Source organism: Pinus tabuliformis, chromosome 5_1 (assembly GCF_031772625.1).
Source record: "Pinus tabuliformis cultivar Carrire ecotype Pingquan chromosome 5_1, CPIR1, whole genome shotgun sequence".
NCBI lineage: Eukaryota > Viridiplantae > Streptophyta > Pinopsida > Pinales > Pinaceae > Pinus > Pinus tabuliformis.
The window spans coordinates 55,473,408-55,545,496 of record NC_142305.1 but is presented as its reverse complement, the minus strand read 5'-3'; the positions used below and the strand labels follow the sequence as shown (position 1 = coordinate 55,545,496).

At 39.7% G+C, this 72,089-nt stretch overlaps 1 protein-coding gene across 4 annotated transcripts; it reads right to left on the bottom strand.

Moving 5' to 3' along the window:
• Window positions 1-39,015: 39,015 nt before the first annotated feature.
• LOC149163424 (uncharacterized) lies at window positions 39,016-41,457 on the bottom strand. 4 transcript variants are annotated; one of them, XM_089431702.1, is made up of 3 exons: window positions 41,241-41,457; window positions 41,024-41,086; window positions 39,016-40,760 (listed from the first exon to the last, which is right to left on the bottom strand). In XM_089431702.1, the coding sequence occupies exon 3, from the start codon at window positions 40,341-40,343 to the stop codon at window positions 39,330-39,332; it is 1,014 nt and encodes a 337-aa protein (XP_089287828.1). In that variant the 5' UTR covers window positions 40,344-40,760; window positions 41,024-41,086; window positions 41,241-41,457; the 3' UTR covers window positions 39,016-39,329. The 4 variants fall into 4 exon arrangements, with proteins under 4 accessions (XP_089287828.1, XP_089287829.1, XP_089287830.1 ...); XM_089431703.1 differs by having other exon boundaries at window positions 41,253-41,457; XM_089431704.1 differs by having other exon boundaries at window positions 41,261-41,457.
• Window positions 41,458-72,089: the final 30,632 nt, after the last annotated feature.

Below are 72,089 nucleotides of genomic sequence, written 5' to 3'. Positions count from 1 at the left end.
TCAGGGAGGAGGAAGTTTTTGACATTCTCCTGACTTGTCATGATGGGCCTTGTGGAGGTCATTTTGCAGCAAAGAGGACTGCCTTCAAAATATTGTAAGCAGGCTACTATTGGCCCACTCTTCATCAAGATGTGAGGAGATACACCAGCCAATGTGATCGGTGTCAAAGGATGGGGAAACCTACTCCAAAGGATGAGATGCCCATGCAACCTCAAGTGACCTTTGAGCCATTTAAGAAGTGGGGCATGGACTTTGTGGGTCCTATGAACCCTCCTTCAAAACAGAAGCAATACATCATTGTGTCAACCGATTACCTGACAAAGTGGGTAGAAACAAAAGCAATCAAAGCAGCAACAGAGGAAAAAGTAGCTAAGTTCTTGAGAGAAAACATATTTTATAAGTTTGAGTATCCAAGAGAATTGGTCATAGATCAAGGCAGTCAGTTCACTTCCAATTTGATTGAAGACTTGCTCACACATCATAAAATCAAGCACAGGACTTCCAACCCTTACCATCCATAAGCCAATGGGCAGGTGGAAGTCACTAATAGGGCTTTGGAAGGAATTCTGACCAAGGTAGTGAGCAGCAGTAGGAAAGATTGGGCGGACAGATTAGTTGAGGCCACCTGGGCCTACAACACAACATGGAAGACCACCACAGGGTTCACACCCTATGAACTGGTCTATGGGAAGAAGGCTTTACTGTCAATAGAATTTGAATTCAATACACTAAGGATGGTAGCTCAGCTGGACCTAGACTTCATCCATGCACATAAGGAGAGACTACTCCAGCTCAATGGATTGGATGAACAAAGATTGTAGGCCCTTCTCCACACAGAGGTAGTTCAGCTTTAGAGGAAGATATGGCATGACAAAAATATCAAGGAGAAGCAATTCCAAGAGGGAGATTGGGAACTTCTCTATGATTCAAGGTATAAAGACTTCAAAGGCAAGCTGAGGACAAGATGGCTGGGACCCTACACTGTGGAAAAATGCAATGACAATGGTTCAATTCTGATCAAAACCATTGATGAGGAAGCCATCCCCATGCTTGTCAATGGACATAGGTTGAAAATTTATAAGAAGCCCCTCTCCAAGCAAGAGTTCATTGAAGATATGAATAAGAGAGTGATGGTAGTGGAGCATGTCTCATCCTCCACACACTGAAGAAACAGAAAAAATGAAAAAAAAAAAAAAGGACTCAAGTGAAAACCTCCATGAGGCGCTTGAGTCCCATCATTGGGTTGAAAACCTCTTCTGATGTGGCCCAATGATGCCAAAAAAAACAAAAAGAAAGAAAGAGAAAAGAAAAAGGAATAAGATCCCTGGGTGAAAACCTCCCTTGGATGCGCCCAGGGCAAGCAATCAAGGTGAAAACCTCCTTGAGGCATCCCAGTTTTCTTTCAAAAAAAAAAAAACAGAGAAAAGAAGAAAAAGAAAATTGAATTTTAATGTGCATTACAGGTTGCAGCAGGACCACAGGGAGCAAGATAAGATGCCACAAAGCCTATTTCATCTCCTACACACTCTTCTCCATCATTTCTGACCTTTCTTCCACCTCACTATGTTTTTTTCCGGAAACTGTGTGTTCTACAAGAGGCCCTGTGTTTTCTACAAGAGGCTCCTGTAGGAATCACAGAGAGCCAGAAATGGTTCCAAAAAGTAGTTTGATGGGCTGGGAAGATTCATGAAGAGCATGTAAACCATCCTACAACTATCAACCCTCCTTTCCATCCATTTCACACTTGCATCACATCATCATCATCATTTTTTCCTTCCTGTCACAAAAAAACACAGAAACCCAGTTTTTAGAAAAAACAAAAAATAAAGGAAGCAACACCTCAAATCTCACCTGCAGCTTGCCTAGTATCTCTCCATATCCATCAGTATCTCTGGCATCATCCTCACAGCTCCCAGCATAAAAAATCAGCTAAAATTTTAAAGGGAGAAGCAGCGACAGGAGCTCCTATAGGAATTCTGGTAGCATCTGATCCCATTAAAATCAAGCCACAACAGCAAAAGAAGTGCAACCATGGGTTTGAAGGAGACATATGAAGTTAGTTCCAGCCAAAGGATACCTACACAAGACAAACAACCACACATCAGATAGAAAAGAGCATCCAACAAAGGACATACAGGGATGCAACAAAGGAAATACAAGCATGCAGCAACAAAAGGAGCCAAAATACCTCACAGCACATACATTCGACTTACAGGTAAGTGACTAACCCGCTCCTCTATTGCATTTGTGTAATTGAAAGATATGCATAAGCAAATGAGATGGTTAGGCTTGAGCGAGAAAAGGTGGCCATTTAACTGGGCCACCTTCATCCAATTGACTGCACTCATCCGAAGATGCCACCACGCGTGCACATAGTCAACTCAGAGAAAGATCCCAAGGACAGGTAGTGGAGGGTATGAAAACTCCAATGTAATGATGAGAGGTGATTGCGGGAAGAAACCATGATGACAAGGCAACTAGGGACCAATGGTCCAAATATGGCAACGTACATTTTTGCCAGCTCACCCCATCACCGGAAATATCTAAAATAAGAAATAAGTACTCCTCCTCGAAACTCCTTCACCACCTTTTCTTTCATTCCATCCTCGTCCACTTAGCTACAACAAGCTCCTTGTCACCCCACAGCCTCAAAACCATCATTCTCCATCGCTCTCATTCATCCTCCTGCTATCGGTGTTCTACAGGAGCACCTACAGGCAGTTCTACGGGAGGGGCAGTGAATTGTTTTTAAGGAGAAAACATGGGTTTTTTGCTCGATTTCTGGCTTGAGGAAGTAGGTTCCATGCATACCCACCTTGATTATCAATATGTGTAAGGAATGATATCATTTTTAAGGAGGAATTGATTCCATAGAAGAAGGGGAATTGCATAAAAAAAATTGCCTGTTTTCTTAAAAAAACACAGTTTTCCAATGTTTTCCTGTTTTCTTCAAAATTCTTGTCTCCACCTCTACATTGGGTGTTCAAAAGGGGTATAAGCACAATGACAAGAGGATTCATGAGGAAGGATCCCACCAATTCAACCAGGCTCCATGAACATCCCCAAGTAGTAGCTAGATTCACCAAGGAAAATTGGATGTCATTTTTTGAGAAATTCCGAGGGTTTGATGACGAAGTTGCTTGGGAATTTTCCCTTTATTTAGTCCCTCACTCAAGGACCCATGCCACTTGTTAGAGTCGGTCTGGTCAGTCCTCCGTCAGAGATCAAAACTCTTTATGCATTTCACTTTTAGGTGTCCCGCTCCATTCACTCAGCTGCATTCTGCTAGGGGCATGCCATAATCTGACGGAAAAGGTCATGCTAGTAATTTCCCCATGTCTGGCTCCTGCTGGCTTTGGTCCTTTGTCAATGATCACCAAAGTCCATGACAGTCAAGGTCTGGTCCTTTAATGGACAAAAGTCATTTTTGATCATTAGGTCTAGGAATTAATCAATTTGGTCTTTAAATATGTCCAGTAAAGCCATGCAGGCCAGAGTGATGCCCTTACAAAGTAATGATTCAGAGAGTTTCATCGTCATACTGATAAACTGCGACTGTTCTTCAAAACTCTGTTTTGAGGAAAAGTCAAACAGTGTCATTGGTGATAAAATTTCCAAAAAAGTCTTCAGTTGATTTCTTCAGGTGCAATCATGGTTTCCGTGGCCAAATGGCCTGCCATGCAATCCCTGCAAAGAGTGCCGAAAATTTCATCATTTGAGCTAAAATTTCAAAGGGAAAGTGAAAATCAGTGTTGCTTTAAATAAGGGAAAAAGTGTCAAAACATAACATTAGAAAAATGGGTTTTTGAAAAGCAAAGATTTAACCCATGACTTTCAAGTCTTTAAATATAATTTTCCACCAAAATCAAAGTCATTGTGCAAACCAAGTGCTTGGGGAAACATTTCAAACTGTTTGAGTGTGCATCGTGCATTTTAGAGCAAGATTGGAGGCGATTTCAGGGCGCGGCGCATATAGACAGGGGCGCGGTGCACACAGAGGGCACGGCGCACACAGAGCCGGCCCACAGTGTATTTTTCTAACTGGCGCGGTGCACACCCAGGGCACGGCGCACTGGGTTTTGCGCGCGGCGCACACAGACAAAGCGCTCAGAACCTTGCCAAACTTCCTCAAATCTTTTGTGAAGCCCACCAAATTGCAAGGTAGGCTCTATAACATCACTTGTTTATCAAAGTTCATAAATGATATGGTGGTTTTATGCCTATGATTGAATGCAACAAAAACTCATAAAACCAACCACAAGAAAATACCAAAAAGTCATTGTTGCTAGGGTTGTATAAGTGTGGTGTTGATGCCAAGGTTCCATTTTCCTTCCTTACCATTTTTCCTTATCCCCCTATGCTATTGTTTCCTATTCCCACTACCCTAAAATACTACCAAACTCATATTCCTTATCCCTCCACTATTTGGTCAATACAAACACCAAACCCTACCTCATTAAAACCCCAAAAAACCTACCCTATCAAATACCCAAACCCCGTACATATCCCTAAACAAATTTCTCCCCATAACCCATATTCCCATCACATTACTCCCCTCCTAATACTCCCTTTGTTTCATTGTTCCCCTTGGTGGCAGATATCACAAAAAAAACACCCAGCTTCACCATCATCAAAGGGTAGCCTAAGTACAGTACATAAACAGCAGTCATGGCATCCGAGGGTTCATTAGAGTATGAGGTGGAAACTCACAGTGATACAGCTTCAGGAGAATAGGCTCCCAGGAGACATCACAAGAGTGGCAAACATGTTAGGGATGAGCCAAACACCCTCACTGAATTGCAGGCATGCCCTCTTGCTATGTCATGTTTCCAACACCTAGCATGTTTTGAATTTTGTCAAAGGGTGGCTATTGTTAGAGTTCATCATGAGTTGGCCTGTCTTTTTGTGCTTCATCTACATGGAGGTCAGTCTATCTTGGCCGGGGTCACCTTCACATTGACACCGGAAACTATCTCAGTGGCAATAGGCATACCAAATGTTGGAGAACAGTGGCATAAGAAGAAGAAGGTGGATAGGCAATACTATCAGCCTTACATTAAGGCCAGTTGTTTGAGGCAGCTCACAAGAGTCTTCCCATTCAGATATTTGAAAGATGAGTATGCTCCTCTCATGAAATTGATCATGAAGTACTTCAGTTGTGAGGGGAGGTTCTCTCACCTATATGCCTATCACATCAGGTTGCTCATGCACTCTACCAGGGTGCGGATGATGAACCTCCCATTTTTCATTTGCAAGAACATAGAGAGGATGAACAATTTCATGCAGCATAAGACCCCTCAGCAGTAGCTTAACAGTGTTTATCACTTTGCTCTTATCCGGATTTTGGTGGATCATCATTTGGGATTGCAGGGCATTGCTTGGGAGGACTTCATCTCTCGTGACTTCTTCAGCACTCCACAGGAAGTATCAGAGGCAGAGCATGAGATAGGTGGTCCTTCTCATCAGTATGAGCGCCATGAGACCGCTACTATGCCAGTATTCATCACCTATCATAGAGGCAGTAGACATTTGTTTGCAGCGGCAAAGCGAGTGTTATCTCCACCCGGGGTGGAAGGGGCCTCACTTCCTACATCAACGACATAGGAATAGGACAGAGGTAAGGAGCCAATCATGATGAGGGGCCTTCAGGTGAGCCATCAGGTGAACGAGAAACAGAATTCGTTCTCCTTCATGATGATGAGATAGATACAGAATCGACAAATGCAAAGCTTAGAGAGATCATCCAGGAGAAGCAGTCAAATATTGAGGCCTTATCCCTTGACTTGGAGAGGGCTAAGTGGAACATGAAATACCTGGAGTAGAGGAACAAACACCTGGAGGATCATCAGGCGATTATGGAGCTACGAAACATTCGTGAGCATCACCAAGCTGCACAAAGGAGAAGAGTTGAGCTCACATCATTGGAGCAAGAGATCAATGAGGATCGGGAGGCCAATCTCGAGAGAGTTAACATGAACTTGGAGATTCTTCTAGACAAGGCTGACAAGGACCATGCCTTACTGAGACACATGGCCTTCCATTACAGTGCACGAAATATGAGTGCAAAGGCCCGGATAAAGAGCTTGAAGGCAAACTTGAGCAAAGCAGCAAAAGAGGCAAAAGAGGCAAAAGAGAAAGATCGGCTTCGAATCTTGGCTGAAGCTTCCTTGGCATAGCATAGCACTTCATAGAGGACCTCCAGCCCAAATTTCAAGAAATTTTGGGAAATTTTGGTCACATGACAAATTTTTGGGCAAAACATAGGTTTTTTCTCCCTGTGCGCGCGGCGCAAAAAATTGGGAGCTCCAAATGAAGAATGGTTTGTATTTTTGGATTCAGCATGAAAAATCACGACTACTGGTGCTTGGACAAGAAATTCAGGCAAGATCTGAGTCTCCAGGAGGTCAAAAACACCCAAAAAATGACCTCTCTGCCCCTATTTTGACACACAGGAAGCAGTCTTGGGAGAATGAAGATTTGGAGGGGAAAATGAGCACCAAATTCAGAAATTCCACATGGGTTAGAAAGTAGACAGGATAGGATTTCCAACAAGAACACTTGGGAACATTTTGGACTCCTGCAAGTGCCTCAAAACAGGCTCCAAAGTGGCACGGTGCATATAGGAAAAAAGCCCAATTTTACCTCCATTTCGCGAAACTTCGATTCGCGACTTCTCCAAGTGGACCTACTCATCTACATTTCAATTTTTTGGCACCTACGGCGGAATTTAAAGTATTTTCACTCCAGATTGGCTTTTATCCAAGTGGCAAAGGAAGGCAAACGGTCACCCAAGCCATTTGTCGTGTTTGTAACGCTGCAGCTATAGCTAATGGTTGGCTTTCCACTTCCATTTTGTAATGATTTGAGTAACTCCCCAACCCCTGGACGTTCTATCTCTTCATGGCACATTCTATATATTGTATGAAAACTATTTGCAAAGGGTTGGTTAGCTTGTAACTTCTGGGAGACTGTGGGAAAGAAACTCAGTTTCTTCACTGTATATTTTTGACAGATAATTAATGAAAGGCAGCCGCTCTGTTTCATGAGATTCATGTGGTTGTGAGTATAATAAATGTGTCTCTTATGTTTCATATGTATTTTGTAATGTTCATATTTCAATTCATATTCATTTCCAGTGAAATTTTCTGAGTTAGATAAGGTAGAATTCAATTTTATTGCTCTGCCTGTGGGAAAATTTCATGTTCAGTGTTCTTCTTCTGTTGAAAAGGATTCATGTACTTATGCCCTTTTCACTCTCCTAAGAAATCTCTCCATTCAACGTTATTTCGAACTAAATCGCTACACTTTCCGCTTGTCTTGCCTCACGGAGTAATCTGTGCCTTTGTATTAAATTCTTTGTTCATTGCTATCGTTGGTCCCATAACACCCTAGAAGCTCAGTCAATCATAAAAATCGTTTCGTGTATCCATATTCACTTACTAGCCTAAGATCAATATTTCACTATAAGTCATCTCAGACCATTCCGTTTACTTATTCGCTGAGCGTGACTCGGAGAGAGCCCTCTCCTGTTTTGGTAGGGCTAGCTACCAGACTGAGCATGGTTTGTGGTTACCCTGAATTTTGCCTTCCTTCAGCCTAAGGCAGATTTAGGTGCTAACACCACTGTCACTTTTAGAGGACTTTCCATGGAAATCACCCCAGAATTTATCAGTAGGGTTACCACCCTTCCTCTTGGATTGCCTTAGAGCAAGGATGAAAAACTTATTGGACAGGCTGCCAAGAAAAACTTCTTCCAAAACAATGAACATCCTATAGAAGACAAAAATGGCATTAGAAGGACAAGCATGCCCTACCCTTGGGATGAGGTCAGTTACCAAATCATCAAATATATTTCCTATGAAGGGAGGTATAGCATAGTCTATGGCTACCATTTTAGAATCCTCCATGAGCTGAGATATGGCATGGACACTCCAACACCCCAGAAACTCAGCATCCCCTATTTTCTCCTGCAGTCCCTCATAGACTCCAGCATTAAGTTAAAGGCAGGAGGTCCAGATCAGCTGGCTCACCATGGGTTAATTAAAATTTTAGTGGAAGAAGCCCTCCATACCTTCACAATCCCCATAGCATGGGAGATTTTCCGAAACATGACAGCAGAAGATGACATAAAGGCCCTCACCTATGATATTAGTCCTTCTAATAGTGAGGAGGAAGAGTGCAAGGGGGAGAAGGGGAAGAAACTGAGGAACAAGAAACAATGAAGGAAGAAACCAAAACAAATAAGGAAGAAACCAAAACAGAGTAGGAAGAAAAAAAACAAACAGAGATAGAGAAAAAGACAAAAGGAGGAGAAAAAGGGGCAAAAAAGACAAAGGTGTCTCCTGAGACCCTAGAAAGAGAGGCAATAGCTGCTCTCATTGCCCTCAGCACCCTAATTAAACCAAAAAAAAAGAGGAAGAGGCAGACCTCAATGTATTTCAGGGCTAGGAAGAGCACAAGGATCAAACAAGGGAAACCCCAGCCTTCTTCTAAAGTGCCTATTGTTATTGAAGATTCACCCTCTGCCCAAGTGAATGAATCCCCTTCCAAGACACCTATCACTTATGAAAGGGGGACTCCTAGATCTCCCAAATGGAAGGAAAAAGTAGAACTACACGACTCAAAAGCAGTTCTACAGGAGGCACAGACTGTTCTATAGGAGACCCTGTCAAGACTATAGGAGACCGAAAAACTTGAAAAAAGGATAGAAGGATAGCCATAGGGGAAGGAGGAAGCAACAGAGGCACAAGACCTTGACCCCCAACCTAGTCTACCTAGTTTGGGCTCTTACTACAATCTTCTTGAGGGGGGAAGAATCATTCCACAAAAATTTGCAATCCCACTTTTCTTTGAGTTGGAGAAAGAAAGAATAAGGACCCACAGGTGGATGCAAATAGCCAAATCCAAGGGAGTTGAGGATATTGGCCATATGGAGAATCAACTCAGAGAAATGGGCAAAGAATTAAGTGTTGTCAAACATAGAGAAGCAATCACAAGAACTCACCTTGAAACAGAAAATGAATTGCTAAGAAGACAGCTGCAAGAAAAAGAGACACAATTGGCATGCATGGCCAGCTGGTCCATGGAGGCACTGCAATGTAGAACACCAGCAAAATCATATGGATTATACCTCAAGGACCAATGGCTACAGTTTCAGATAAAGACTTTGGCACAGAGAGGCACAATGCCTTTTCAAGATTACAGACAATTTATGGACTTGTGTGACCAAAGCCCATCAGAAGACAAGGCAAACATAGCAAAATTCTATCTACATAACATGGCCCTCACAGACATGAATGTGTGGGACCCTAATGCTAGGCTAGGGGACCTGCATTTAATGGCCATGGCATCATGGATGAATCATGAGGAGTTAAGGGCAGCAGAAATAAGAAAGTTGATGATAAAGGAGCAGAATGAGCCCTTAATGATCAGAGCTAAGCCATCATATCCCATGGATCTCATCAGCATGCACCAGTTGCTTGCAAATAATCCTCAAATTGCCCTTAAATATATCAATGACCAGGCTCAAGCAATTTCAAATTTTGAGGATATGGAAAGATTACTTGGGGATGATTGTATTCATGCTTGTATGAGGAGGTGGAACACCTTACCACACAGTTTGCAGATCAGGGAGTATCACTCCCCAAAAAGGATGAAAGAGGCATTAAGGAGAGTGCCAATGTATACGCGCTCCATGCAGAATTTGAAGGTAAATTGGATTGGCCTCAAATTGAGTCCCCCACTGTTGCTAGGCATGCTAGAAGGCAGAAAAGAGGAAGAAGAGCAACAGCAGTGGGAAGAGGTAGACAGAAAGGCAAGATTCCATGACAAAGAAGAGGAGCTCACATCAGAAGCATGGGATGTTAGGGAGGCCACCAGGGCCATCAAAGATGAGGAGATAGACTAAGTTGCTCAGAGGATGAGCAACACCTTCAATAGGGGGTGATGATGAGCCCCATAAATGGGTAATTATATGGGCTCATTTTGCCTCCTAACATAGTTTAATCAAACATTCTCTTAGCTTATTTCATGTTTTTTAATTATATTTATGCTTATGGAGTGAGTTGGGTTGGTTATGATGCCATGGAGTCTAATATGTGTTTAATGCATATTTTTGTTGAATTTTGAAGACAAAGTCAAAGATTTAATGGACAATTGGCAGAAATAATTCGAAGTGCAAAAAGGAGAGGATTTATAGGAGGTAATCACCCTCATTTATTACTCCGCACTTCAAATTCTCCTTCATGCAGCTCGGAGCACAAACATCCAAATCAATGCACTAGGAGGAAACCGAGCAAGTGGAGGATAACTTATGTTTATCTCAAGTTTTGGGAGCCAAGCCTCCCTGATTTTGAGGAAGTTGTTGGAAGCTTCATTTGTATAAGTAGAGAGGCCTAGGGCCTCACTAGGGAGTTGGTCGAATTTTTGTTGAATTTTTGTTGCAGCTTTGCTCTACTCAACTTCGAGCTTACTTTTGTTGACAGTTTCATGTAATCCTATTATTATTTTGATAATAAAGATGAGATCCTTTTTGAGCTAGCACTGAGTTACCTTAGAGGGCTGAAGCTCTTGGGTTAGGGCCCAATCCAAGCAGCCAAGCTCCTCTTGTTTGTATTTATATGCTTTGTTTCAGTTTATGAATTAGTTGTTGTTAGATGAATTTCTTTCTTGGTTAAGAATAGGTTGCTTTTGGTGATTTAGAAGGTTGTTTCCATTTGTGTTTTCTATAGCAGGTTGAACAGTGGTAGATAGAAGATACAAAAGGCCAGCAATAGTGCCTTGGCCTCCTTTCCTCCCTTTGGGACCATGAACTAAGGCCAAGACCCTCTTGCTGCCACAAAAACACATATTTTCCTTCTCCATAGGATTTCTAGTGTTACAGTTTGTTAGAAGGTTAATGCTTTGCTTTAGATCTCTTTCACCATGCTCATTTCTATCTTTGCAATAAGTCTTCTTCCATGCTTTCTCTCATTATATCATTTTTCAGCACTTCTTTCCATAGCTCATAATTTAGATTAGCTTGATGCAAAATTCTGTTTTTTTATGAACTTAATTTCCTTGCTTGCTTGATCTCCTTGTTTGATTGTCAGTTCTTTTGTAGAAAATATCTTCTCACAATAGGTCAGCCTATCAGCCATCACATTCTCTCCCTGATCTATGCCCTACAGGTCGCCCAAAGTTCACCTCAAATATGCCTTAGTTTTCTGCGTTTTTCATAGGATTTCTTCCTCTCTTCCGACCATCTTTCCATCTCCTAATGATCCTTGGTGAACCCTAGGTGCCTTAACACATCATCCCAACCTTCAGCTACCCTTTCCACCCACTCTCACACCTTCAAAACCTTCAAAACTGCTCTCAGAATCCTCTTGTAAACCTCCTGTAGATCCCCTACAGCCTCTTGTAGATTTTCCTGTAGACTTTCTTTTGAAGTCTGATTGCAGGAAAAGCTCCCAGAAGGCCACCTAAGACCTCCTAGGACCCATCCACACCATCCTACATCTTCTCAAGTCCCAAAACCGCCCTCAATCACCACCTAATCGCTGCCACATTCACAGAAAGATAAATTACATGCATGACAATTTCACATAAAAGTACATAAAAATCCAAAAAGATGTTTTTTTTGCTCATTTACTTCTAGAAATAGCTTAAGTAGATGTTGTTTACTTCCTGAGTAGGTAATGGCATTCATTTCATGGTTTTCATCTTTCTTTCTGCAAAACTAGGATTAGCTGGTTAAGTAGGGTTTGCTAGGGTTACTTTACATTTCAGTATTCTTTTCCTTTCTGCAAGTAGAGTAGCCTCTATAGAGTAAGCTTTCCTTTCTTTAATCACATATATAGCTTCTTCTGGAATCCATAGAAGTTAGCTTGAACTCCTAGTGATCTTGCGCCAGCTGACCAAGTGACAGCCTATAGTAAGAACTAGTACTTGTGCATACAGCATTGTCGCTTCCAGGTTTATTACGAACTACCGGGTTGATAAGAGTAAAGTAGGCAGCCCAGGAGTTGCAGCATTATTGCTGCAATACTGGTGCTCACCAACATATTGGAGAAAGCCAATACTAAGTACAATGAGCTTCATGATCAGCATTGGGTGCAACATACGTTCCAGGTGGGTGACAAAGTTTGGTTACATTTGCAGAAGGATTGTCTCGTTGGGGCCCACCGCAAGCTTTGCCTACTCCGATATGGGCCTTATACCATCAGTAAGGATGTGGGAAACAAGTATTTTGAGCTTAGAATTCCCCCATTCCTTAGCCTGGACCTAGTGTTCAATGTGGACCACCTTCAGCCATACTTTCCACCGTTACTAGACACATCAGACATTGCAGAACAACTCACACCATAAAATCTAAACCCAAACTACATGGAACATGGCACATCTGATTGGATCATGGACACACAGATCAAGAACACTCAGCAACAAAAGATCCAATTGTATTGAGTGGTCAAAGTTGGGAAACTCCTGCACCAAGGAAAGTGGCTCACTAGGGACCAAGTGCAACAGAAGTTTCCCCATTTCATGGAGGCACTCAATGCAATGGGGACCATTGCTTCCTAAAGGGGGAGGATTGATCTAGGTGGATATTAGTGGCCACCCACATATTCCGCTTAGACCTCCACCATTGTTTCTTTTTAGTTTCCTTAATTGTAGCACAACTTACCATTTTTGGCAATTTTATGAGTCCTAAACTTCCGGAGCCATTTTGAGGAACTATAAGATGTTTTTAGGGAAAAAAGAGAGACCATAAAAGTGTCAAACAAATTTTATTTTATTTTTTCAGTCTCCTCTATTAGATATTTGAAATGAGGTATTATGATAGCCAAATGGAGATCATATGCCAAAGTTACGACCCGAGGAAGTTGACGTTCCAACTTACCCCAACGACACCCATAAGCTTTTGGTTCTTCTTCTTCTAGGGTTAGGTTTTTGGATGTTTATGCTTTCTCATTGTTTCTCAATGAAAAAATGCCATCGATCCTCATTATAACATAGTTCAAAGGCATGTTGCCACCACATCTCTTCTCAGAGATAAGCTACCATCACCTGAGCAATTTTATTTCCATTCTATATGTAAACATATTTTAGTTCTTTGATATTAACGAAATGAGGTTTTATTTCTGTCGCATCTCAGTGTTTATGTTTGTATATGTTTTTGATGCATTCCTATATAATTATAGACCAACTATGCTACACATAGGGAAGGCTTTCATCCCAAGTTTGTTAATGCTTGGAGTTATACATGCAGAGTATGTGCACTATCATCCTGTTGACGACCTATTTCTGGCCTTCGTTTGGGGATGGAATGCAGTTGAATTGGTAAGGTTGGTGACCAACAATGTCCAAAGGTCCAACTAGAATGCACTCTGTAACCTACTATCTTGATCTGATATAATGGTCTTCGGGATCCCAAAATGTACCCACACTCGTTCAAAGAAGAGTTTGGCAGTGTCTTATTTAGTGATACTCTTCTTGAAAGCTGCCAATATAGTCATCCTAGAAACATTTTCCATGACCACAAATACACAGTCATTACAATGCTTGGTAGAAGGGAGTCTAGATAGATACTCCATAGAGATGGATTCCCAAGGTTGGATGGGAATAGGCAAAGGAGTGTACATGCCTTTCTTTTTTATGGTTGGCTTAGCGATGGCAAAGGAAGTGCAGGATCTGAAATATTTCCCAAAATCCTATCGAATTTTTGACCAATAAAAATACTTCTATAGTACAACTACTATTTTCTCCACAAAAAAATGCCTTGCAACCTGACTGTAGTGTGCCTCCAAAATTAGTTTGGCATGCTCGCTTGAAGGAACACAAAGATGGCTCATGTAGCATAATAATGTGTCCTGAAGGTGGAAATCTAGAATTTTCTCTCCATCCACTAGCATCTTGTAAGTGGTGGTGAAATTTGGATCATTTTTACAATTGCGGCCATCCAAAGGTCTCATGGCCACAAGAGTTGAGAACAGTAGTCAGTGCTGCAACTGGAGGCCGACTGAGGCAATTTGCAACATGATTAGTGTTAACCTTTTTGTATTTAATGTTCAAGTGGAATTGTTGTAGATATGTAGACCACTTCTGATGGTGATCATTCTATAACTTTCTTTGTGTCTATATAAATTTAGGAGGTTGGTGATCTATGTGGATGACTGTATCCTTTCCTCGAATGTAATGTTTCCAGTGCCAGAAATCCTACACAATAGAATACATCTCTTTGTCATAGGTGGGGTACTTCTAAATTGTACCGAAAAGTGTCTCACTATGATAGGCCATTGGATGCCCTTACTGGGTGAGAACAACACCAATAGAATAGTCGAGGTGTATGTCTCAACTTCAAATGGTTGTTTTAGGTCTAGCAATGTGAGTACAGGTGTAGAGCAAAGGAAGTTCTTTAGCCCAATACACCTTTTGTTGGGATTCAACTAGGAAAAAATTTCTTTCGCTCTGCCCTTGGTAACCTGATTGAAAGTCCAAGTGATATGGGAGAATCTCAAGACAAACCTTCGATAAAAATTGTCAAGGCCCAAAAAGATACAAAGATTTATTAGAGTTGTTGGGGGCAGCCATTCCCAAATGACTTGGATCTTAGCTAGACCCACATGCATTCCTTTCTCATCTATAATGTAACCTAGATATTTGACCTGGCTCATGTGAAAGGTGCATTTCCCCAAGTTGGCACATAGTTTGTGTTGCCACAAGGTTTGAAGGACATGTCGAATGTGTTGCAAGTTCTCTTCCCAACTCTTGTTGAATATTAGGATGTCGTCCAGATAAGAAAACAAAAATGAGTTGGTGAAGGGCTGCGAGATGTAATCCATCAGCCTCATAAAGGTTCTATGGGTATTTGTCAACCCGAAAAGCATTACCAACCATTCAAAAATGCCTTACTTGGATTTGATGGTAGTCTTCCATACATTTGTGGACTCTGTTGGAGCCTGGTGATAGCCAGACTTCAAATCGATCTTGATGAAATAATTGGCCCCCTTGAGCTGGTCTAAAAGGTCATTAATCCATGGGATTGGATACCTATTCCTAACAATGATTTTGTTTACTGCCTGATAATCATTGCATAGCCTCCAAGTCCCATCCTTCTTCTGTACAAGTACAATCGAGCTCCTACAAGGTGAGGAACTTGGTTGAATGCTCCCTTTTTGGAACAAATCCTGCATCAATCACTTGATCTCTTCATTTTCTATAATGGAGCAACATTATATTGGCCCATTGGGTAGAGTTTCTCTAGGAGTCAAATGGATAGAATTCTTGACTTGACAGTGCAAGGGTACCCCTATGGGTGATAAGAAGATGTCCTTGTATTCTTCCACGACCTTATCCACCTGCTTCTATTGTGTGGAGGAACCCTTCTTAAGGGCCATGGATGTGGCCATGATCTTCCCCTTACTTTGAGAACAAATCAAAAAGAAAATAAATTTCTCGGTATGGGAAATGATCTTACAGTGTTGCTTAGCAGAGATCTAAGAGATGGCGATAGGCAGAGCTACCTCTGGTATCCTGTATAACTTATTGACCAAAGTAAAAATAATAGTGTGAGGCTTAGACTCATACACAACATGATGCTTCAACAAGTATGGTTTTCCTAATAATACATCACAAAATTCAAGAGGAGAAATGTTACACAATACTTCATTCATGAAGGATTTGATGTTATAGGGAAGGCGACACTGTTGGTTGGTGTGGAGATCTCATCCTTGGTGGAGCCACCTGATAATCTATGGTTGCAGGTGTGGTGTGGTCAGCAACCCAACCACTTAATGACTTCTACCGAGATAAGGTTCTTTTGGCTCCTACCGTCGAAAACGAACTACAACAGTGACCCCTTCACCCACATCTGTGAGTGGAAGAGACGCTCCCCTTCCTCTGGGTCTTTGACCTCAATTCTCTAGATCTTGGTGGTGGAAATGGTGGTGCTAGGATCTGCATCAATAATCTACTTCCCTTTATCATTCCCCTTATCGGGGTATGACTTAGATTCGGAACATGCATATGATTCTGAAGCCTTCATGACTGCTTGGCACGACACCCACTTGTGTTATGAGTGGGACTCTTGTGGAACTCACACCACTTCCCTGGTGCTATTATTTACTTGCAGCTTCGATGGGGTGTCTTAGATCACCCCACCTTGGCTTTGTCCTTTGTTTTGTGGTTTTGGGGCACCTTTTCCTTGCTTCGAATTCACAGATCCAAAGTCTCGCTTATTCTGTTTAAATTTCTAGTTAATCTTGACAGCGTATCAGTATGTGGTGCCAAGTGAGGAGATGTCCAAGAAATATATCTCATACTAAATGTATTTGTGTAGGAAATCACAGTACTTGAGTACCAAATGATGCTCAGAATCCTTAATACCCAACTTTTTGCGAAAGGTATGAAAAATATTTGTGAACTCCAGCACATATTGGTCCCTTCCCTGCTGCAGTGTTGTCTATTTTACGTACTTGTATTCATAGCTCCCAATAGGGTAATATTGTTCCTTAATAGTGTCTCTGAAGGAATTCCAAGTGGGCACGGCTAAAACTAGTGAGGGTTCCCTCTCATCCTTCTTCTCATAATAGGTTTCCCACTAGTCCTTGACATGGGGGGTGGCTTTGAGGAGCGCAAAAGTAATATTTCCCTTATTGGAAAATTCATAAACCGAAAAATATTCTTCCAACATATTTAACCATTTATCTATGGCATTTATGTCTATTTACCCTTCAAATATAGGGTTGTCAAAGTTAACTTGTACCTTGAAGGGTGCAGCACCTTCGAAATGACTGCTAGATGAAGATGGATCACCTGTTAGCATCCACTTAAGGATCTGGGCAAAGTTGTATGTCATCTCTTTCCTCTGTTGCTCGAGGGATTCCTTGAGCAGTAGTTTGATATGATATCCTTTACTAATCTAGACTTATGCAAGAATGAAATGAAATAGAAATAGAAATAGAAACACAGAGCTACAACGAAAACAAAACTTTAATTCATTAATAACCAAGTATTGAAAATTGTTACATGTTGTAATGGAAATAAACTAGTTCGGGCGATGGTAGCTTATCTCTTAGAAGAGATGTGGCAGCTAAATGCCTTCTAAATTATGTGATAATGAGGCTCAGAGGCCTATTTATTATTGAGAAACAATGAAAAATCATAAACATAAAAAAACCTAACCCTATGAGATGAAGTGCCAAAATTTTGTGGGCCCTGTTGGGGTAAATTGGTACATCAACTTCTCGGGGTCGTAACTTTGGCATATGATTTTTGTTTGATGTGTACGATACCTTGTTACAAAGATCTATACGAGGACTAGAATTTATACTACAAACCCATATTGTAGGATTTAGGTTTATCCATTTAAAAAAAAAAGCATTGCTTAGGGCCTCAAAACGGCTCCACAAGTTTAGGACCCAAAAAAACTACCAAAATAGTAAATTATGCTACAATCAAGGAAAATGAAAGAAACTATGGTGGACTTCCAAGTGGAATAGGCGAGTGGCCACCGATATCCACCTGGATCAACTTCGATAATACTTAGTTACATAAACCCATACAAAGAAGAGACTTTCGTCATAAGTTACCAAAGTGTGATCTTCATAACCTCATTCTTCAGCCTTAGCTTTGAAACCATGTTGGAAATCATGAGGTTTTTAACTTATTATCGAATTTCCATTACATGTTAATTACTTATGGGTATGTTTTCATTATTATAAATATGTTTTATTTCTTCATCAAGTAATTACCATAAAACATAAAGATCACATAAGACAATATAAAGCAAGATATAGGCTCCAAGCTAGGGAAAAACCCCTCCAAGGGGAAAACCCAAAAACTATCTTCTTATAGAATCAAATGAAATGAGATATACAATACTCATAACCACATAAATTCCACCTCTAGATGTGAAGACAAGACTTCCTTCCTTCCAGCAGATTCATCAGTAAGATATCAACAACCATAGATATATAAAGGCAGATCATCCACAAACCTTACCTCCAAGAAGAAATCATTGACTTTAGATTTTGGCCTCCCTCATCTTTGATGAGCCCCAAAAATGGATAATTAAATGGGTTCATTCAACCTCCTAACTCGACTTAATCCACCATTCTCATTAGTTTATTGCATATTTTTTATTATATTTATGCTAATAGAGTGAATTGGGTTAGTCATTATGCCAACAAGTCTAATGTGTGCTTTGTGTAGTCTTTTTGGTCAATTTGGAGACAAAATCAAAGGTTTTAATGAGCACTTGGCAGCCAAATTCGTGGGAGAACAAGGGAGAGGATTTGTAGGAAGGTGTCCCCTTCATTTATGGGCCCTTACCTCGAATTCTCCACCATCAACTCGGAGTTCAAGGGCCACCAAATCAATTATCACAAGGGCAGCCGAGCAAGTGCTAGTAAAAGTGTTGTTAACTACAAGTTTTGGCAGCCGAGTTCCTAAAGTTTAGGAGGGCTATTGGGGTCCTCAATTTGTATAAATAAGAAGGCTTAGGGCCTCATTTGGGTTAGCCAATAGTTAGTCACTTTGTAGGCAGAAGGTAGCTAGTTTATAGTTCGATTTCAATCAGTATATTAGCTTTGGATTTCAGCACATTTTCAAGCTCTCCCTTGTGGACAGTTTTTGATGTAACTCTTCTTTTCTTGCTCAATAAAGATGAATCCAGCTTTGCACCAGCTCTAAATCTCTCTTAGGAGGCTGTAGCTCTTGGGGTTGGGCCCATCTCAAGTGCCCAGTATCTCCTTTGTTTACTTTCATGTGTCTTTGCTGCATTCTTAGAATAAAATCTGCTATTTAGATTTAAATCTTGCTTTGTTATTTAGATTGCTTTTGATGGTTAAAGTAACTTCTTATGTTTAGAATAGATTGGTAGGATAATAATAGGAAAAAGGCTCCAAAAAAGGGTCAACAAACACTTTTGGTTTCACCTCTTCCTTATTGGATCAGGGGCTGGAATTGAAGTAACCGTGCTGTCCCAAACAAAAACACTAGTTTGCTTTACCATGCAATCCTTAGTGTATTGTTTTCATTTGCAGAAGTTGGTTATGTGTTCAGATCTCTGAAATGTTTCATTGCATAGTTGATATACATGGTTCTCTTCCAAATAAAGCTGTTGTTCATTCACTTTATTGTTAGTTAGATTAGATTAGCTAGGACTTTGATTACTTGCAAGACTTTGTTGATTCAGTTGAATGTATACGGTGCAGAGCATCTCTACCACTCTTTCATCCACCTAAGCTTCATCAGAGCCATCTACTCCATCTCCTAGCTAGGTTCCTCATCTCACATCTTTCCTCTTTTCCACGTAACCCTACCTTTTTGTGCAATCATTGTTTCAGCCTTCTTTGAGCCAATTTAGCCATCTACACCTTCTCACCACTCCATCCACCAGTCCCTGGGCCACTTCAGACCCCTATCCTACCTCCATATCCCTTCATGCATCTTCCCTCACTCACCCATCCTCCAAAATCCAATTTTTAAACATCCTGTAGAAATTTCTGAACATCCTGTAGAAATTCCTTAACATCCTGTAGAACCCCTGCATACTTCCTGTAGAAGCTCACAAATGAAGTTTCTTGATAGCCAAACTTTGTGAAACTCTCTGGAAGGGTGTTAGGGACTCCTTAGACCTTCTCTGAACCTTCCCGACCTCTTCCAAGCATTTCTCCTCCTTGATCCACCCCTGCACAGTCAAAGAACAGTGAAAGCATATGCATGATGAAACTGACGACTTAATCAAAAATAAAAAAAGATGTTTTCTTCAGATAGAGGTAGTCTAGACACATATATTTTACCTTCATAGAAGTAATGGTGTCTCTTTCAGTAGTTTGCATTCTCTCCTGTGCATCAGTAGGACTAGCTGGTAGAATTAGGGTTTGCTAGGGTTTGCGTTTTCCTTCAGTTTTTTCAATCTCTTTTCACAAATAGATTAGCTTCCTTCGAGTTAGCTTTCATCCATCAATTAAAAAGCTTCTTCTAAGAGCTCATAGAAGTTGGCTTAAGCTCCTAGCGGACTTGTGCCAGCTGACCAAGTGACAGCTGCGGCAAGAGCTAGTACTTGTGCATACAGCACTGTCGCTTCCAAGTTTGTTACGAACTACCGGGTTGATAAAATTAAAGAAGGGAGTCTCAGGAGTTGCAGCATTATTGCTGCAATACTGGGGCCCACCAATCTTCTCAATCTCCTCTGTGATATTGCAGACCAAAAACATCCAAGTGTGTGTGTCCAAATGAGATCCATCTACCCTCTATTTATATAGATAAGAGGGAGTGTGGATAGACATATCTATTAGGGTAGAGTTGACTTTACATGTAGGCTGACTTGGCATCTAGAGGGGTTTATGTCCCGAAATTTACATTTAAATTTTTCTTTTTTTTCTTTTTCAATAGGTCCAAAATAGGACTTTGACTCTTTGACTCAAAAAATTAGAAGCATGAAGAACATGCTTATCTAGAAAAATAATAATAATTTTATGTTTCCTTCTTTTGTTTTTTTACATAAAAATGCATAATGGTACAAATTATGAAGACCGAACTAGTTACATTCTCCAACATCCCTTGGTCATAAGGTTTTGACCATATTGCCAAGGGTTACTTGGCTAGTGGCTACAGTGAGTGCCTCAAAGCATCAGGTAAGTATTTTTACCATTCAAGTGACATGTGATGACATGGGGGAATGGTAAATGGGTCGAGGGTTTCACCATTGGTGAAGGAGAATTGACCTGGTTCCAAGTGACGACTTGGTTAGTTGGTGATCCGGGACTATTTTGATTTTACTCTAATCACGAGGTACCCGACCATATCACCAAAGGGTATTTAGCTAGTGGGTGACTAGATCCTTTACATGATGTTGATGTAGGATGCTTTCCACATAGTTTTAGAATAGAACATGAAGTGGATGGATACATTAACATAGCAGGATCATTCAATATTTTCTTGGGATGGAGAAATTTTCAGCAAAGTGGACATATGAGAAATTCAAGGTGAATACCTCCCTATCTAAAAAGGAGTGTTGATTTTTGGGTATATGCAAAAGATATTCCCCAGCTACAAAAGTCGGATAATGGAAGAAAATTAAAAGAAATAAAATATTATTTATGATCTCATGTAGACTTCAAAAGGTCAGTTCGACCCCACCACGTGAATGGGTGTGACCCTTGGTCAAAGCCCAATTCTTCTAACCACTATAAATGTCAATTCAACCTCCAACACTTGTATAATTTGTATCATCATCAGATCTATTGTTATTCAATTCACATGTGCGAGATAAACAGGAATACTTATGAGCTTTGACAAAGATATTGAAGCTACTCGTTGGCCATCTTTGACCTGCATGTTTTGAAAAAGAATCAGACAACTGTTTAACTAAATTATGGATGAGTTTTGGCTGAGAAGAAGGTTGCATTGACCATACAAATTCATATCTCTTTCTGGGCACTTTGACTGCAGTTGACCGCAGGCTACTTAACTATAGAGTTGAGTTGGAATCAAGCCGAATTTCGGCCCCTTTGACCTATGTTGACTTCTCTGCTACTTGGAAACTTTGAATAGTGTTTGATCAAGTATTTTGGTTTGGGTTGACCAACTTTGACTTGTAAATATCATATTGTACTTTTTTTGAACCAAAAAATTTCTTCTAGAAAATATTGATGGGTTTTCTCTCAAGTTTGGGTTTCCCAGTGCAAAATTTTGGTGTCTACTATGCATGACTATTCTATTGTGATCATTATTGTTTATGTTGCATTTACAATCAAATTTTCTAAGCGTAATTGCTTAATGATGTTCTAGGGTGTGCTAAAGTAATATAATTGGAAGTAATTATCAATTGTAGAAAATAGTGCTTGTTTAATTACCACTAGAAAATCAACACTACATTTGAGGACTTTCAACTTATTTCACTTGTCACTACATCTATAAGGTCATCTCCAAATTTATTTCCTAAAGATTAAATCCTATCTTGTCAAACTCTATTTCCAAATATCAATATGGCTTCCTTGATGGGAGATGGGTCCATAAAGATATTGGGGTGGCTCAAGAAGGGATCTATGGTATCAAAACTCTCATATTAAAAGGATCGGTTATAAAACTAGATCTTTTTAAAGCCTATTGTCATGTGCGTTGGATGTACATCAGACTCCTTTTGACTCACCTGGGCTTTAGGATTGATTTTATAAATTGTGTGATGGGTTGCATTTGATTGGTCTCTTTTTTTGTTCAAATAAGCGGGTTTGCCTCTCCATTTTTCCATGCTTGAAGAGGGTTAAGCCAACGTTTCCCTCTATCTCCTTTGTTGTTCCTACTGGTAGCTAAAGGTCTCAGCCATTTATTGGCATATGCAAAGTGTAGAGGCTATTTCTAGGGTGTTGTTATTGTTAATTCCCTAGCAATTACTCATTTACTTTTTATTGATGATATTCTAATTTACTGTAATGGTTCATGTAGATATGTTGCTAAATTAGATGAGATTATCGACCTATTTGACAAAGTTGTTGGCATGGTCGTTAATGACAGAAAATCCTTTATTATTGTAGATAATCTGGTGCAGGTTAACCTGATAATGCAATATAAATCAAAGCAGAATACTATAACCTACTTCTACTATCAATTTGCGGAAGCTTAAATATCGAGCTAAACAATATAACCAGAAGAAGAAGAATCAATCGCACAATACACATGAAAATACTTTGGGGAAAGCCACAGCTAAAACCCCCACTATCTGTATTATCATACAAGGTGGAAATACATAGGAATTATACGAATCCTTAGCTCTCACAGCTAGCCAACTCTCAGTACAGTCCTCACAGATTCTCACAGGAAATCTTGGCTTCTCTCAAGCCTTCCTCTCTGCTCTTCAAGCTCCTATTTCCTTGCGTTTTTCCTCTGGGATGATTCTCCTTCAACCAAGTGGAAAACTCATTTACCAAGTGGATTATCTCTTGATCTCACACACTGTCAGAACTGCGCAATCCTTAATGAATGATCCTTGACTGCATGCATGAGTTTTCTTTATAAGAAAACACATGCAACTGATAGTACATTGTCCTTGAATTTAATCTCAACTGGGTCTTTCTCAGAATAGACATGCATGAGTTTCTGATTAGGGAATCTTCAGTTAACTAAGTACACTAGTTGAGTGCATGCATGCATCAACTGACTATTAACTCTCTATTAGTTCCTCAAATAGTTTGGAACTAATTTAACTGGACTTAACTCAGTAAACTGAGTTAACCAATTACAACACAAATATAACTCAATCTTATCTCCTTAATTTAAGAGATTCTTGCCTGACTTCAGAAAGACTTCTAACTTGAATTTATCCGACTAATTAATTCAAGATGAATTAATTAATTATTTCCAAGTAGCTATTAAGACTAAATTCGATTTTAATTCACAATTTAATTCAAGGACAAATTAAATTGGAATATTCTTGTTGCCACATTTCAACACTCCCTCTCAACAAGAAAGGGATTATCTGCCACCCCGATCCTGTCTCTATGGAACTCAAATTTATGCTTTGACAATGCCTTTTTCAAAATGTCAGCATCTTGCTCCTTTGTCGAAATATACTGCAACAACATGATCCTCCCATCATCAACAACTTGTTTTACCTTGTAAAGCCACTCACAACTGACTTGTTCTCCAGTCTCATAACCACGTCCCAAACACTATTACGAACTATGGAGTCATACTCCCCCACCATAGCATCAACCCAAATCGGTTGTTGCACTGCTTCCTCAAAGGAAGATGGCTCGATCTCAACACATTCCCCAGCAAGGGCCATGTATTTAGTGTACCTCTCAGGTGACCTCCTCTGTCTGCGCTGAGAAGATGGTGCTCCCACATTCTCTCTCACATCCTCCAACAATCGGTTAGCTTCTCTTGTGCACTTCCATCCATCTCTGGAAGGCTCTGCTTGAGTGGATGTCTCCACTCCTGGAACCTCTACATGCGGCTGCTCCGCACCAGTCTGAGGCTCCTCCTCCTTACGAACCAACAGTTCCTCCACAGCCTGTAGTTGGAGCTCCATCTCAAGGGAAACTCGCATGGCCTTCTGCTCATCAAACATAAGATCTCTACGAACCATTGTCCTCCGGTTGGTAGGAAAGTACACCCGATAGTTGTGAGGTGTATCAGTGTACCCCACAAGTATCCCCAACTCTGTTGTCGGCTCAAACTTCTTCCGTGCATCCTTTGTCACATGGAAATATACCGATGAGCCAAAGATCCTGAAGTGACCCACATCTAGTCTCTTACCAGAGAAAGCTTCTTCTAGTGTCTTCATCCCAAGTATGCGATGCGGGCTTCTATTTTGCAAATAAACCGCTGTGTTGCATGCCTCAACCCACAAGTGAAGTGGTAGGCCTTGTTCATGCAGCATTACCCGTGCTACCCCTACAATAGTTCTGTTCTTCCTCTCGGAAACCCCATTCTTCTGTGGGTTATGAGGTGCCATCCACTCTCGTTTAATTACTTTCGCTGCACAAAATTCCTTAAACTCTTGAGAGACATATTCCCCACCGTTGTTGATTCTTGAGGCCTTGATAATCTTCCCTGACTCTTTCTCGACCAAAGCTTTGAACTCACAAAACTTTGTGAAGGTTTGGTCCTTCTTCTGCATGAAATAAATCCATCATTTACGTGAATAATCATCAATGAAAATCACATAATACCTTTGCTTAGTTGTATATGTCATCAAGAATGATCCACACACATCAGTATGAACTCACTCTAAGATAGCCTTTGCTCAACTGTCTCGATCATGAAAGGAAGACTTGGTGTACTTCCTAAGGTACAACCTTTGCATGTGTTAACTTGCTCAAGTTTACCTTTCGGAAGTCCTGTAGATATTTGTTGCATTATCTTCAAAGTGCCATGATGCAAATGGCCCAACCGCTTGTGCCACAACTCGCCAATGTCTTGTCTTTCCACCAATTCTGCTTTCGTACTCAATGTTGCACAATCATCTACCTCTAGTTTATAGAGATTCTTCACCTGAATCTCTATCCTCTTGGTCTGACCCGTGGCTATGTGTCTTAGGAACACCTTTCCTTTACTGAAGACAATATCATAGCATTTTTCCTCCAACATCGCGACCGATACCAAGTTCTTCTTCAGTCCAAACACATACTTCACATCTATCAAGGTGATAGGAGCTCCATGCTCCCTCTAAAAAGCAACCATGCCCACTCCTAAAACACTATACCTTCCGTCGTCACCCATCTCTATGTGCATCTTGAGGTCTTTCTCCTCCAAGGCACTGAATAAATTTTTATCACCGACCATGTGGAATGAGGCTCCACTGTCAAGATACCAAACACAACCCATCATCGATGACACCATGCATGCGATGAGGGTAAAGTCCATTTCGAACTGAGAGGCTAATGCCTCACCTTCCGATCCTTTAGAGGATCCCTTATTGGACTTCTTCGATGGGCAATTAGTCGCATAATATCCCATCTCGTGATAAGTAAAGCATCTCACTTTAGACTTGTAACCCTTCTTCCCTCCATGAGAAGAATTCGATTTGGAATGGGAAGCCTTCCCCTTCCCTTTCCTTGCCTTACTTGCTAAGGCCAGATTTTCTTCATCATCATCCTTGGATGAAGAACCATCTCATGTGCTCCTCCTGATCTCCTCTTGTGTGAGATCCGACCACAGTCATTCCCAATCCGGCAGTTCCTCCCTTCCATTCACAGAGTCCTGGTATCTATTCCAACTCTTTGGAAGGCCAAGGAGAGCGAGGCTCACCATATCATCATCGGCATTATTTATTCCCACACTGCCAAGCTCATCTCTGCAAGTGGTGAGCTTGTTCAAATATGTGGCAATAGTATCGCCCTTCTCCATCTTGATTCTTTGAAGCTTATCCTTGAGTGCCAATTTCCTTTGGTCGTTAATGTTCGGTAGAGGTCCTTCAATGTCTTCCACATTGAAAATGGAGTATCCTTCCCATGGAGACTCGAGACAATATGGTCACGAACTCCCTCAAGGATGATCCATCTCGCATTCGCCACACACTTCTTCCACTCAGCCAACTCTTGTGCATTAGTTGAAGCTAGCTTTGGGATTTCTTGATCAATGAATTCCTTCAAGCCATTGTCTTCTAATATATCCTCCATTCTATCTTTCCATGCTATGTAATTCGAGCTACCTTCCAAGGCATACTCGAGTCTCACGCCATAGAATGCCATTGGCCAACCTTGAAGTATGATATGAATTCGATTTGCACCTGCAACCCCAAACTTCAAACTTTGAATTATCTTCTTAGTATACTATTCACAGCTCCATTATCCTGTAGAAAATTTCTACAAATCCAGCTCTGATACCATGTAGAAAATCTGCTGGTAGGTGAACCCGATAATGCAATATAAATCAAAGCAGAATACTATAACCTACTTCTACTATCAATTTGTGGAAGCTTAAAGATTGAGCTGAACAATATAACCAGAAGAAGAAGAATCAATCGCACAATACACATGAAAATACTTTGGGGAAGGCCTCAGCTAAAAACCCCACTATCTATATTATCATACAAGGTGGAAATACATAGGAATTATACAAAGCCTTAGCTCTCACAGCTAGCCAGCTCTCAGTACAATCCTCACAGATGCTCACAGGCAATCTTGGCTTCTCTCAAGCCTTCCTCTATGCCCTCCAAGCTCCTATTTCCTTGCGTTGTTCCTCTGGGATGATTCTCCTTCAACCAAGTGGAAAACTCATTTACCAAGTGGATGATCTCTTGATATCACACACTGTCAGAACTACGCAATCCTTAAGGAATGATCCTTTACTGCATGCATGAGTTTTCTTTATAAGAAAACACATGCAACTAATAGTACATTGTCCTTGACTTTAATCTCAATTGGGTCTTTCTCAGAATAGACATGCATGAGTTTCTGATGAGGCAATCTTCAGTTAACTGGAGTACACTAGTTGAGTTCATGCATGCATCAACTGACTGTTAACTCTCTATTAGTTCCTCAAACAGTTTGGAACTAATTTAACTAGACTTAACTCAGTAAACTGAGTTAACTATTACAACTCAAATATAACTCAACCTTATCTCCTTAATTTAAGGGATAATTCTTGCCTGACTTCAAAAAGACTTCTAACTTGAATTTCTCCAACTAATTAATTCAAGATGAATTAATTAACTATTTCCAAGTAGTTGTTAAGACTAAATTCGATTTTAATTCCCAATTTAATTCAAGGACAAATTAAATTGGAATATTCTTGTTGCCACATTTCAACAATTACTGTTCAAAACTTAGCAGATCATGAAGTGGTTAATCTCAAGATTACTTTTCCTTTTATCCTATTAGAGATTAATGCAGGTTTAAAATATTTGGGTTTTCACTTGAAACCTAATAACTACAACAAGGAATATTGGTCATAGTTAATTACAAAGATAGAGAAAAACATAAAAAGTTGGAGCTTAAGGTGGTTGTTAAGGGTAGGGAGGCATGTTTTGGTCAAACTGGTTTTGGAACCCATTCATGTGTTCTGGATGTCAATGGCATGGATCCCTCGGGGAGTTTTGGAAATAGCTACAAGGATCTATTTAAAACTTTTGTGGCTTGGTACTCAAGAACACTTTTTTCTCCCTTGGGTAAAATGGGATCATATTGTTGTGCCTAAAATGCTAGGTTGGGGACTCAAAAGTATTTTTATGTTCTCAAAGGCCCTAGCAGCAAAATGTGGATGGAGACTCTTGTCCACTCACAACTTGTGGACCTGGGTGGTATATTAGAAGTACATTCACCCCTTCTGTTTGGAGGATTGGTTAAGGTTGTGGGACAAGCCTCATGTTAATATTTCATTGATTTGGCGTGTAGTCCTTAATTATTTTGACCTTATTGCTTCGGGTCTAGCCTGGAAGGTTCAAAATAGTTTAAAGATGAGACTGGGATAGGTTCCCTAGAAAAGTAGTGGAAAATCCCACTGTCTACCTCAGGATGTCATAGATCAACTTAGAGATAGGGGTATCTCAAGACTTTCCCATATTAATAATCCAACTCATACTATTATTTGGAAATAAGGTTGGTTACCTGTTGAAGCTTTGCAGATTGAATAGGTATTCCATGAGACTTAAACTGGATATCTTGATGCCATTGATGTTACTCATCTCAAACTTTCCCAGAATGATGATGAGTTGGTTTGGGCTCCCTCTACAGTAGGAATTTATACTCCCAAGTTGGAGTATATTCACCTGAATGTTGTTATAGTTGAGGTGTTGGGGGAGTGGTGGTGGAGAGAAGTTTGGAAGGTAAAGTGCCAGTCAAAATATCACCTTTTCATGTTGTCTATCCTAGCTAAAATAGTTCCTACATTGGATTTATTTCAGAAGCTTCATAAGATCAGTCCCGACTGGTATTCCATATGTAAGCCAACTAGCAAATCCACAAAGCATTATTTTGTTGATTACCCTTTTTGTTGTTAAGGCTGCTATATATGCATCTCTGTTTTTGGAAAAGGATGTGTTTGGTAAGGGCCTTGTTTTGAGGAGAAATGGAGGTCTTGGGTGAAAAATAGAAACACAAAACCTTTTAGGGCATTGTCATTACTCATTTGTTGGGGTGTATGGTTAGCAAGGAATAAAGAAAAATTTCAAAACAAGCCTTCTTCTCTGGATCGAGTGGCAGTTGAGGTTCTCTCTATCCTTTCTCATTTTCCTCAGCCCAATTCTCCTCCCAAGCATAGACTTGTGATCTTGAAGGAACCTAACAAATTGTGACTGTGGGGTTATTTTTATGGGTTTGAGTAGGGAGGAGATATCATCTGTGGTGGTGGCTTCATTCTATATTTATTTGAACAACATTTTTACAAATTCAACATAGGTCTAGGAAGGAGAACAAACAATCTCGCCAAATTGTTATCTTGTCGTTCTTTATTGGATTTTTCTCATGAGAAGGGATGTGATCATCTACAAGTTTTTGGTGATTCTTTGTTGGTCATTAATTGGGTCAATGAAATTCAACAATGTCACAGTTTACACCTTTCACACATTTAGGAGGACTTGTAGAGGATCAAACTTACATATGTATATTTTTCATGCACTCATATTTACAAAGATCGAAATTGGGAGGCGAATAGGCTAAGGAAGGCCTTCAACTTGATTGGGGGATTTTGACCATTGATGGGTTTCTAAATGGTGAACATTTATGTTTCTTCCATTGTCCATACATGGGAAAACATGCTTTTCATATATACCTCCCATTTATTTTTATTGTTTCTACTTCTTCTATCATTAGATTATGATTGTTTTTCGGCACTAGTTTCAGAAGCCTCTTAGACTGAAAATTCTGCTCATTTTGACAAACTATATATGGAATTTATATCTCTCTAATATCTAATTTATGTGGTGACCCCTAGGGTCGAATGATGTATACTATGAACTATTACACTGGTCAATATGATTTGTTCATTTTTTTGCCACTGAAAGACCCTTAGTAAATATTTCATGAATACACAATTGGTTGTGCATACACAAAATGTAATTTTGTTTTATCTTTGAATGAAATTACATTTTTTTCCTTGGAAAAATTAACTATTTACTAACATGCCAATGATGTAATAGAATTATTTATTGTTTGTCAAGATCAAAGGGGTGCCTTGCTAAAAGAATGACGTTGTCAACGTAAAGAAAAAGAATGATGAATATTCCAACAAAAGTAGTGTCAGCACAAGTATTTATTTCAAATGTGCCTCTATTTTTTCAATATAAATGCCAAAAAGGGTAGCAAGACAAGCTAATTCACGACATTCAATGATTTCCATCCTTGAAATTTGAAATGTGTTGAATCTTGAGGCAATTCAAATTAGTTCAACCTAAAGTTAGTGAATCTCAATCATAACCCAAAGTCGAGCTCGAATTTGAATTTCAAGGTGAGTAAAATTGATAAATAATCAAGGTTTCATTCAAATTCGACTCCAAAATTCGACAAACAAAAAATAAAAAATAATACTTCAACCCTAGTCACTTATTCCATGTAAGTTTCACATGGAAATCCCTCCTTGCAACTACATACTCTTTCGTGAATTTGCCTAACCCAATTCCAACTTCCTTCCCTTGATGTGTTTCCTCCTTGTGCTTGCATACGCTACAAGTTTGCCCAACCTAGTTTTGCACTTCTTTATCTGATGAATTTCCTCCTCGCAAGCCATAGCCATAGAGTGCTCTGCGCAATACCATCATACATATTTTAAATTTTAAATTTGGTAGTGTATCAAATTTAACAATGAATTTTATGGCAACAAAATTTCTTATTTAATTTTGATCAAACTTTGAGGCTGTAAAACTCATTTGAATTTGGACTAGAATACTTAAAAAGACAAAGAATGACCTTGCTTATCCCTATGTTTGAGCTCCCAATTACATATAATCAGTGAAATATAAAAAATAAAAACAAATATTTTGAGCAACAATGGAATCATAGGGTATTTTAAATTATCCAAAAGTGGTTAAAATGAGAGAAACAACCATGGTCAAACAACATTGACAAAGGAGCAACCATGAAGCTAAATCCAAGCCGAAAAACAATGGTACAATTTATGAATGAGCATGGTGGAAGGAGATAGGGAAAAAAAATTCCCAAGAACACCCTGACGACTTGACCAACCATTAATGGCTAGGATAAAAATATTAGACCTGTAGACATATTAGAACAATTAATCCCAAGTACAATCAAATAGGTGGCCCCATCCATCAACCATACAAAGCCTATGTTATCCCAATGCAAATACATGGTACTAAGGACAAGCTTCCAATGTTACCATAAGATAAACTGATATGAATCCCGATCATTAAATTGAAAATTGGTTTATCTAGCTTTTAAAGGCGTTTTTGCATGTTGTTAAATCACCATTAAAAAGATCAAATTAAATGAAATGTGAAACTTGTATGGAAATTGCAGCAAATAAATAACATCAGCAAATCACATAATGGAAAATGACACCAGAATTTGATAACGGAATCTGACTATCTCAAAGCCTACATCTCCAGGCCCGATCTTCAGTTGGGAGATCTCTAAATTAATTCTTAAAAGCCATCAAAGGATGTCAAAATTACATCAAACACATTCATGACTTGTCATGTTTTGTTATGCTTGACCTAAGGATTCCAACGCAACTTACAACACTCAAAAAGACCTAAAACTCCCACAATAAGCCTTCAAAGTTTTGTTATGTCGCCTTTGTCTTCTACATAAACACAAATTTTGTTACATAAAATTTTCAACTTGTGGCCTTTGGCTTGCTGGTCAAAATTTTATAATAAAATGTGAGAGGTTAAGGGATCAAATCCCAACTTCCCCTTCGGTTCGTTGTGATATGGTTCATATACAACAAAAACAAAAAACGTTCGCAGGTCCGACCTTCCCTGCCACCCGTTGGCTCCACACTTATCCACTATACATCGTATATAATATGGGATATGATGGAGCCACCAGATATGGCAAGCTCCTGCTATATCCTTTCCCCCCAAACTGCCGATGGATACACTTTAAATCCAACATTTCGACTATGTATAAAAAGAATTTCCAGTGGTCTAGTGGTAAGAGTCGAGATTTTTTTTTGATAGGTCACGGAATTGAATCTCGTCCGGTCCATCCAAATCCATACAAAATTTTGATGAATAACAAGGCCATATGGCCTCCCCGAATTAGGTCACTAGTCAGCCTCTCATTGGGCCACTTGCCACCAATCCATTGATCTACATTCCACCAACCAAGGGTTGCCAATTGTTAACATCTGCGAAGGCTATGTGCCACATTTGAATTCGGCCTCTTGGCTTGTTCTAGATGCACCTCGTACCGACCTGGAACAATGAACCTTGGAACCATGATTGATCTAGAATTATGCAGGAACGCAACATAATAAAGACATAAACATAAAAATAGAGACGCAATAGAAATAAATCTGCATTTCATTAATATCAAAGAACGAAAAGATGCTTACATACAGAATGGAAATAAACTAGCTTAGGCAATGGTAGCTTATTTATGAGAAGAGATGTGGTGGCTACATGCCTCTAAACTATGTTCCAATAAGGATCAAGGGCCTTTTTATTATTGAACAACAAAGGGAAACCATAAATACCAAAACCGTAACCCTAGGAGATTGAACGCCAAGAGTTTGTGGGCCTCGTTGGGGTTAGTTGGGCAGCCAACTTCCCGGGGTCGTAACTTGGTCATATGATCTCCGTTTGGAGCATATGATACCTCATTAGAAATATCTCTCTGAGTACTATAGGATGTGTGACAAGCCCTTGCCTATGACTATGGGCCTATTGCGAACCTAAAAAAACATCGTTTAGGGCGTAAATGCTCTGAAAGTTCAAGACCCCAAAAACTGCAAAAAATAGTAAATGTTGCTATAATCAAGGAAACTGATGCAACTGACTGGAGGTCTAGGTGGAATAGGTGGGTGGCCACCAATATCCACCTGGATCAATGATCTGAAACCTTGCCTACTGGAACCGTGATCCTTGACCTTTGACTTTGACTTTTTTTACTTACTTTGACTAGAACTTTGACTATGAATAACTTCTGCCTCCCCATTTCGTTAAAATTTATCCACCATGTTCTGTATACATGGCTTATCATAACAAGTTGTAAAAAACCCATAACAACTGAAAGTACATTGTTAGCTAACTGTAGTTTTCCACACCCTCCTGCATTCATTACTTCAGTTACTACCCATGCACTAAACATCAGCAACATAAATAAATACAAGGATGTTAAAAACAATGAACCAACAACATATTTAATTCTCTTAACAGATTCCCACAACAAAATATCATGCTGCAACGTTGATGCTCCTTGAAACACAACATCATTAGGTTTCAAAACATCTTCTTTGTCGACCTTTGTAGACATAAGTGAAAAGGTCTTGCTTGCATTCACGAGCCTTTTCAATTGCCCTATGGTAATAAGTGAAGAATCATCTTTCATTCGATGAGCTCGAATGATATATTCCACACCATCCTTGAAAAGATGATACTTGTTTTCCTCCACGTGGTAGATAACCTTCTTGTCAAACAAATAAAGACTTCCAAGCACAATCCCACATATATCCAAAGGAACCACATCTAATTCAACTTCATCCACAAGTTTCGATGTAATAACAAATATAAGCTTACATTTTTCAGTCACCTATAGTTTAGCATTATCACATACCCATCCAATCGAATAAGGTTTAGAAAGTGGTGTTGTCTTTAGATTTAAATTCTTCACAACTTCTTTAGATATAAGATTATCTTGAGATCTTGTGTTGAACAAAGTATCTACTTTAACATGCTTAGTAATCATCCTGATGTGAAACAATTCATTCCTTTTTCTTACAGAAGTGGATGATAAACTAGAAGAATTAACATATGATGAAGATATACCTTTCACACCTATAACTGTGATTTGGTCTTCATCCCCTGAAACCATGTGAGTCCCATGTTCAAACTCAAATCCACGATTCTACTGAACTGCTCGATTCACTTCTTGCTTGCCCTTCTGCTTCCATTTCTATTCTTTGAACTACTTAGGCTTTTGTTCAGGGTGTAGGTTCCAGCAGTGTTCTCTATCATGGCCATATTTCTTGCCAATATGAGCAAGATTGTTTCAAATCCTTCTTCTTGCCACGAGAGTTTTGAAGGTTTCCTTTATGTTTTCCCTCCGTCTCGTGAACCATCATCTTCCTATACAAAGTTTTCCTTTTCCAACACTTGGCAATGTAATGGTTAGTCAACCCACAAAAAGTGCATGGTTTCCTACATCATAAACTCTTCACATCGTTAATCTTCTTAAAAAGAAAAGGAATGTTGGAAGAACTAACTTTATTATACCTTGGATGATCGTCCCTAGCGCATGCTTGTCGTGAAGATTTTGTATTCATTCTTTCACATGAGATCCCACATGCCTTACTACCAAATGAAGATTCCTCTCGATCTCCTTGAGTGGCTCGCGCATAGGAGGTATCCCTAATTTCATCCTAAAGTGGCTGACACATATGACATATCCTATGAATGTACACACATCTCATCATTTCTGACTACAGGATTGGGTGTCATAGAAATTTCTCCAACTTCCTCTTTCTTGGCCTTCTACAACTCAAGACGCAATGTGCACTTCTCGTCATTTGCGGCTTTGAGAAATTTCCTGAGCTTTGCATTTTCCAGTCGAAGATTGTGGTTATCGTTCTCTAACTCCCACAAATTTCCTCGTTTCAAGCCTTTAGCCATATCTACTTTCACAAATGCTTCTTCACCTGGTGAATACGCACACTTATAATCCAAAGTTATCAAAAACCGCTCTGATACCACTTGATCTGAATCTCGATCTTTGAATTGAAACTTGGTTTATCTAACTTTTAAAGGTGTATTTGTATATTTTTAAATCACCATTAAAATCTCAAATTAAATGAAATGTGAAACTTGTAGGCAAATTGCAACAAATAAATAACTACAAATCACACAATGGAAAACGACACCAAAAATTGATAACGGAGTTCGACTATCTCAAAGCCTACATCTCTAAGCCCGGTCTTCAATGGGGAGGCCTCTTTATTAATTCTTAAAAGTCATCAAAGCACATCAAATTACATCAAATACATTCCTCACTGGTCTTGTTGTATTCTACTCGACCTCAGGAGTCCAACGCAACTGATGGCACTCAAAAATACCTTCTAAAACTCCCACAACAAGCCTTCAAAGTTCTACTATATCGCCTTTGTCTTCTGCATAAACATAACTTTTGCTGCATTAAAATTTCAACTTGTGGCCCCTGGCCAACTAGTTAAAATTTTATAATAAAATGTGAGCGGTTGGGGGATCAAAGCCCAAACTCCCCACCGATTCATTCTGATATGGTTCATATATAAAAAAAATGTCGGCGAGTTCGGCCTTCCCTGCCACCCGCTGACTCCATACTTATCCACTATATATTGTATATAATAATATGTGATATGGAGCCGTCAAATATGGCGGGCTCCCGCCATATCCTTTCCCCCCAAACTGTCGGTGAATACACTTTAAATACAAGATTTGCACTATGTATAATAAGAATTGCTATTGGTCCAATGGTAAGAGTTGAGATTTTTCGTCGATAGGTTGTAGGATCAAATCTTATTTAGTCTGTCTAGATCCATACCAAAATTTAATGAATAACAAGGCCATAAGGCCTCCTTGGATTGGGCCACATTCCGCCCTCTCATTGGGCCACATGGCAATCCACATTCCGCCCTCTCATTGGGCCACATGGCACCAATCCATTAGTCCACATTCCACCATGGCAAAAGCTGTCAATTGTCAACATCTGTGAATGCCATGTGTTACGTTCGGATTGAGCCTCTTGGCTTGTTTTGGATGCGCCACTTGTCAACCCAGAACCATGAACCTTGGAATCATGATCCGGAACCTTGCCTGCTGGAACCATGATCCTTGACCTTTCACTTTGACTTTTTTTAGTTACTTTGACCATGAATAACTTTTTCACTTTGACTTTTTTTAGTTACTTTGACCATGAATAACTTTTGCATACGGACTCGGTTTTCACCTGTTCAAGTTGCATTGGATTTGCTTTCCCGAGCTAAACCATAATAATCTTAAGATCACCATAATTTAAAAAATATAAAACATCAATACTAACAGACGAAATGACCATTTTTCCGAGCATTTTTTTCTGGTCAAATTTTGTTCAAATTTTGGTATAGTTATTAAAAATCACAAGTTTAAATTGTTTAATTTGCAAAGATTTCCTCTATTAGTTAGACTACATCATATTACAATTATGAATATATGGAAAATGATATGAATATGTGGAAAAAATATATCGATATCCATACAAAGTAACATAATTTTCTTCCAAATAAAGTAATTAAAATAAAACATATCTTATATATTAACTTTAAGTGTGAGGAAATCTTATATATTAACTTTTAAGTGTGAGGAAGATGTATAATTCTTATAATTTAAATAATAATAATTATTTTACTATTTTAGTGCCCAAAGAGAAAAAGTAATTGAAAGTTAAAAAAAAAAATTAATAAAATATTTAAATATGCAAGATTAAGTGATATTTACATGTATTTCAAAATCTATTAATAGCAGAAAACACATTTTAATGTGGGCAATGTGATCCATAAATAAAATATTTAAATGTCAACTATGTATTTATTATATATGGTTAAAAAACAATGTATGTGTTATATAAAGTAACTGAAAATATGTGTTTAAAACCTTTCAAATAGTCTCACTATTATAAAATTTGGTTTATATTCTTTCATCAATTTTGTCTGAAATCCAGCAAAGATTGGTTGGGTTGCAAGTGTAATAGTGTCTATGCAACTTAAACAATGAAAAGTTACACATGGTGATGCAATTTAAACAATGAAAAATTACACATAGTATATGTGTAAAGAGAGAGATCATCTTAACCACTGATCTATCAAGTGTCAATAGTAAGGATCAAATCTCTTGAGGTGCAAATCTTTTCAAGTTTTCCATTCTAAAAGAGGTTTGCACCTCAAAAAAAAAAAATTCTCTCTGCGCTTGCTAGATCCATGATTAAAATAAACCCATACTAATTCATGAGTGTTAATTTTAGATACTTTTAGAAATAAGAATTCAACGACTTTAAATCCTTCTTCCATCTATATCTACTTCCATCTATATCTATATGTTATATTACAAACAAAACAAACTAATCATTGCTTACATTATATAGATATAAATATAATACTGCGAAAAAAACATAAGTCCTTCATCACAACCTAACTAAAATAATAGCCATCATTTCGATATATATCAGAATAACTTCCATTAGCACCACCGACCACATGAACATAAATTCAACTCATTTAATCAAAATAATTCTTTTTAATGAACCATTTAATTTTGTCAAAATTTAATAATATACAAAGTGGGAATTCACACTAATCCAGAGCTTTACTCAAATTTTCAACAGTTTAGGTGGATTCAAGTTAAGCAAAACCTCTAAAGGCATTGTCCCACTGTTCAAAATTTAGATTACAGTGAAACTCTAATTATAATTAAAATCTATATAAATTTCTTATTTTGTAGTGAAAAAAAAAAACTGCCTTGTTAAAATTTTAACATTTTCCTTTTTTCAAAAATCATAAACATGTTGTGAACATGCTTAATGATCATTGGTAGCTACGGTGATTAAAAACTGTCCACATTGTTAGTTGGGCAGTGATCAAATAAGGATCACTTTACCTTAGTTATAGGGAACGGTTGGTAGACATTAATGAGATGGCAAGTAAAGCTAGTAAGCCTAAATAAGGGTGGTTTGTTTCTATTGAGATCATTAATTGTACTCTCATTTGCTTGGCGCTATCTACATTTCCCTTTTTTGAATAGGGTTTGGCATTTTCATTATAGTGTCCGTCCATTTGAATAGGGTTTGGCATTTTCATTATGTTGCCCGTCCATTCATGTATCCATAATCATGTAAATGTACTGTGATTTCACAATGAATTTGAATTACAAATCTAAACAGTAATGCCTCGCAGCAGAGAGGTTAAGTACAAGATTAATGATTGATAATCTTATAGTAACGTTCTCTGCGAAGTGTTGCTGTGATAATTTTGTAGCTAACTTTCTTTGTTAAATGTTGTTCTTAGATTGGTAAGAAAGCAAAAATTATATGTAAAAATTAGATATATATGTAGAGTATTTTTTATTTATTGCAATTAAGTTGAGTTTAGACCAGAGTCAATTTCAATGTTAGATGGGAGAACAATCTGCCTACTAGTTGGATATTATCATTAGGATTGTGTGATGTTTAGCCGAGCTTGAATACACCCCTTGGGATATAGTTTAATTCATTCAAAGGTGGCTTCCATCTCCAACCCCTCCAGTGATATTTGAACTTGAGCTTTGGCAGGAACTAAACCCCACACAAACCAACTCACCTTCTCTGCAAGGTGTTGCTGTTTAAATTTGTAAGCAAGCAAAAATCATATGTATATACAGAACACAAAGCCAACACCTTGCACTAATGACCATAATAGCAAGGTCTTGCTGTTAGATTTGTAAGAAAGCAAAAATCATATGTGAAAATTCTATATACATACAGAGCATTTTTTATTTTTTGCAATTAGGTTGATTTAGACCAGGGTCAGTCTCAATGTTTAATGGAAGAATGATCTACCCACCAGTATGATGTTACTACCAGAGGATGTGAAGCTCAGTCGAGCTTCAACACCACTGGGATAGTTTAATTCCTTCAAAGGTGACTTCCATCTTCAACCCCTCCCATTAAATTTGAACCTGAAACCTGGCAAAAACTAAACCCCACAAACCAACTCACCTTCTCTACAAAATATTGCTGTTTAAATATACAAGCAAACAAAAAAATTATGTAAAACTTAAACACAAAGCCAACACCTCACACTAATGACCATAATATATAATAAAAGCAAACAAAAATACTATGGGAAAATCATGTGTAAAACAGAGATCATATGATACTATGGCAAAATCATATGTACATACAGAGATCATATGTACAAGCGGAGTTAAGTTTTATAAAAGAAGAAATATTGTCAAAATATATCTAAGTATTTAGAAATTATATTAAAAATACAAGGAAATTTGAGTGTTGTGTATATCTAGACCTTTGGCAAAGCTTGTGAGCTTGCATAAAAGTGATCTGAGACCTAGCCCTTTTCTCCAGAGAATAGATTCCAGCAAATCAACTAAATTTCTGCTAAAAAGTTTCAAGAAATCAGCTAAATTCATTCTACAGCAAATCAAGTAATTTTTTTCCAGGATAGATTCCAGCAAATCAACAAAATTTCTGCTAGAAACTTATTCATTCTACAGCAAACGAACCAAATTTCTGCTAAAAAGTTCCAACAAATCAGCTAAATGCATTCCATAGCAAAACAACAAAACTACTGCTTAAATTTTCCCACAAATCAGTTAAATATATTCCATGACAAATCAACTAAATTTCTGCTAAAATATCCCAACAAATCAGATAAATTCATTTGTAGCAATTCAATTAAATTTCTGCTAAAATATTCCAACAAATCAGCCAAATTCATTCCATAGAAGAAGAGCATCAAGCATAAAATTTTCGCAGCACAGGCATCGAAAGCCTTCTGATCAAATATGTGTACAACTTAACCTTTCAATTTGGTGAATAAAAGTTTGAGTTGGATGCCTTGAATAAAAAATGAGAGTAATGATGATGCATTAAGAAATGGACTCTAATCTTTAAAAGAAAAACAATGCTGCATGCATGCAGTGTGAGTTGTTGAAGAATATACAACCACTGGGAAAGTTAAAGGTTAGGTCAGGCTTTCACAAAAGCAGCGTCGCAGCGTCAACAGCACGCACAGCACATAAAGGCAGTGTCCGCGCAGCACACAGGGCACCTTATCAGTCCGTTCTCATTACAGCAGGGGCACTTCTTCCAAACAACTCGACTCCGGTCCTTAGCACCCAACTTCTGTGTGAAAATCTTGTGGCTGCCATCACAGTTCAGGCAGGGAACAAACTTCGAGTCACCGCAACCATGACAGGACATGATAGAGCCAGTGTGCCGGGGGAACCCTTCCAGAAACTTAGCTAATTCACCCGCTTCATGCAATTGCAGAATCTCCTCAATCCCACCGATGTATATCCCTGCAATAAACAACCTAGGCACTGTTATGGGATTCCCCAACAGATCCTGCAATTCCTGCCGAAAAGGGGCATGCATGGAAATGTCCCTTTCATCCACCAAAACCCTGAAACCAAAAAGAATCAATTTCACAATGCAGCAATCATCGAATGTTTTTCTGATTCCCCTCAAGCTCGTAAAATACAGAACCACCCTATCTTCGCCCCCAGGGGGCGCCCTAAACCTCCACTTGGAGTTTCCATTTTTCGAAGGGGTTTTTTCAAGTAAGCACAAGGTCTCGTCTGCAACTTTTACGCTACGGGTAACTCTCTGCCATATACTCACCCTGGGTTCCACCTTCCCTTCGACCAGCTGCTCTATATCTTTCATATTCACAGAAGAAAAACGGGATGACCGGTCCACAGACTTTCTGTTGCCGAGTTCGTTAGCTTCCTCTTCCTGTAAGTTGCCATTGCTACTGTTCTTTTTGGAATTGCCATGATTTGCTTTCAAAGAATGTTTGTACTTGGCGATAAGATTGCCGACTTTCGACCATCCTGAACCTGAATCCTCAACTTGGTCGACCTGATCTTTCCCGAATTTGTGGAACCCATCCCCATAGCTGGGAGGTTCTTCTTTTCTTTCAGCCTGATGAAAATCATCTACTGGAATTGGAAAACTGACTGGAGCATTTAATCCCCCTTCCACCCTATTCTTAGAAGCCTTGCATCCCATTCTGGCGACAAAAAATTTCAAGCCTTTACACAATATATAACCCCTGGCGTGGAGTTTAATGCTTGTCCACGGCTTCTCACACACAGTTTATTCGATGCTTTTCCGAAAGACAATGGACACGGTTCTCTTACTGTAGCACCTTTTTTTTCAGAGTCCAAAACTTATTGCCCCCAGAGCCGAATCCATTTGTACATTATTTTTTTGTCAGAGTCAGGAAACTTATTTCCCCAAATCTTCAGAGTTAGAAACTTACCTATTTCCCCGAATCCTCAGAGTCAGAAACTTATTCCCCCAATCCGAATATATCTGTAATTGTTTGTCAGAGTCAGGAAAGTTATTTCCCCGGATCCTCTCCTCTGAATCTTCTTCTTCCCTGAATCTACCTGTATCTACTTTGAACTAATGAATTTATCGCTCCTGAAACACCAACACTGTTATGATCCCTCTGATCCAAATACATTCATTTATAATAATATACATTATGAAATTTTCACCCACATCCACAAAATTAAAAACGCAATCAATGCAACAGGTACAAATACATTTAGTTTCATTCCCCGCCCAATGAAAAGAAAAACCCGAACACCAGCAAATTTCACATATTTTTATTCTTGAAAAAACTATCAAACAGCCAGCCTCATTTCCTTTCCACACTGGTATAAAACAAAATTTCCACATACCTGACTTTACACCAGTTACAGCGATGTCATCGGCCTGAACCGCCCACTTACAGGTCACCCTCCCTAAAAATGAAAATAGCAAGCACTTAAACCTTTCAACATTGTTTCTGGAAACAAACACCCCTTGAAGATCCCATTACTGTAATGGAAGATCAACAGAGTCTGAAGACCATTGATGGTTAAGAATGTTAGATATAGATATAAGACATAACCAGACCTTGTAACTTACTAGGCTACCTGCACACCCATTCAAAGAACCGATTTCTCTCCTCGATCCCTACGCCCAAATTCAACTTATAGCCTGTATCAAAGTACGCGAACCATTATGATTTTTTCGGTGTTTCTGTAACTTCCTTTCCCAGAGAATGAGCTGTGAGCTCTTGGATTGTATCTTGGACCGTTGCGCAATAAAACCTTTTTGAGTTTGAGTTGTGCCGGCCACTCTTTCCTAATACCATACCAGATTAAATATATGACCGTTTTGTCTTTTTAATTTCCTGGTGTGATCTTTTCAAAAAACTTTGATAGACACGCAAACCCATGATGATATTATTCGTAATATTTTAATTTAATTTATGCCAGTGTAAATATGGATTTACTAAGCATTTTGAATTATAACAATTAATTTAAGATGTATTTTAATTTACAGATGAAATGACATTTTTCACGATATTTTTGTAGAATTTTACGGTTTTTCAGGGTGTTGAATCCATCTCTTCATTTAAAAATGTATTTTAAACAACAAAAATTCACATTCTTTCTTGAAATTGTATTGAAAGTTTATTTGTGTATAAGTTAACTAGGCCTTAATTCAATTTTACAAATTAAGATCTATTTGCAATAACTTATTCATAAAGAATTTATAAGTTAATATTTAATTTAATTTGTGTATTTTAAAATTAAATTATTATTATTTCTTATTTTATTAATGAGAGATGGTATAAGTGGGTAAAGGGTTCATCCTTGAATACAATGCAGTATAAGAAGTCTTTTTCATATTGAGGTTGGGTATAAATACAAACAATGAAACAAAAAGTTTAATAGTATGATAGTGCATTACTCTCCATGGCAACGCATGAAGGCGGATGTGCTAAAGAAATATGTAGTGGAAAGTACAGAGGTGGTGAATGTGAAACCATCCCATGATAAAGGGAAAGCGGTTGCCCAAATAGACAACCATGAAAAGAAAGCAAGAGAAGAAATGAAAGGATATTCCACAAAAGCTTTCAAAACTTGGGCTCAAGTTATTAGCAATTCTGCTAATAAGGAAGGAGAAACAAACATTTGGGTTGACAACATGCAAGATAGAGAAAGCAAGGAAAGACAAAATAGAGTAGCAAACATAATTATTGAAGGGGTCAAAGACTATGGGAAAAATGAATGTACTTTTGACCTTGCAAGGGGCTTCTTGAAAGACAAGTTGATATGGCAAGGTCAAATATGCCGAGCATGGAGGGTGGGTAAGTTTAACAGGGAGATAGTCAAGCCCATAAAAGTCATCATGCCTAGCTTGGGTGATAAATATATCATTATAAGCAAAAAGCATCTCTTGAGGGGTTCTCGTTTTTTCTAGAAGAAGATTTAACTATAAGACAACAGGATGAAAGGAGGGAGGAAATGTTAAAGGTTAGGGCAGTAAGAGATGAAGGCAAGAGAGAATGGATTTATAAAGGTAAAGTTGTGATAGCGCAATATGGACCCCCTTACAAAACAGAGCAACAAGATGGTAATAAAGAAGAGGCAACAAACTCTTCAACGGGAAATCAGAAAGCAAGGTTAGTATGGGAAAGCAGGGAAAAAGACTCAAATGTGAGTCTTTCATGTCAAAATAAATAGCAATCAAATCAGACCTGGGTTTCCTTAAGATTAGTTTGTTGGAAATGCAAAGGTTACCCATGGAGACGAGGGCCTGGGTTAGGGCCTATTACGGAAGATAAAGCCACAATTTGCCTCATAAAAACACATGAGCATGAAGGGTGCAAGACACTTTTGTTTGAAGGATACTAGAAGATGGTAGTGTGGAACAAGGCAGCAGGGAATGGCAAAGGACACAGGGGCAACATGGTATTATTGAGGGGAAAAGAAGGTTGTCACATTTAGTTAGAAAAAGAAGACTCAAATAAACAATTCATTTGGTTTAAAATATCAAAAATGAAAGTCACATTTGAATTGTAGCATGCTATTTTGCGCTGCAAGTTTCAAAAATCAACAAAAGTATAGGGTTTGACCACAAATATTCCTTTGCAACCTTAAAAGAAAATATTGCAACATATTCTCAGCTAGGTGAAGTCCTTATAGTGGGTGATTTGAATGCTAGGATTGCAAGTGAGCGAACTAGCATTCTTTGTTGTAAAGAAGACTGCGACCCTATTTGGCTTACAAAAGAGAGTAATCATCAGTGGGAAAGAATTCCAGAGGACAAGGACTGTAATCTCTTTGGTGAAAACTTTCTTACCCTATGTGGGGCCTTTGATTTAGTCATTTGTAATGGCTTGACTAGATGGGAAAAGTCTGGTAATTTCACTTGCAATATTATAATGGAGCAAGTGTAGTAGATTATGTAATTTACTGGCATGGTTTGTGTGAAAAAATGCAGGAAGTTTTGATTGGAAATTAGCTTTAAGACTTAAAATCATATCACAAGTCAATTTATTTAAGTTTCTCTCGGATTGGAAAGAAGAAATTAGAGTCAAAAACTCAGTGTATCCAACAAAATCTCCCAAAGGGCAGAATTCTTTTGACTCCAGAAAATTGTAATACCTTTAAAATAACGCTAGAGAGGCTCTTCGAGAAGGAGAAAATCCTAATTCACGGCCTTCATAGTCACGAATTCACACATTTAATTCAATGCGCACTCACAAAGTGCAAAAGAGAAAAATTAAGAAGCCTGAAGCAAATTGTTTTCCGATGAATGCTTAGTTTGACGAGGAATGCAAAAAGGCAAGGAGAATGTGGAAAGAGTCAAACAAGGATAACATAATGCTCAAAGCTTACAAGAGGATATTATGAAAGAAAAAGGTCGATTTCATGGTTTCAAGGAGGGAAGATGATCCGGACCTTGGGGAGAGGCCCCCAATATCTAAAAAATTGAAATGGATCTTGGGGGAAGGCCCCCAAGATCTGAAAATTTTCAATGCCTAAAAGAAAATGAGAGAACACACAATAAATAAAACTAAAAAGAACTTTTTATTAAAATGGAGAATAATTGTAAAAGTTACATTGTGGCAGACAAATTGTCTTTTTACAAAATGCGACTTGTTACTTATAGTATTTTCCAGTTACAATACCACGGGTAAATTCCATGGGTGAATGAATACCATGGGTGGATGTCATAATACCATGGGCAAATACCATGGGTGAATGAATACCATGGGTGGATGTCACTTACAATACCATGGGTGGATGCCACTTACAATACCATGGATACATTCCATGGGTGGATGAATACCATGGGTTGATGCCATTTTCCATTCGGATCATTCCTCCCTCCTTAAGAATCAATGGTCCCCATTGCGTGAAGTTCCCTCCTACGAAGCCTTTGTTGAATATGAATAGCGACTGAAGAGAAGGTTTTTATGTGGTTAACCCATAACCATGATGAGCGAAGATCCGAGGATAGAGATACCTTGTAATGCTTTTGACGAACTGTGATACTGACAGTGTGCAGCCTAGCAAATGGACTTCGATGAAGTGTGGGTTTGTGGATGACCCATAACCATGATGAACGAAGATCTGAGGATAGAGATACCATGTAATGCTTGTGACCAACTGTGATACTAACAGTGTGCGGCCTAGTAAATGGACTTCGATGAAGTATGGGTTTGTGGATGACCCATAACCATGACAAACGAAGATCTGAGGATAGAGATACCCTGTAATGCTTGTGACCAACTGTGATACTAATAATGTTCAGCCTAGCAAATGGACTTCAGTGACAAGAATTTTGTGCGGTTGACCCATAACCATGATGTTGGTTGTTGATGAAGTAGCAAGTGCCTACATAGCCTGGGGTGAGAAGGCACGTCTCCAAAGAACCCAAGCCGAATGTTGCTATGTTGAAACTGATGAATGTGAGGCAGGTGCTTACTAAAGCGGGGTGAGAGGGCACGTCTCCAAAGGGAACTCGCTCTGAATGCTGCTCGAGAATTAAAATGGACATAACTCGGTCAATATAACTCAAAATATTTATTATAACCTATTTTTGGAAACTAAAGTACCATTTTGCATCTTCCCATGTGTTGGAAATCCTTATCTGGGAACTCTAGAATCTTAGATTCGCGCTGCAACTTTTCCGTCGTCACAAAATTTTTGAAAAAAATAGTTGATTTTAAATTGGTGATATCTCCCACATCCAAACTCCGATTCGACCCATTTTTGTTTTTGAAATTGAGCGCTTTTTCGAGAGGAGCTCAGATCTACAATCAATTTTCTGAAATTATGCACTAAAATTGCAAAAAAAATATAGGAGAGTCGTTGTCCACGAATTTTCATCAGAAACATTTATGCAACATAGTTGATTTTAAATCAGCAATATCTCCCTCATCCAAACTCCGATTCGATCGATTTTTTTTTGAATTTGGGTATTTTTCATAAAGAATCCATATTTATTATTTTTTTTGTAAAATTTGCACCAAAAATTTCAGATTTGATCTACAAACTTGCCACCTACAATCATTCCTGCAAAACAAATGAAAAAATAAAAATTCTTCCCGCCTGGCCCAAGAAAATGCTCTGTGAAGGATGTAACACATGGCTGAAGTTTGTTTAATATTGTTGCAAAATTTGAAATTGAAATATCCATCAAACCCTCATTTCCATGGAATCATAACCTGCTCTGATACCATTGATCCGGATCTTGTGGGGGGGGGCCAAGCTCTGAAAAATTTCAATGCCTAAAGAAAATGAGAAAACACACAGTAAATAAAACCACAAAGAACTTTTTATTAAAATGGAGAATAACTGTAAAAGCTACATTGTGGCAGACAAACTGTCCTTTTACAAAATGCGACTTGTTAATTATAGTAATTTTTAGTTACAATACCACGGGTAAATTCCATGGGTGAATGAATACCATGGGTGGATGTCACAATACCATGGGTAAATACCATGGGTGGATGTCAGTTACAATACCATGTGTGGATGCTACTTACAATACCATGGGTAATTCCATTGGTGGATGAATAACATGGGTGGATGAATACCATGGGTTGATGCCATTTTCCATTTGGATCAGAAGAACTAATCTTCCTTGGGAAAAATAATCCCAAATTATTTTGGAAGGAGCTCCAACCGAGAAAGATGCAAACTGGAAATAGTATTACAACTTCTAAATGGTTTGACTATGCAAGACAAATCTATGAGCAGGATCCCAAGGTTGTGTTAGTCAAGGTTGTCATTGATCTCAATATGGTATTGATCGAGATGACAAATATTCTTGTGATGTCAATACCTCATGCTAAGGATGTTATTAATAAAAATGCTAAGAGCACATGCTACTAATGAAGATGTCATGCCAGTTAGGAAAAATTCTTGTCCTAGACACCTATTGATAGATGTCCTTACCCTTGATGGATATTTCACTATTGAAGGACTATACATGAATGAGCACACTTGATGATGTCATATTTATCCAAGTTGACTCAACTCCCAGATTCAACCAAGATATTTTGCTTTCGTGATGTGATTAGAATTGCATTTAAAAGGGAATAAAGGAACATATATGCATGTTGTAAAGAAGAGGGAACATAACAAGAATCAACAACATAAAACAAAAGATGTTGATAACGGAGTTCATCCAGGAGGGACTACGTCTCCAGGCCCCAGTGTCAAGATGGTGTAGGTCACTGCATTAAGTGTTGGAAAGAGTGATGATGTACATGCATGTGTTTTCTCTATCATACAAGGAATACGCCCTCACGCAGGAGTGGCTCCAAGATATGTTCTGCTGCATGAACTCTCATTCAACAAAGGACTCCTATCAACATGACATCATTTCACGTATGATAATAATGAGCATTCTGCCAACATGGAATCAAAGGGATCTCAATTCAAACATACATGGCGACACATGAGTATCTCGTCAACATGACAACAAAGGGATCTCAATAAAAACATGACAATAAGTACATCTCACATCAAGAAAAAAACAAGATCCCACATCAAACATCAAATAGGGATCTATGTAGCACAATGCATCTCAAGCAAAGAGATAAATAAGTACATGATCACACTGCATATACCTCACATCAAGGAGTTATCTGAAGAAGAGGATGACAATCTTACTGGATTTGGTTGTACCATCAATCTCGTAGCGTCAAATCTCATGGAAATGACCACTTGCACATTGAATGTTGACACTTGCACTCCACTTTGAAAAGTGGCCGAAAAATGAAATGATCAAATGGAAAATCTAATTACACCATCAGATTCTTGGTGTTGAATAGTGTAAAATTGACTGTCAAATTTTTGAATTTTGACAAAGTGAAAATCTGGGACTACAGGAATCTTTTAGATTCCCCCTAAATTCCACAAATATTCCCTCTTCTGGGCATATGAAGATCTGCTACTTAGATCAATATTATGTTTGCACCATCAGGTTTGTGTCGTTGAGAGGTGTAAGATAGACACAAAGTTTGTCCAATGTAGACACTGGCAAAATTTTGCCCTCCTGAAAATTTGGCTCAATCATGGTTCAGCCTGCCTCTTCTCCAGGCTCATGGTTCCACCTACAAAAATTAATTAAAAAAAATACGTTTAGGTTTTTGCGCCCTCCTTGGCCTCCGCACACTGAAGAAATGAGGGTTTAAGTATTTTTTGTGGGCGGACTTTGCAAGGACGTTTGTTGGCCTAGTGGCTAAGTTTGGCGTCCGGTTGGAGTTGGTTCTGGGTTCAAATCCCCACAGAACCAAGTTTAACACATAACTGTTTTTTTAAAATGGGCACATTATGATTTGTTTTAATATGGCATGCGGTTAGGTGTGTTTTTTACACGGGCACAGTTATGGTTGTATGGGTTGTTGTTTGTATTAATGTTTGGTTGTTGCCGTTACATTTTCGTTAAATGGGACCGCCGCATGGTGGCAGGCCGGCCCACGTGGCTGGCGTGGTTTCGATACCCACCAACCTCCGTATCTTATGTCATAGCATATGGAGATGGGGGCGTGGGCTGAGTCCACCAGAGGTGGCCCACCCACCACCATATTTGTATACGTTTGGTGGATGGTTGGAGGATCCGATGGGGTCATGGCCCATCGGCCATTATTTTTTAATTAAAAACTTTGATTGTTGCGGTTTTGGGAGGACGTGTGACGGGGGTCATGGCCCGCCACCTCAACATATATATATATATATATATATATATATATATATATATATATATATATATATATATATATATATATATATATATATAGTTAATCATAATTCGTTTTTTCAAATCTTTCGAAAATAGGGATATTGGGCAATTTAACGAGGCTACGATTTTGCCCATTTCCGGGAGCTAGGTTCCCACGCCGGTTGATGGTGAATTTGTAGGACACTTAAACCTGGCCCACAACCCAACTTTGACCGCAACTTTGACTGGCTCTATCTCCTCCATACAAGCTCAGATTTGAGTGACATTCACACCGTTGGAATTAGGGCGACGAACACTTCGATATGGTGCTGGTTTGGAAGCGATCTTACCACTTTTAATTTTGATCCTTTCTGAGTCCTTTGGGACTTCCACATGTGTCTGGAGCCACCTGGATCACATACGTTATGGCACTTGGTGAAGGTCTTGATGACATGGTTGGACATTGTATGATGACATGGATGACATGGACAATGATTAGAGACATGACATGAAGGATTTGGAGATTACTTGATGGCATATGATGACATTGTTGGAAGATCTCATTTAATGATATGGATGGTAGTTGGAAGACTGCCTTGAAGCACTCTTAATGAAAAGGATGGAAGTTGCATATGACATGACATGGATGCTACATTATCATGATAACATGGATAATATTGATGACACACTATGATGAAGAACATGGAGTCATAACAATGAAGAAGCCCTAATCACCTTGTTGTCCTAATCACCTCCTACACTAAAAATTTCAAGAACAGTCACAAAGAAAAATTATTTTGGACACCTTGGAGGCATCCCTTCAAAGTGGATCCTAGACCATCTTAAAGAGGATTTTTTCCTCTTTCTAATGAGCTAACACTTGCCCTAAAATTCCCGGTGGTTGATGAGATATTGAATTTTTAAGTTAAGAAAAAATATGTCTAATTATTGAGCCGACCTACACTTATTGCTCATGTCGGTTTCACTCAATAGACGTGTCCCTTCAGATTTTGAGTGAAATCATTATATGTGTGTGTGTGTGTATTGGACTTCATTTCTTACACAAAAAATTTATGCTTTTCAAAAATAGTTGTAGAGAGGTAGAGTTATAGGACGAAAGGCACTCAAACTCTTTTTGGGATTCTAGTTATTCTAGTGATTCTCTATGGTTGTGAATTGTGGGCCAACAGTACATCCAACATGCAGTGGAAACAAATTGAGAAAATTCAGAAGCATTTGATTGCAAACAAATTCAAAATTAAAAGTGCAATTCCTTATGCTATCTTGTTAAGTGAAACAGGGGCTACTCCTATTGAAGAAATTGTTATGGTGTGAGTCATAAGGTATTTAAAAAAAATTGAGCAAATGGAAGAGGGAAGATGACCTAATGTTGTCTTCAATGACATATTGAGAAAAGAAAAAATACTTGGTGTGGAGCACTGGAAAGGTATGTTTTTGATGAACAATTTAGTGACTTTTCAGTAACAATTGTAACCCTTTCTGCATAATGAGCTTAAAGAAATAAAAAATTTTAATAGAATGTGTGGGAATTAGTATGGAAAGCTTAATCGCTGATAATTGTTATTTTTCCATGCAGGAAAGGGTGGAAACGAAGGGTTTCCATTCGAAAGGAAAAGACAAAGAAGCAATAACTGCTGTCCCTTTAGGAGGGAACTAGATGCGAACAAGATCGAACAGATCGAAGCAAGACGACCCTGGAAAGAAAGAAGGATTATCAATTCGGCAGAACAGGGGAAGAAAAGTAAAGGATTAACGGCTTGGCGAATCCCTCAGGATCTTTGATCCTGAGGGATCGCTGTTTTGCTTATTTTTGCTACCTAGATACCTCCGTCGTTACTCTTATAAAAAGGGACAGCAGTGTTAAGCAAAAGGACTTTTTGTTCATATATGTAACTGTGAATTCCAGATTCAACTTTGATCATCGACTCTCACTAAGACTTGTTTTGCTGTACATTTGTTGATGCATTAATACAAAAGACCTGGTGTTTATTTCATCTCTGCGTCTGGAGTAATCTAAGGCAGTGTGCCGTTGGAAGCTAAGGGCCCGGCTCCGAAGGACACTTGCTTTTGTATCATTATAATTTGGTTTCTGTGTGGTTTGTTTATCTTTACAGTTTGGTAATCTGACATGTTTTTCATATGCTATTCCATGCTCTGTTACAATTAATTCATTAATGGTTTCTTTCGAGAGATTTATGTAGTGACTCTGTATTGTATGAGTGAATCTTTTCAGAGTTGATTGCATGTTAGCAACTTAAGCCAATTGTTTCTGTTACAGAGCCTTCATATTGAATATTGTTGTATTGGATTCATTTGAAACCTCAGTTATTGGAATCTGGAAGTAATATTACTCTATTTGGAAACATAGTCATATTCTCTTTAATCATCAGATTGCTATAGTAAGTGTGTTGTGTATATATGTTTGATGATTGCTGTTCCATAGTTCATTATTGAATACTGTTCCATAAAGTATAATTCATTGAAGTTGCTTTAGAGAGAAGATTGCTATTTGATTGCAGAATGTGAGTTTAATTCAATAGAGCAAGCTTAGTCTGACTCGCGAGATTTAGTTTATTGGATTGCTGTTCCATTTCAGATTTGCTGTTCCATTTTCTGTTTGCTGTTCCATTTTACTTTCTGCCGTTCCATTTACTTGCATTTACTGTCTTGGTGTGAGAGAAGGTCTAAGGCTGTAGTGAGCCTCAGCAAGTCGCTGCCTAGCTCCCAGACCTATGGTCCATGCTCTAATTTCCTTTCCATCAGTTTCTAGAGGGATGGGTTATCGCTTCCGTACCCTTGACTGATAAGCTGCGTTGTGTGATTTTATCCTTTTTAGAGCAATTTAGTCATAAGTTTAGCAGCCGTTTACTCTTGTATTTTCTAGACACTGTACTACTAAGCATTACTCTGACGAATAGCCTCGGATTGAGTTACTCTTTGCAATAACAAAGCGTTCCCGGATTGACTTATTAATGTGGCATAACTAGAGGTGAAAGAGACCCTTGTTACAGCTCTACATTTTGGCGCCGTTGCCGGGGAAAGAGTACAGCCATTTGTCTTTTACAGAGTAGTGTACGAGTCTGCTAGGGGAGAGTTGGATTTTAAAAACAGAAGGTAAGAACCTGCATACGGAGCATGTAAAAGCCTTGCTCCACCGTCCGCTTTCCTGGCAAAATTGTGGGTTGAATAGAATTTGGTAGTTTATAGAGTGCATGACTAAGCAGAAAAAGCCAAAAAAAATTATCAAACCTCCGTTCAAACCCGAAAAAGCCAAAGGGCCGGTGACCCTTGGCCGAACAACCTTCATAGACGAAATCTATAAGAAAATTGAATCTCAGCCATCAGTAGGGTTTAGGAAAACCAATTCTAAACAACCTACTAGCTCCCTTCAGGCCGCAGGATCACCATATGTAGCCTTCGCTGAGGTGCATAGTCAGAATGATGAACAGGACTTTCAAGAAATTGAAAATTCTATTCCAGAACGACTGCAGGAAGGGAATCTAAGCAATCTTTGTGAAGGAGAAGGGGAAACAGGAGAAGTTGAGGAGCCAAGATCTCCTCCTAGGATAATTCATCCATTAAAAAGCCCAGATAAAGGAAGCGCTGTAAAAATCATTGTTGAAGGGATTCAATCTCCTCAAGCAACAGGGACTCTCGTTATTCCAGACAAAGGAAGTACCATTAAAACAATCCCTGTTAAGGCCGTTCCTTCTTTGCCTAGGAATACCCTCTTAGAAATCCCAGAAGGTTACTGGCACATATTCGATCCCATGGCACAGAATCAGCCAAACACTCAAACTTCTACATTACAATATCCTATAGTGGATTCTGCAGCAAATGCTCCTATGAAAGCAATTCCCCTTCAACACATTCCTACATTTCATGGACTTACATCAGAGGACCCTGATGCATTCTTATTTGAATTTGATGTATTATGCAGGGGATATGATTACACCACTGACCCCCAGAAATTAAAGTTGTTCCCCTCCACTTTGAAAGGAGCAGCTTTAAGATGGTTTATGGGTTTAGGTGGTGGGGTTATAAATAACTGGGAGCAAATGAAAGAATCTTTCCTAAAGAAATATCAATATTATTGTAGGTCTAGAGAACTGAAAGATGAAATATTTCAGATGACGGCTAGACCAAATGAAACACTAGAAGAATATGTAGAACGTTTTCAGTATAATTTGCAAAGATCTCCATATGCATCATTACCTCTGCCTGATAATGTGTTAAAAACAACATTGATTAGAGGCATGAAGGAACAATGGATTGAAACATTAAATATCATGGGAAAAGGGGATATTTATCAAGAAAATTTTGCTGACATCATTGATTTATGTATCAGGAGCTCGAGAGGTAGCACGAGGATAAAGCCAGCAGAATATGATCGGTTTGTCAGAGATAACAAAATATCAACAGAAGGAGTAACACGTGTAGAACTTGGGAATTTATTAGAAAATTTTAAAACTGATATCCTGGGGACATTGACTACACAACTTGATATTGTGCAGGCTAAACAGAAGCAGATAGAGGCAAAACTGAATTTGACGATCTTCTGCCCCCGATGTAGAAGAAAACATAGCCTCAAGGAATGTCCGCTGGATGCAGTTCAAACATGTGCTATCTGTACAAAAGATCACCTTACTGAAAGTTGTCCCTCACTTCCTGGATTGAAGGCAGTATATAAGGAAGCAGAAGAAGAGCCAGAATCAACATACTTTGTTAACCAGCGTCGCCAATGGCAACCAAGGCAATCAGGTATGTTTTCAGACCCAACTTCTTCTTTTCAGCCTCCACAGTATAACGCTCAGCAATATAGTATGTGGCAAAACCAATCTCAACCCCCATTTCCAAACTGGTCATCACAACCATTTCCTTCTCCAAATCCATGGATGAATCAGCCAAGCCAATTTGGTTGGCCGAATTTTCCTTACGCCCCACCATATTGGCAGAATAGCTCATACCCTCCGCAATGGACCCCCCCTACTTCACAAAGTTCACCCTGGCAGACAAATTGGCCAAGATCGACATATCAGCCAACAGGAACTATTCCGCTCCCTCAACTGACTCTGCCAGCTTTGCAACAAAATCCCCAGTCTAATCTGAGACCGCAACTCCCAGCCCAACCCAATCCTAATCCTAATAATAGGACGATCCAATCCCTCCAAATTATAGAATCAGCAGAAATCGGACCTGAACTGAGAGAGTGCAATGATCTTCAGTTAAGATCTGGACGTATAATAGAAACAGAGGGAGATAAAATAGTTCACATTGAAGATCAGTTACCAATAGAACAGCCGTTGCAACAAGAGGGTGCAAATAAGGAGCAGACTCATCATCAAGCGAGTACACCCTCTCCTCCCTTCCCAGAACGATTAGTCATACCACGACATGTACAACATCCAGACTTTGACATTCTGGGAGAACTACAAAACCTGTACATACGAATTCCTTTCCTCCAAGCCATTCAAGACATCCCTATATATGAAAAAACTATAAAAGAATTGTGCATAAAAAAACCAAGGAGGAATGTAACCACTAACCCAAGAGTCCAAGTAGTCGGTACTTTATCTGACCTGTTATCAGGAGCACCCATTAAATATGAAGATCCAGGAAATCCAATCGTAACTGTTCAAATCTATGGACAGACTCTGACTAATGCTTTAGTTGATTTAGGAGCTGCAATTAACATTTTGACAACTTCTACTTGCCAAAAGCTCGGTATTACATCGGTAGAACCCACCTCTACTTTGTTAGAATTGGCTGACCAATCTGTAGTTCGACCAGAAGGAACTCTATATGATGTCATGGTCTTTATAGATTCTTGGGAATACCCAACTGATTTCCTGGTAATTAATCCAAAAACCCAACTGGATGGACACCCGCTAAGTTTAGGTAGACCTTGGCTTGCTACCGCCGATGCTTACATTGGTTGCCGGCAGGGGAATATGACCATAACCAGAGGACCAGATATTAAAAATCTAGTTCTATACCCTCCAGCACAACCAAGTCTTACAATAATAAAAACTAACCAGCACCCTGTATCATACCTTACTGACAATATCAGATCACCATTGACTATACAGAAGGCCCTAGACTTTAAAGACCAAACAGAAGATGATGCCATCAATAACTTCGTTAGTCAAACTGAATCTAGACCTCATGCACAGTGTTTTATGATAGAAGCTGCATTCGAAAACGAACTAGAAGAGGATCCCTTGAAAGATACACATGACCAAACGATACCTGTGACTTCTGTTGCCAATAGTAAAGCAGTGGAAATTGAACCAGGAAAAACTCTAAACATCAATGCCAACCTTACATCGGACCAAGAAATAAAACTCATCCACCTGTTACGGAAGCATCAAGAAGCATTTGCATGGGATTACCCCGATATGAAAGGGATTGACCCCCAATTGTGCACCCACCATATTTATATAGAAAAAGATGCAAGACCTGTCTGTCAACCGCAAAGAAGACTCAACCCTCACCTAAAAGATGTCGTAAAAGTAGAACTTCAGAAGCTTTTAGATGTTAATTTTATCTATCCTATTTATGATAGTAAGTGGGTCTCTCCACTTGTGGTTGTACCCAAGAAGAATGGGAAATGGAGGATTTGCGTGGATTATAGAGAGTTAAACAAAGCCACACAAAAAGACCATTTTCCCCTCCCATTCATAGACCAAGTATTGGAAACGTTAGCAGGAAAGAAATTCTTTTCTTTCCTGGATGGCTTCAGTGGATACAATCAGATTCAGATTGCCCCTGAGGACCAGGATAAAACTATCTTTACTTGTCCTTGGGGAACGTTCGCCTATAGAGTTCTACCCTTTGGCCTATGTAATGCTCCTGCCACATTCCAAAGGGCCATTCTTAGCATCTTTGTAGATTTAATAAATGATGGGCTTGAAGTATACATGGATGACTTTACACCATATGGAGATGATTTTGATCCAGCTCTGGACACTTTAGAAAAAGTCCTACAGCTTGCATTGATACCAGGCTTTGTTTAAGCCACGAAAAATGTTATATGATGATGACTGAAGGGCTCATCCTAGGACATTTCGTCTCAGCAGCTGGAATTCAGGTAGATCCGGCCAAAATTCAAATTCTGTTGCTTATCCCCACCCCCACTACTCAGACAGAGGTACGCAGCTTTCTTGGATTTTCTGGGTATTATAGACGATTTATAGAACATTATTCACACATTGCTGCACCTTTATATGCATTAACTGGTAATGTTGATTTCATGTGGACAGAAAAATACGACCGCGCTTTCCAGGATTTAAAGAATCTTGTATCAACAGCTCTAGTCCTTCGAGGACCAAATTGGAATTTACCATTCCAAATCTCATCTGATGCCTCAGACACAGCAATTGGTGCAGTCCTGGGGCAGGAGGAGGATAAAAAACCATATGCTATTTATTATATCAGCAAAAATTTATCCTCTGCTGAATTAAATTACACTGTCACCGAAAAGGAATTCCTCGCTGTAATACATGCTGTCAATAAATTTAGACATTATATTACAGGCTATCCCGTTGTTTTATATACAGATCATTCTACTATCAAATATTTAGCAAATAAGCCTGTTACAAATGCTAGAATAACGAGATGGTTGATCTTATTGTAGGAGTTTGATATCACAATCAAAGATAGACCCGGCAAGGAAAACCCTGTAGCTGATTTCTCTCACGAATACCAAAATCAATTGAGGTAGCAGCAGTGGAAGACCAATTTCCGGATGAGCACCTGTTTGCTGTTGCTGTTCAAACACCTTGGTATGTTGATGTTGCCAACTACCTTGCAGTAGGTAAGTTACCAAAACACTTAACCCCTAATGAACGTAAGCAGATTGTTCAGAAGAGTACTCGGTTTTCGTGGATCGGGGGTTATTTGTTCCACACAGGGGCAGACATGCAAATTAGAAGGTGTATTCGAGAAGATGAAATTTTCGACATCTTAAAAGCTTGTCATAACGGACAATGTGGGGGACACTTTGCCGAGAAATGAACGGCACATAAAGTATTGCAGACGGGATACTACTGGCCTACAATCTTTAAGGATTCGAAGAAATTTGTTCAAGCCTGTGACAGCTGCCAGCGAGCAGGACGACCGGGTCAAGCCGACGAAATGCCTCTGAGGCCACAATTAATCATTGAACCATTTGAACGATGGGCTCTTGACTTCATTGGACCCATCAACCCATCATCAAATCAGAGAACATATATTTTGGTAGCCACAGAATATGTTACCAAATGGGTTGAGGCCGAAGCGTTGCCTAGAGCTACAGAAGATTCGGTAATACAGTTCCTGTTCCATTTGTTTGTATGATATGGCCTTCCGAGAGAAATAATCACAGATCGAGGACCACAATTTGTCGGGAACAAATTAGCTGCAACACTTAACAATTATCACGTCCAGCACAAAATTACTACCCCATATCACCCACAGGCGAATGGGCAAGTAGAAAGTAGCAATAAGGTAATAGAATCAATTTTAACAAAAACTATTGCTTCACATAGGCGTGATTGGGCCGCCCGACTACCTGAAGCACTCTGGGCCTATAGAACCACCTGGAGAAGCACCACTGGTTATTCACCCTATCAATTGGTGTTTGGGAAACAACCTATTTTCCCCATAGAATTTGAAATCCAAACACTACGAACTGCACAGGGAGTTGGCCTAGATTTAAGTGAGGCACAAATCAATCGACTACAGCAGATTAATGAATTGGACGAAATAAGGCTCTCTGCATTACAAAACACAGCACTTATTCAGCAGCAGCGAGCTAAATGGCATGATGCACTTATCAAGAACAAAGTCTTTCATGAAGGAGACTGGGCTCTGTTATATGACTCTCGGTTTTAGGATTTCCCGGGGAAACTGCAGACTCGTTGGTTGGGGCCATATGAAATCCAGAAAGTACATGATAATGGGACCCTTACCCTCATCACAATTGATGGTTCTGGATATGCATTCAAGGTAAATGGCCACCGAGTTCGTCTCTATCGTAGGCCACTCACTCGAGAATCCTTCTGTGAGCAGCTACGTCAAGACATTGACATGGAAATTTTAGGAGAGGAAGTAAAATCTTCCTCACCTATAATTCAGTAAGGAACGAATTTTTTTGACCTGTACATAAGTTCTTGTATATACGTTTTCTTAATATTTCTTTGATCTTTCTTTCTTAAGATTGCTTTTTACAGTCAGCGTGTTTTTGCTGTTCCTTTTCCAAAAAGGAACAGCAGTTGCTTGTTTTCGTGGTTTTGCTGTTCCTTTTCAACAGGAACAACATTTGAGAGTTTTTGCTGTTCCTTTTTCAAAAGGAACAGCAGCTTCTTGTTTTCGTGTTTTTGCTATTCCTTTCTCAAAAGGAACAACATTTCTGTGTTTTTGCTGTTCCTTTTTCAAAAGGAACAACATTTCTGGGTTTTTACTGTTCCTTTTCCAAAAGGAACAACAGTTGCTTGATTTCGTGTTTTTGCTGTTCCTTTTTCAAAAGGAACAGCAGGTGTGAGTTTTTGCTGTTCCTTTTCAAAAGGAACAACATTTTTGGGGTTTTGTTGTTCCTTTTCAAAAGGAACAACAGTTGAGAGTTATTTCTGTTCCTTTTCCAAAAGGAACAACAGTTGCTTATTTTCATGTTTTTGCTGTTCCTTTTTCAAAAGGAACAACATTTCGTGTTTTTGCTGTTCCTTTTTCAAAAGGAACAACATTTCGTGTTTTTGCTGTTCCTTTTTCAAAAGGAACAACATCTCTGGGTTTTTGCTGTTCCTTTTCAAAAGGAACAGCATTTCTGAGTCTTTGCTGTTCCTTTTTAAAAGGAACAACAGTTGTGAGTTTTTGCTGTTCCTTTTCAAAAGGAACAACGTTTGCGAGTTTTTGTTGTTCCTTTTCAAAAGGAACAGCAGTTGAGAGTTTTTTGCACACAACATTCATGATCTTAGGCTGTTTCTTCTCAAAGAACGACATCCCAACTATTTGTTTGCATGGACTCTTCTCTTTCAAAAGGAACACCATAGCCATATCTTTGCTCTCAGTGATGATTCATATTGAGGATGCTTTTCGCCCATGATCTCTCCAGTCTTTAAGATACAACTATACACTTATGCAATGAACATCAATTACAACATGCCGAAGTGAGCAGATCATAAAATCGCTATCTTTATAGAGCCTATTATTGATAAGAGGACAAGAGGAGGGACATACTTACTTCTCATCTCCGTTGTCATTGACTTATTCCCATTGTCCTGGTTGGTTATCTTTATCATGGCGATTTCCTTAAAAGTTTTTTTTCTGATTATTACACAGGAATAAGAACAGAGGATTTATATCTTCCTGTTGGGATGATAAGACTTCTTCCACCATTTCCACTCTTAAGGAGTGCTGAACCACCCTTAAGTGTAAATAAATAAGAAAAAGTGCTTTGCAAAGAAAAAAATGATGATGAATATGGATTATTAATTGTCAAATGCAGGATAGGGGGTCTCATCAAGAGCCAACCTACCATGATCATCAGGTTGGAAGCGAAGTGGCATTCCCAGCATGGCCACCACACCAGGGATATGGTCCAAAAGGTACACTAAATAAACAGACCTTGGAACAGGGGGTCTCATCACGAGCCAGCCTGCCCACGTTTCACACCTTCCTTGTGAATGGCATTATGGCTAACTGGTTACCAAGCCAGCATAATGGCCTGTGTTTTGACAAAATACTTTTTATACACATACAGGATCATGGTTCCGAGGGTGAAATAAACAACTCTGCCAAGGTTATGAACACCTGTCGGCAGCAGAGCTCTGTTAATGGTATCGAAGTCATAATGGTTACACTAACAGGGATGATATTAATACCTCTTTGTCTCTTCTATCCTATGAATAATTCATATTTTATTTCCCGATGAACATATCGCACGAACACTCATTACTACCAATCATGGCAAGGGAACTGACAATGACTTCTGGGGATTTCATACGATTGACAGACGTCCCATCCCCCGGCCTCGCATCATATTACGCAGGCTCTTATGTAAAACGCGATCCACCTTTTTGCCTCGATTTCGGTATTTCGTTGTCCATCTAAAACATGGCGTAATTCTATATGCTGTTCCTTTATGACTGGTTACACGATGGCTGCTGCTCCTCTATTTGATGGCTGGGGCATCCTATCACATCACGGGGGGAAGGTAATCTCATTACTCCACGAGTTACGTGTCAGCACACCATTCGGGGTAGATAGTGTACGAAAGTATGGCATGGTTTAACGGTATGATAATTCTATTTTACACAAAGTTGCCATCCACAATCCATTTTTGCTGCATACTCTGTTTTTTTTTCCGCGACGATCACCTTCTCTGCATCCCAAAACAGCACAGGCAGTTGCTGTTCCATTGAAAATCCTTAGGACAACCATGGGAGGAAAGGCAGTTCGAAGCGAACCTCAGGAATTGACAGTCTCTGCTGCTGCCCGGGAGATCCTGGAAAAGGCTGGATGGCTGAATTATTTCAGTCGCCTACAAGAATCAAACGAGACAGTGGCGTTGGAATTTCTGCAAAACTTGCAGGAGGACTACTCCATAGTAAGAGAAAGGTGGATAGCGGTCACTGACGATGTAATTGCAGAAGTCTCAGGCCTACCAGCCACTGGACCGGTATGGATGCTGAAGAAAGAAAGACTGCAGAAGATTATGGAGATTTTTCAGGACGAAGGCCAAAGCTTGACAGTAAAGGGGAAGGGAGTTCTGCCAGCAACGTTAGGAGAACCCTGGACCGAACTAGCAAGGATAGTACAGAGCTACATTACTTGTGAAGGAAGGAAGGATGTGGTAAGACCACGCCATTTTAAACTCTTAGCTGTTTTGAAAGAGAAATGTTATGTAAATATGCCTGCACTTTTAAATTCACTATTGCATGATGCGGCCCGAAGCCTGAAAACGACACAGCACGTAGAAACAGTTGTTAGCCACCATGGAATGATTCGATTGATAGTGAGCCATAGTCTCACTCAACAGCAGAGCAGCTGGGAGGAGCTCGTTGCATTGATTGAGGGGAAATTGGCTGCACCATCCCCAAAACCTAAAACTTCCTCCAGCACACCAGAACGATCAGAGAAACGCAGAGAAGTGGCAGCAGGAAAACGTGTTGCTCCAAAACGAAAGCATTCTTCAAGTACACCGGAGCGACCAGAAAAACGCAGAGAAGTGATAGCATAAAAACCTGTTGCTTGTACACCTGAACAACCAGAGAAACCAAGAAAATCAGTCCGGCTAGCTTGAATACGAGGGAGGCTGGAGAAGATTCGAGAAAGCACCAGCCATCCAATTGAGATTATAGACGAACCTCCAGAACCAAAAGGAATACCTTCCGAAGAAAATGCTGGACAATCTGGGGGCGAAGCTGAGCAAGCTGGAGGAGGAGGTGAGGAGAGAGAAGTGCACTCCAAAACAGAAACAGAAGCTGAACACTCCAAGGCAGTCACTGAATAGGACAATCGGGAGGAGGAAGTAATACAGCCAGAAAGCAGCCCGCTGGGAGACCCTGTGGGCGAAGAAGAATTGGCCGCAATGTTGTTGGGAAAAGTATCCAATACGGAATGACCCTATCCCACTCTAAGGGTGATAGTACCTCAGCAACAACCGAATGCAAAGCTATTCAAGATTACTTCTTTATGAGATGTAAGAGAGGGGAGAAAGAGATCCACTAACCGTTGTCTTCCGCTAATGATTGATCCAATCTCCTCTCTTTGTTGCTTGCTCCCAGTTCCTTGCTCTTTCACTGGCCCAGCTACACCAAGATCCTGCAAAATGACAAGAGAGGAAAACTACAAGAAGCATACATTCATAATTGATTCAAGGATTAGAATAAATCAAATACACAAGTATAACAATACACCATTGAGACACATGCATATAGAAGAACCTCAAATGCTTTATTAATGGAAGAACTAAAGTTCTGAGAGTGTTACAACCATAAGAGGCCCAATCCAGCAACACCTCCCAGCAGAAAGAAATCTCCTCTTCACCTCCTTCAAGCAAATCACCCAATAGTTCTATACTCAAACCAACAGCACTTCCTTACATTCACAAGATTCCAGCCTCCCTAGACCTCATGAGAGAGCTCTATATATAGGAGTTTTGGAGAAAGGATGAGTCAGCTTGAGGCTGGCATGAAGCTGACTAGTGTCCTCTCCCACTTCAGTTATTCTTCAGTTCTTGAGTCCACTTGGAGTTTCTTGCTTCCACTTGGAGATCTAGATCCTCTTACTCATCACAAGGCAAATTCCCTGATCCAAGTGTCCTTTTGGAAGCTTCCTGGGCATTTGACACCTTGAGGAATGACTGTGCCACTTGGCCAATCTCGCCCAGTGCAGGTAGCCTTCATTAAAGTTGACATTCAGCGCAGGTACAGAGTGGAGCAGTTGACATTCAGCGCAGATGCTCAGTGGAGCAGTTGACATGATCCAGAATTAGCTTGTTTTTGAGTGTTTTCAGGTGGAGAACTGATATTTAGTGCTGTGGTTTGCTGACCTTGTTCCTCTAGGGGTAGGAACAACATGTTTAGGGACTTTGGATCCCTTAGATTATTGACATTTCATGCTTCATGTTGTAAGGCACAAAAATGTCTATAACAGTTGCCCCCTAAAGTATGAGGTCGTTTATCGGGTGAAATGCTTTATCAGGAGGATCCGAAGTTCATTCAATTGCTGAGAGGTGACCTATAATAAAATACATTATGATTCATTCTGCTTTCATGATCTAGCTGAGGCGGGCATTCCCATTCTCAGCTTTATAAATTCATTTTGGTACATAGAACAGACGATCGTCTGATGGTAGAGTGATAATTCTCTGCTGAAATTATCATGATCATCTGCTGTAATGATGTACATATCAAATGTCTTTATATTTCCTGAATATATATCGCAGCCCGGATGGATGAAACTAGATCTGGGGTCTTCAAACTCGTTCGATCTTCACTCTAAGTACAAGTCGATCCATGTGAGAATTGTGCTGAAGTCGAACATGGAAAGACATCGCTTGATTACCGGTCAATAATGTAAACCGTTAACAAGCGCGAGAGGAATCACCGATAATGATAATGACCCTCAAGGTACTGCAGTACAATTAACGTGGTGTGAATAAAGGACTTGGCGTCGAACACCACGCAAAATCTTCTGGTCGAAGGTCATTAATGTATACCTGTCGCCGGAAGTGAGAAACTTGCCATTGAGGCATGCAAGCTTCAAAGTACTGGGGGGTTTGTCCCTAGATCAACTTCTTGGATAATGAGCTGAAGTCGACAAGAAGCGATCCGTCAAAGGAGGGCCTTAATGAATCCCACATCAGTGACACAGAACGGAGCTAATGATTTTAGTGGAGGTGAAAACAATCTGTGAAATATGATTCAGGGTGGCGATCATGGGTGGATGAAGGATAATGTATGGCAGTGGATGGGACACGGTTGACTCTTTCTGAACAACATCTCTTGAACATATAACGACACTGATGTGATGGATCAGTAGAATTACCCCAAATGTGGATGGTTTGGCGAAGACCATGGTGATGAGACCGGTGAATGAAACAACCCAACCCGATGTGATACGGAGGACAAAGTGTCATGTTCAAGAGCGACTTGCTACCATTAAAGCTTTGAGGTTCTCCCAATTTTTCCCCAGTCATTTCTGATCAGTACCTCTTTATTTTTGTCAAGCTTGAGGAGGATAACATATGCTTGTTCTATAACCTACCCTTCGGGCAAGCCCATCGCTATGTTTTAACGAGCCTAGCGATAGGGAAACTCGTTCTCGTCTAAAGACAAGTTTGTCGCTATTTAATCATTTTAACGAGTCTAACGACAAGGAAAACTCGGTCCTTTTCATTTTTAGAGAGTCTGAAAAGGTACAGAAAGTTAACTCCAAAATTCCTTTTTCGTCATCTAATCCCTTAAGTTCGAAAAAGTATAAAACAATACAGAAGGGATGAGTTTTCGATAATTTTAACGAGCCGAATAAAACAAGCGCTCGACCTTTTTGTGTAATAATCCCTCAGGTCCAAAAAGATTAAAATCTAGAAGAAGGATAGCTCTTCCGGTCACTTTAACGAGCTGGAAGGCCAAAACTCGGCAAACTTTTCATATTTTACGAGTCAGGAGAAAAGAGCTCAAAGAAGACTCGTCTTTTGAGGAACGAGTGATAAACAGGGATAGCAGCAGATTCCAGGTATAGGTTGGAATTTTCCAATCACGGCAGTGTCACAAGGATGGCTAAGTGAAATCACTCTTCGCAGCTGTTCCTCAAAATGGGTAAACAATCATATGGAGGTGAACGATTGGCCAAATGGAATGGAGGTGGCGGGTGCAAACACGACCAAGGCTTTTTATGGCTAATAAATTTACGATCACAATGGTTATTTACCGGAATAGGTTCATTTTTTAATGAGCTTAAACTCTGGAGGAAACTTTTGCTCAATCTTATGTTTATTTTTTAACGAGCATGAACTATGTGCTAAAACTGCTCGGATCTCGCTTTTCTATTTTTTAACGAGCATAAATTCCGCGGTAAAACTGCTCGATATACCAGTCATAAGATAAGAATGTCTCCTGCAAGATTCCATTTTTTATAGAGCTCGCACCTCACATAAGCTATGCTCCCTCTCATCCTTTCTTTATGCAAGTTCGGAAACGGCTAATCCCAAAAACAGATAAATAACCGCTCTTAGCTTGCACTCCCAAAGGTTTGCATGCCCCCAGGTATAAAGTACAATTTCAAGGCTGCCCCTACTTATCCGATAAAACATTTGTTTTAAAGGGTGAGGCTTGCCTCTTTCTGGTTACCCAAAGATTGTTTTGTTAACACCATCAAACGAAAACATCTCCTCGGCACTGTCTACCGAAGTAGACAATGGTGAATGACCTTTGTCAAACAAGTAACCTTAACAAAAGAATCATGTTCCAGAACAACCCCTCTTCCATCCATGGACGGGGTACGGACTAGTCATATTCTTTCGCGGAAATTCTACCCTATACCCAAGGTTTCCTCTGCCCGAAGCAGACCAGGATGCATGCCCCCTGGGTTCCAGTCCCATCTTTCCGAATCACTCGCACTCATCGGGAAGGAGGACTGGGGGTGGAGACATTTCTTGAGTGAATAGACCATTGAGGGTTGGTATGTGACTATTTGCGATGCGTGATCCCGGAAATGAAAGTTGGTCTACGAGCTTGACCATTCTTCCTTCGTGTGGAAAACACATTACTCTAAAGAGTGAGGAGACTATAGCTCCCATGCAATATATATAGTCTCGTCCAAGGAGTAGGTTATAACCCAAGGGTCCTTGAACAACCATCACGTTCATTTGAACGGTCTTCCCTTTCAATGTAACAGGTACATTGGGGAGGATCCCTAATGGTCGACTGGTTCCTTTATCAAAACCTGAGAGATTTCTTATCTCAGGCAAAAGCTCCGGGGAACCCAGTGCTTTCCAAGCAATAGAGGAAAGGATACTCACAGATGCCCCTTCATCAATGATAGTTCCAGCCATTACCATTCTGTAGATTTGGACCATGATTCTGAATGGTATACTGGCTGGCAACCGGGGTCTGCCTAGTTGGTTCCAATCAAAGGATACAACCAGGTTGCTTGGTGGTGGGACCGAATATACGGCCGGATATGACCCTGACGATGTCCCTTCCTGCGATAAAGGAATGGGCGCATTGCCCTGATGCTCATCAGAGTCGGTGTTGATGAAAAGAATCTGGATGGTGTCATCCTTATTCTCTTTAGTGAGGGTGTCATTTGAAGATAAATCTTCAGTGACGGTGTCATTTGAGGATGAAACCTCTGAAGGAAGAACCGGGTCAACTGCCGTATCGACCTTTAGACTTTCGTCTGGTCTGGATTCAGTAGGTTCATTTTCAATGACTGACGCTTCAGCTGACCACTTGAGTGGGCCAACTGTATTTTCAACCAACGAAGGACTTGGCACGAGTTTTTTGTATCCAGGAGGAAGTCTCAACGGTGAAACCGGACGATCTTCCAAAACTCTCTTCGCTTCGTCTAAGAAGGGACAACGGTGGATGGCGTGATCGCCTTTACACAGTTTGCAGGGGGATCTTGCTCCCCCTCTTTGTCTTGAACCTTCACTTTCGCTGGTTGACGGTAAGCATTCAACATGGCTATCAGAGGTTGATGCTCCCGAATTGTGCAAACGAGGTGACCAGTCCCTTAGTATCCGGGGAATACAGGGACAATCTCTATGGAAGTGGTCTCCTCTACATATGACACATGGCGATTTAGGCCCGGTCCGTGCTGTGTGTGGATTTTTGTCAGATGTCTTTTGCTTGCCCCCAGTCGCCTTAGGCTCCTTCTTCTTCTTCTCTCTCTCCTTCTTCTCCTTCTTCTTCATGGGAGCTTGGCTTTTGCCGGCTCTACCTTGCGAAGATGAAGGATCGGAGGAAGAGTTATAGGAAGTAGAAGGCTGGTGGGCAGCTCTAGACTGATCTAACTGTTGACTCGACTGTTCAGGAACCATGGTGTTCTGAACTACATTGGTTGAGAATAGCCAAATAGGCAGGCCAATTGTCAGTCCTGGAAGCGACAATGTGGCCATGTGGGGCGCACCAACTTCTCCCCAAGAGGAGAAAGGACTAGGATTTCCATCATGTGGAATTCCTTGGTTGGGGCGTTCCATGTTCTCAACCTACAGATCAACACAGGAATAGGAGGTGATTATGTTCCGTTTAAAATAAATTTTATAACGATGCTTTAGACACAACTTGCTTTTTCACTTTTTAAGAGTCGAGAAAAAGCTAAAGATGACTCTAGTCTCCTTCGATGTTTTAACGAGCCCGAAGTGACAAATGCTCGGATGGACTTTTTCAGTTATAGAGTTTGAAAAAGGCCAAAAGAAACTGCTCTAGAGTTCTAGGCAGAGGGTGTGCCAAACTTTTCGCAAAACCACAGAATACGTTTTACGGTACAAGTGGTCGATCTTCGTGAATGCTGTGTTCACTGCATTGCGATCAGTAGGGCGGCCGACACGGTTTCCTATGGATAAAGGCTTTGTTCCTATAGGGGTCTCCCAATATATACGCGACGGTACGTGGGAGCACAAGTCCGTATTGATACTTATCGCTTCACCGTGGAGGAATCACCCAACCACTCAACGCTAAGATATCACGTTTAACGATGCCGGAACACGTCTCTAGCTTAGACCTCTATGTGTTTGCGTTATGTTTCAATGCGTTGTTATGTAAATTCAATTTATTTTAAGGTTGATCTTGTTTAGCAGTTTGCCTTTATGGATCACCACGAGATGTATGATAACACTCCTAAATGCAGCCTAAGATGATAAGCAAGCTTTTCAATCTTTCAACTTTGAAAATCTTAACTACTGAGGGAAAAGAAAGACAACATCTTTTCACACAGATCATAGAGCACACACTAATGCACTTTTCCCTAAATCAACAAGCAAGCTGTCAAAATGCACATGCACAATGCAGGTATTTCTTTTCTCTTTCTTAATGTTTGTGCGTAATACAAAAAGAAAGCTGTTGTATAACTTTGAATTCAATTTCAAGTGAAAGCAAACAAGCTTGTCCAAAATCAAAAGACACCTTAAGATTTACTTGTTTCGACACTAGAAATATACAAATTCAAACCATATGACAAAAGAAAAAGCTCAATCAGCTATGAACAGCAAATAAACTAACTCTTAAGATCAAAACGACACTTTATCACAGGTCTAGATCTAAGAGGCCACAGCAAGACTAGTTCACTTTCGTTATGGGAAACTGCAAATGATGTAAGAAATACACAAAGAACAAATACAGTTTCTTTATACAACCGAGGCGGAATAGTGGCAAGGAAAGTTGGTTTCAGATAGGTACATTGACTGGTAACAGGCTGCAAAAACAAGGGTGAAAACAGGGCAAGAAATAGCAGGAAACCCCAGTAGCACAAGGCAAGACTGGTTCAGCGCAGGTGGTACACTGGCATTTTGACCTTCAGCGCAGGTAGCCCCTTCGGGAACTGCGCTGAAATGCAGACAGCCTTCACACAGCCTGCACTGAAGAACGAAACTTTCGTTTCTCTTGGTTTCCGGGTCACAGATTGCTCAAAAATTCACAGTTTTTGGCCAAATCAGAAGCTATCAGTCAAGTACACACTAAGGGATGAAAAGGAGGATGAAAAGCTATCACTAAGAGCTTATTAGAGTCCTTGTGGATCAGCTCTTCAAATCATAAACTTGCCCAGAAACTGAGCTAGAGTAGCTGCCCTCTACTTTGCATTTGAAAGATCCAAATGCTGTTCGATTCGGTACTCCCTGTGTTTATGAAATGAATAGCAAAAACACAAACAACCAACAAGATACGATTCCCCAGTGGAGTCGCCAATTTGTTGTTGGGAAAAGTATCCAATACAGAATGACCCTATCCCACTCTAAGGGTGATAGTACCTCAGCAACAACCGAATGCAAAGCTATTCAAGATTACTTCTTTATGAGATGTAAGAGAGGGGAGAAAGAGATCCACTAACCGTTGTCTTCCGCTAATGATTGATCCAATCTCCTCTCTTTGCTGCTTGCTCCCAGTTCCTTGCTCTTTCACTGGCCCAGCTACACCAAGATCCTGCAAAATGACAAGAGAGGGAAACTACAAGAAGCATACATTCATAATTGATTCAAGGATTAGAATAAATCAAATACACAAGTATAACAATACACCATTGAGACACATGCATATAGAAGAACCTCGAATGCTTTATTAATGGAAGAAGTAAAGTTCTGAGAGTGTTACAACCATAAGAGGCCCAATCCAGCAACACCTCCCAGCAGAAAGAAATCTCCTCTTCACCTCCTTCAAGCAAATCACCCAATAGTTCTATACTCAAACCAACAACACTTCCTTACATTCACAAGATTCCAGCCTCCCTAGACCTCATGAGAGAGCTCTATATATAGGAGTTTTGGAGAAAGGATGAGTCAGCTTGAGGCTGGCATGAAGCTGACTAGTGTCCTCTCCCACTTCAGTTATTCTTCAGTTCTTGAGTCCACTTGGAGTTTCTTGCTTCCACTTGGAGATCTAGATCCTCTTACTCATCACAAGGCGAATTCCCTGATCCAAGTGTCATTTTGGAAGCTTCCTGGGCATTTGACACCTTGAGGAATGACTGTGCCACTTGGCCAATCTCGCCCAGCGCAGGTAGCCTTCATTAAAGTTGACATTCAGCGCAGGTACAGAGTGGAGCAGTTGACATTCAGCGCAGATGCTCAGTGGACCAGTTGACATGATCCAGAATTAGCTTGTTTTTGAGTGTTTTCAGGTGGAGAACTGATATTTAGTGCTGTGGTTTGCTGACCTTGTTCCTCTAGGGGTAGGAACAACATGTTTAGGGACTTTGGATCCCTTAGATTATTGACATTTCATGCTTCATGCTGTAAGGCACAAAAATGTCTATAACACGCAATCCTGGCCAGTTTGGGGGAATATGGCCAACCCTCCAGCCCAGCAGGTCCTCCCAATGAACCTCCAGAGGAAGACATACCTGAGGGTTCACATGCAGAAAAGGAAGGAGAAGAAAACCCGCCCATTCATGAGGAAGAAATAAGGGACACCAACCGGGAACAATCTGTTCCCATGGCACCAGAAGAAACTCTAGAGAGAGTAGGAGCAGATTTAAGGGCCAGTCGTAAACCCTCTACTGAGGCAAGGGAAATCAAGAAATTAAGGACTAAACAGCAGAGGTTGCTGAACACTATAGCCCAGCTCCGACAGCAAATTCGGATTTTGAAAGCCAGTCTGAGGATACAAAGGACCACAAGGAAAAGGAAGAGGACCACTACAGCAAAATCCCGTCGAACAAGAAGACGAAGGACTTACAGTCGCACTGTTGGTCGAAACCCGATTGGAAGACCTGCTGCTGTTCCAAATGACACTGAGGAACAAACTGCTGTTCCAATTGTCACAGAAGAACAGACTGCTGTTCCAAATGACGCTGAGGGACAGACTGCTGTTCCAATTGACAATGAGGAACAAACTGTTGTTCCAATTGATAATGAAGAACAGACTGCCGTTCCATTTGGGGCAGAGGGACAGGATGATGTTCCATTAACAAAGGAACCACAACAACCTTTCATTTGTGTTAAGAAAGAAAAGAAGAATAAGGAGATCCAAACAGAGGCACCGCCCTTAGGGGTGATCCGGGTTCTGAACTCCAAACAGCATAACAAAAAGGTTCAGGTAAAACTCCCGGCCTCTACGGACCTATGGAAAAAGGATCCAAAAACAAGAACCTTGCACAAGATGATGAAGCAAGCTCAGCAAGAAGCTGGACAGTTGAAGGAACAAACAGTCCCCCGAGAGAAATATGAAGAGTTGCAACAACAACTTCGGGATATTAGTCAGTCCGAGAGCCAGGCCTTCGAAGGCTGGCAAAAGGAGCAAGAAAAGGTTGCAAAGGTAACTCGTCGATTAGATATTGTTGTTAGGCAGATGGACACTGTGTGTTCTTTGTATAATGACGTTTTGGCCTGTAGGGCCCCTGCTAAAAACTATGCTTTATTTTTGTTTGAACGATATTTACGATTAAAGATAAAAGCTGTCAGGGCAGGTGCCCCTATACAAATCAATACTGTTAATGATTTCATAGATTGTTGTAAGCATTATGGAGTTAAGGTTCAAAGGTTATTATGTGAATTTTACTTGCATAACCTCGTGCTAGACCAGGAAACTGATTTAAATCCTGGCCCTTTTGTTGGGGACATCCAATTGCAAGCCTTCGTTTCGTTCGGGGTTAATCAGCTGAAATGGCTCAGGGCTTATAACACTTTTCAGAGACAGGAAAATAGCCTAGACTTGTGGGTAAGAGCCGAGCCTAGAGACCCAGTACTGTTATGGAGAGCACATAGGAACCTTATGAGAACCCCGGGTGTTATGGAGACATTAGGACCCATGCACGAGGACCTAATCCGACAAAATCTGGAATATTTTCTGACTATTAAAGACCTTGCCATCGATGCTGCAAAATTTCGATACCAGACTTCGAACCCAAACATCCAGCTCAGGGAGCCATTCAAATATGAAAATTTTGAGCTAGCTACCAGCCGATTGAACCTTTATGGTGAACGTATTTTGCAAGCAGGGTATCGATTTCGTAGTCCAATTATTTGGCACCCTGCACCCGGATATCAGGCCTTGTATGAAATGCCTGAAGGTCAAACAAATCAGTCCTTTGATGATCTAGTTGCTCATCACGGCTGTAGGCCTCCACACGAGGTTCCCTCTCCAGCCTATTCTCTTACTGCCTTGCATGTCAACTATAATGTTTTCATGAGGGCATGAAACAGGGTAAGCAGGGGGGTGTGTGGAGCACTGGAAAGGTATGTTTTTGACGAACAATTTAGTGACTTTTCAGTAACAATTGTAACCCTTTCTGCATAATGAGCTTAAAGAAATAAAGATTTTTAATAGAATGTGAGGGAATTAGTATGGAAAGCTTAATCGCTGATAATTGTTATTTTTCCATGCAGGAAAGGGTGGAAACGAAGGGTTGCCATTCGAAAGGAAAAGACAAAGAAGCAATAACTGCTGTCCCTTTAGGAGGGAACCGGATGCGAACAAGATCGAACAGATCGAAGCAAGACGACCCTGGAAAGAAAGAAGGATTATCAATTTGGCGGAACAGGGGAAGAAAAGTAAAGGATTAACGGCTTGGCGAATCCCTCAAGATCTTTGATCCTCAGGGATCGCTGTTTTTCTTAGATCCTGAGGGATCGCTGTTTTTCTTATTTTTGCTACCTAGATACCTCCGCCGTTACTCTTATAAAAAGGGACAACAATGTTAAGCAAAAGGGATTTTTGTTCATATATGTAACTGTGAATTCCAGATTCAACTTTGATCATCGACTCTTACTAAGACTTGTTTTGCTGTACATTTGTTGATGCATTAATACAAAAGACCTGGTGTTTATTTCATCTCTGCGTCTGGAGTAATCTAAGGCAGTGTGCCGTTGGAAGCTAAGGGCCCAGCTTCGAAGGAAACTTGCTTTTGTATCATTATAATTTGGTTTCTGTGTGGTTTGTTTATCTTTACAGTTTGGTAATCTGACATGTTTTTCATATGCTATTCCATGCTCTGTTACAATTAATTCATTAATGGTTTCTTTCGAGAGATTTATGTAGTGACTCTATATTGTATGAGTGAATCTTTTCAGAGTTGATTGCGTGTTAGCGACTTAAGCCAAGTTTCTGTTATAGAGCCTTCATATTGAATATTGTTGTATTGGATTCATTTGAAATCTCAGTTATTGGAATCCGGAAGTAATATTACTCTATTTGGAAACATAGCCATATTCTCTTTAATCATCAGATTGCTATAGTAAGTGTGTTGTGTATATATGTTTAATGATTTTTGTTCCATAGTTCATTTTGAATACTGTTCCATAAAGTATAATTCATTGAAGTTGCTTTAGAGAGAAGATTGCTATTTGATTGCAGAATGTGAGTTTAATTCAATAGAGCAAGCTTAGTCTGACTTGCGAGATTTAGTTTATTGGATTGCTGTTCCATTTATTGCTGTTCCATTTCAGATTTGCTGTTCCATTTTCTGTTTGATGTTCCATTTTACTTTCTGCCGTTTCATTTACTTGCATTTACTGTCTTGGTGTGAGAGAAGGTCTAAGGCTGTAGTGAGCCTCAGCAAGTCGCTGCCTAGCTC

Bases quoted from the DNA above. Each gene is read 5' to 3' on its own strand.
- LOC149163424 (XM_089431701.1), bottom strand. From the start codon at position 40,343: ATGGGATGCAAGGCTTCTAAGAATAGGGTGGAAGGGGGATTAAATGCT.